The sequence below is a fragment of the Gossypium hirsutum genome, chromosome A08, assembly GCF_007990345.1.
Source record: "Gossypium hirsutum isolate 1008001.06 chromosome A08, Gossypium_hirsutum_v2.1, whole genome shotgun sequence".
Classification (NCBI taxonomy): domain Eukaryota; kingdom Viridiplantae; phylum Streptophyta; class Magnoliopsida; order Malvales; family Malvaceae; genus Gossypium; species Gossypium hirsutum.
Window position 1 is genome coordinate 115,641,199 of NC_053431.1, and position 72,089 is coordinate 115,713,287.

General features: G+C 36.3%; 2 protein-coding genes and 3 non-coding genes across 5 annotated transcripts; 2 read left to right on the forward strand and 3 right to left on the reverse strand.

The window, feature by feature from the left end:
• Positions 1–15,391: 15,391 nt before the first annotated feature.
• On the reverse strand, positions 15,392–15,497 carry LOC121205175 (small nucleolar RNA R71). Its single transcript, XR_005900260.1, has one exon. It is a non-coding gene; the product is annotated as a small nucleolar RNA R71 (small nucleolar RNA).
• A 13,963-nt stretch (positions 15,498–29,460) lies between these two features.
• Positions 29,461–29,567, reverse strand: LOC121205736 (small nucleolar RNA R71). Its single transcript, XR_005900811.1, has one exon. It is a non-coding gene; the product is annotated as a small nucleolar RNA R71 (small nucleolar RNA).
• A 20,148-nt stretch (positions 29,568–49,715) lies between these two features.
• Positions 49,716–52,459, forward strand: LOC107931739 (scarecrow-like protein 27). Its single transcript, NM_001327336.2, has one exon. It carries the CDS (start codon positions 50,279–50,281, stop codon positions 52,451–52,453), a length of 2,175 nt encoding a protein of 724 aa, NP_001314265.2. The 5' UTR covers positions 49,716–50,278; the 3' UTR covers positions 52,454–52,459.
• Positions 52,460–53,894: 1,435 nt separating this feature from the next.
• On the reverse strand, positions 53,895–56,251 carry LOC107931703 (F-box/LRR-repeat protein 13). Its single transcript, XM_016863639.2, has 4 exons — positions 55,045–56,251; positions 54,781–54,939; positions 54,279–54,694; positions 53,895–54,191 (listed from the first exon to the last, which is right to left on the reverse strand). The coding sequence occupies exons 1-4, from the start codon at positions 56,032–56,034 to the stop codon at positions 54,170–54,172; spliced, it is 1,587 nt and encodes a 528-aa protein (XP_016719128.1). The 5' UTR covers positions 56,035–56,251; the 3' UTR covers positions 53,895–54,169.
• Positions 56,252–64,465: 8,214 nt separating this feature from the next.
• LOC121205819 (small nucleolar RNA R71) lies at positions 64,466–64,572 on the forward strand. Its single transcript, XR_005900892.1, has one exon. It is a non-coding gene; the product is annotated as a small nucleolar RNA R71 (small nucleolar RNA).
• Positions 64,573–72,089: the final 7,517 nt, after the last annotated feature.

Sequence of the window (72,089 nt, forward strand, 5' to 3'; positions counted from 1 at the left end):
GGTATTGATCATGTTATGAGACATGAGAAAGGTTTGTATTTAATGTGTATATGGATATGTTATTTACAATTGGTTGCTTTGTATTTATTTGATGAATTAAGTTAATCGCATACAAGCGTACTAAGCTATGAAGCTTACTTTGTGTTATTTTTCTATGTTTTATAGTGTATCAAATCTAGCTCGAATCCGGGAGTCGTCGAGAACATCATCACACTATCAGACATCTAAGTGTGTACTTTTGAATTGTACATATGGTATATGGCATGTTTAGGTTACTTGTGATATTTTAGTTGTGAATATACGCATTAGAGTTGGCTTGTAAATGATGTTAATAATGTGAATGTGTTGAATGGTATTTGAATATAAATGCATAAATGTATGTATTATGTATGATAAATGATGTGTATTGATCAGTAATACCTCGTAACCCTATTTTGATAGTGAATACGGGCGAGGAGTGTTACATTTATTAGCATCAGAGCTACGGTTAAGTCGATTCTAGGACTAACATAGTGTGTGTGAGAGTCTAGCTATCATGGCATATATACTCTGCGATAGTGTGATGATTCCTGACAGCTTAAATTGTGTTTTCGTATAGTAATGGATCCTGAAAGAGCTATAGCTGATAATTTAAAGAGTAACGCGGCTCTTCCTAATCAAAGGGTAGCATTATTTGACTCTAGACCTGTAATAATTAGCCACGAGGGAGAGGCTAAACAAGCCTTCTTCTAAATTATGAATAAGTGGTTCATGGAGTTTATTCGAACGAATCCGGTTGCTTAACAACCTCCACCCCACCTGTTCCTCAACAAATCCCTATTATTCCTCAAGTTATAAATCCGATACGATTGAACAAGCCGCCAATAGATATGATTCAGAAACATGGGGCTGAAGAGTTTCGGGCTACTATTGTTGATGATACGGATAGAGCTGAGTTCTAGCTTGAAAACACGATTCGAGTATTTGATGAATTGTCTTGTACTCTTGAGGAATGTATCAAATGTGTTGTAACGTTGCTGAGAGATAATGCGTACCATTGGTGGAAAACGTTGATATCTGTGGTTCCTAGAGAACGGGTTACTTGGGAGTTTTTCCAATTTGAATTCCGAAAGAAGTACATAAGTCTGCATTTCTTTGATCAGAAGCATAAAGAGTTTCTAGAGTTGAAACAAGGCCAAATGGCTGTCACTGAGTATGAAAGAGAATTCGTACATTTAAACAAGTATGCTCGAGAGTATGTGTCTATTGAAGAGATTATGTGTGAACTGTTCATTGACAGGTTGAACGAAGATATAAAACTATTAATCGGGATTTTTGAATTGAAAGAATTTGTCGTTCTGGTTGAAAGGGCTTGTAAAGCTGAAGATCTTAGCAAAGAAAAGAGAAAAGTAGATTCAAAAGTTAGAGACTCGAGAAAAAGATCGATGAATAAGCTGTATCAATCTTCATTGAAAAAATCTAGGGATTCTTATATTCTTCCAAATGCTTCAAATGAATATTCTAATAGAGATCGTAGAAAACAGTACTCAGGTTCTAAAGCTCAAGCGACATCAGTAGTGAGTGTTGGCAGTGTGAGAGACAGCAAACTTGAATATTAGTATTGTGGGAGATGACATTTTGGGGAATGCTGGAATAAAAGTAATAAAGCTTGTTACAAATGTGGTTCATTAGATCATTTCATCCTTGATTGTCCTAAGCTAGATGAGAAAGATAAAGTTCAAAATGTGAGATTGAGTAATACGACTACTAGAGGGAGACCACCCAAAAACACTAGAAATACGAGTGGTAACTGAGGTGTTATAAGAGATTCTATTATAAGATCAGAGGCACGAGCACCTACCCGAGCTTATGCTATCCGTGCACGGGAGGAGTCATCTTCGCTAGACATTATTACTGGTACTTTCACTCTCTATGATACTAATGTGATTGCATTGATAGATCCAGGATCAACTCATTCTTATATATGTATGAATTTAGTATCTAGAATGACTTTTCCTGTAAAGTCTACTGAAATTGTTATTAGAGTATTGAACCCCTTAAGCAAATGTGTGTTGGTTGACAAAGTTTGCAAGAATTGTTCGTTAATGCATCAGGATTTTTATTTTTTGGCTAATTTGATGTTGTTGTCATTCAATGAATTTGATGTGATTTTGGGTATGGATTGGCTAATGATGCATAATGATATAGTGGATTGTAGATGAAAGATAATTGAACTGAAATGTCAGAATAACGAGATTATTAGAATTGAATCGGATGATCTAAACAGTCTGCCAACTGTGATATCATCTATGTTAGCTAAGAGATTTGTGAGAAAGGGATGTGAAGCTTATTTTGCTTATGTACTTGATACAAATGTCACAGAAACAAAGATTGAATCAGTACCAGTTGTGTGCGAGTATTCAGATGTATTCCCCGAAGAGTTACCGGGTTTACCACCTATCAGAGAGGTTGAGTTTGGTATTGAATTAGTACCAGGTACAACGTTGATATCGATAGCTCTGTATAGAATGGCTCCGACAGAGTTAAAAAATTTGAAGGGTCAGTTGCAAGAGTTGACAGATAGAGGTTTTTCTAGACCAAGTTTCTCTCCCTGGGGTTTACCGGTGTTATTTGTGAAAAAGAAAGATGGTACGATGAGAATGTGTATAGATTATCGACTGCTCAAAACAGTGACAATCAATAATAAATACTTTTTGCCAAGAATAGATGATTTGTTTGATTAGTTAAAAGGGGCAACGATGTTTTCAAAAATTGATTTGAGATCGGGTTATTACCAGTTGCGAGTTAAAGATTCTGATGTGCCAAAGACTGCCTTTAGAACAAGATACGGACACCATGAATTTCTTGTTATGCCTTTCAGATTAACAAATGCACCTGCTATTTTTATAGACATGATGAACCGGATATTCAAGCCGTATTTAGACATATTTGTTGTTGTGTTTATTGATGACATTTTGATTTACTCTCGAGATGAATCAGAGCATGCCAAACATTTGAGAATTGTGTTACAAACTTTGAGAGATAAATAGTTGTTTGGAAAGTTCTGCAAATGTGAGTTTTGCCTATGAGAGGTTGGTTTTCTCGGACATATAGTTTCAGCTGAGGGTATCAGAGTTGACCCGAGCAAAATTTCTGTGGTTATAGTTTGGAAGTCTCTGAGAAACATATTAGAAGTCTATAGTTTTTTGGGACTAGCTAGCTGTTATAGACGATTTGTGAAATGCTTCTCAATGATTGCAACTCTGATGACATGGTTACTTCAGAAAATGTTAAATTTGAGTGGACAGAAATGTGTCAGCAGAGCTTCGAACAGTTGAAAGCGTTATTGACAGAGGCACTAGTGTTTGTTCAACTTGAGTCGGGTAAAGAATTCGTAGTTTTCAGTGATGCATCTTAAAATGGCCTGGGTTGTGTTTTGATGCAGGAAGGCAAAGTTATAGCTTATGCTTCGAGACAGTTAAAGCTGCACGAAAAGAATTATCCGACAAACGATCTAGAGTTTGTTGCGATAGTGTTTGCATTGAAAATTTGGCGTCATTACTTGTTTGGTGAGAAATGCCATATGTATACTGACCACAAAATTTTGAAATATCTGATGACTCAGAAGGATTTGAAAGCAATAGCGGAGACGGTTAGAATTGTTAAAAGACTATGATTTAGTGATTGAATATCATCCGGGAAAAGCAAACGTAGTTTCTGATGCTTTGAGTCGAAAGTTCTTATTTGCTTTACATGCTTTGAATACACAGTTAGCTTTGTCTGACAATGATTCGATACTAGCTGAGTTGAAAGCGAGGCCGTTATTTCTACAGCAGATTTGTGAGGCTCAAAAATTTGATAATGAATTGTAAGCAAAACGAGTTCAGTGTGAGTTGACTTTTAATTTAGAGTTTCGGATAGGGTCTGATGACTATTTAATGTTTTGTGATAGAATATGTATACCAAGAAATTATGAGCTCATTCAGAAGATTTTAAACGAAGCACACAATAGTTGTTTATCAGTACATCCGAGAAGCACAAAAATGTATAATGACTTGAAACAACATTATTGGTGGCACGGCATAGAACGAGATATTTTAGAATTTGTTTCAAAATGCTTGATTTGTCAACAAGTCAAAGCTGAGCATCAAGTGCTGTCAGGTTTATTACAGCCTATTATGATTCTTGAGTGGAAGTGGGATAAAGTGATAATGGATTTTGTATTAGGTTTGCCTTTATCTCCAAGAAAGAAAGATGCGATCTGGGTTGTTGTTGACAGATTGACGAAAGAAGCTCATTTCATTCCAATTCGTCCAGATTTTACGCTTGATAAATTAGTTGAGTTATATATCTCAGAGATGGTTTGATTGCATGGAGTGTCGTTATCCATGATTTCGGATAGTGATTCGAGATTCACTTCGCGATATTGGAAGAAATTGCAAGAAGCTTTAGGTACAAAGCTGCATTTTAGCATTGCATTTCATCCTCAAACAGATCGTCAATCTGAGCGAGTTATTTAGATACATAAGGATATGTTTTGATGTTGCATTCTTGAGTTTGAAGGTAGCTCGGAGAAATATCTATCGTTGATTGAATTTGCTTACAATAATAGCTTCCAATAGAGTATTATGATGGCACCATACGAAGCTTTATACGGTCGTAATTACTGAACATCGTTGTACTGGACTGAGCTTAGCGAGAGTAAGATTCACGGAGTTGATTTGATCAGAGAGACAGAAGAGAAAGTAAAAGTAATTCTTGATAATTTTAAAGTGAGATTAGATCGACAGAAATCATACGAAAATTTGAAATAGAAAGATATTAAGTTTCAAATCGGGCATAAAATGTTTTTGAAAGTGTCGCCGTGGAAAAAGATATTGCGATTTGGTTGGAAAGAAAAATTGAGTTCGCGATTCATTGGGCCGTATGAGATTACCGAGTGAGTTGGGCAAGTGGCGTATTGACTATCTTTACTATCTGAGTTAGAGAAAATACATAATGTGTTTCATGTATCAATGCTTCGACGATATCGATCCCACCCTTCACATGTCATTTCCCCGACGGAGGTTGAAATTCAACCAGATATGTCATATGCTGAAGAACTGATTCAAATTTTAGCTCGTGACAACAAAGAGCTAAGGAATAAGAGAATTGCATTAGTGAAAGTATTATGGCATCCACACGGGGTTGAAGAAGCTACGTGGGAACCCGAGGATGCTATGAGAAAACAATATCCGAACCTATTCACTGGTAAGATTTTCGGGGACAAAAATGCCTAAGGGGGGAGAATTGTAACAGCCCAGTTTTAGCTAAATTGAAACAGTGGTTTCAGAACCACAAATCCGATGTCGAAAAATAATTTTAATATTATTTTATGTTTTTACAGCATGTTATTTGATATGTGTGAAAATTTCGTGAGCTAATTTTATTGTTTGGATGGTTAATTTGAGAAAAAAAAAGACTAAATCGCGTAAAATGCAAAAATTGAATTCTATTTGTTAAAAGTGTTTAATTGCTATGATTTAGTAACCCAAAGGTCCTTATGATAATATTAGACCATTGGTAGTGTAAGTGGACAATTATGGCCATCCATTATATGTTTATAAATGTTTATAATTAAGGTTAATTTTGGTAATTGATAAATAATGTTATTATTAATAAAACAAAAGAAAATTTCTTCATATTATCATCACTTTGAACTAAAAATAAGAGGAAGAAGAAAGACATTTAGGGCTTGAGATATTCGGCCAGCTCTAAGCTTGATTAAGGTACGATTTTAGCTCAGTTTTTGATTATTTTTATGTTTTTGTAATTGTTGCTTTGTGTTCTAGCTAGCCCGTACATTTAATTTTGAAATTGTTAAAATATTTTGAGAGTTCCCATTGATGAGTTTATGTGTTCTTTGGTGTTTAATGATGTAATTTGAATTTTTGATGATAGATTTTCATGTTTTGTAAAGTGATTTTTGACAAAAATGTCAAAAAGGGATTAATTTGTAAAATGTGATAATTGTGTGGTTGAAATGTGTAACAAATGAAAGTTTTGGGCTGATAGGGGTCCCTATGAAATTTGGTCAAGCATGGGTTAAATTAAATTGTGTGAATTTTGTGTAATTATGAAATAGGGACTAAATTGAATAAATGTGAAAGTATAGGGGCTAACATGGAAAAATGCCCAAATGTGTCTTTTTGGATTGAATTGAGCGAATGCATGATTAAATAAGTTAATTTTGAATACATATAGATCAAGAAAGAAAGAATTCACATTCAGATCGGGGGAAAACCAAGGTTATCGAATAGTCGATTCGATCCGTTAGTTCCGAATACAAGGTAGGTTCGTATGTGATAATTTCATTATAAACATATGTTAAATGCTTTGATATTGCATAAACTATGATTATGAGATTACGGATAATGGTTGAATTGTGAATACGACACTACAGATGTGTTCAATGATGATGTAACACCCCAAACCCGGCCTGGAAGTTTGGCTCGAACTTGGCGTGTCACATTGAAGTGTTTTTCGAAAACCATGTTTCCATTAAAAACCCTTCTTAATAATTAAAAACTTATACCCTTTTTAAACCTTGTTAGAAAACCTCAGCTGAATAACATTCTTAACAACTTTGTAAAAATCTTGGTAGTTGTGGAAACTTACTTTAAGAACAATTGCGGTTACGTGATGTTTTGAATAACAGTAGTTGATTTGGAAAATCGTGTTCTAATACTAGCAATTATAAGAACAATAAATAAAATTCCAAATTTGAAATCCAGAAAATTACAACGGCTTTACTACAACCCACATAAAATAATTTAAAGGTAATAATCAAAACTGTAACATAAACAATGTGTGTGGCTTCCTCCGAGCCCCTAGCAACCCTGATCCATCTAAGGCTGGAAATTACCTGAAAGGGTAATAAACGGGGTGAGTTTACGAAAACTCAGTGTGAAATCCCCTACTATCTCGGTAATTCTACCCTACAGGGGTATTTCGGTATTTCTACCCTACAAGGGTATTTCGATAATTCTACCCTAGAGGGGTATTTTGGTAATTCTATCCTATAAGGGTATTTCAGTAATTCTACCCTATAGGGGTATTTCAGAAATTCTACCCTACAGGGGTATTTCAGTAATTTCACAATCAAGGGTAAAACGGTAATTCTATAAATCGAGGGTAAAACGATAATTTTGTAAACTGAGGGTAAACCAGTAATTCTGTAAATCAAGGGTAAAACAGTAATTTTACAAATCGAGCGTAAAACGGTAATTCTGTAAATCAAGGGTAAAACAGTAATTCTATAAACTGAGGGTAAAACGGTAATTCTATAAATCGAGGGTAAAATAGTAATTTTGTAAACTGAGGGTAAAACGGTAATTCTATAAATCGAGGGTAAAATGGTAATTTTACAAATCGAGGGTAAAACGGTAATTCTATAAATCGAGGGCAAAACAGTAATTTTGTAAACTGGGGGTAAAACGGTAATTCTGTAAATCGAGAGTACTTTGGTAATTTTACAAGTCGAGGACATTTCAGTAATTGGTAAACTAAAGTATTCTAAACATGGATAACAATACGAATGGGCCTAAAGCCTATTCTCGGCCCAAATGGGCCCACACGCTCGTGTGGCCCTTTTAGCCCAAACCTAGCCACAGATATGCGATTCACCTAGCCTAGTCCAATATTTACTACACAATCAAACAACTTATCCAATTGGGCCCGTAGGCCCATTGGGCCTACATGGCCCCTTTCGGCCCATCGCGGCCCGAAGTAGCCATCCAACAACAAGAGTAGTGATAAATACACACCTGATTGGAGACTGGAGTTAATCCACGCTCCGAGCACTCTTAGCCGACGCCCAACCGAAACGAGCACGCCATAAAGCGAAAGGGATCAGCCCAGAAAGGTACATTTACTCTCCTCATGGTTCTCTCTATTTAAAGCCAGCTTCCCATCCACTCTTATGTTAGCTTCCCGATGTGGGATCCCTCCAACATCAGAGTTTAAATTCAACACCAACTCTTGCCGCCCCCTGTTAGCAAAATAAATGCTCTTTGCTTGCTATGGGATTCGAACCCATGCCTCCCCTCAAATGCTCCACACGCCACTTGCCACTAAGCCATAAGGTTTTTTGTGTCACAATTTCTCCAACAATATTCTTAAGGCCTACCTACTACACCCAGGGTTTGATTCACCTTAAACCAAATTTTTTGCTAGAGTCCAGGTTTAAACCCAGGACTTCTCCAACACTTCTCAACACACTTAACCACTAAAACAAGCCTTCATTAACGAAATTTGCATGCACAACAGAATATTATAAGCTGCCTTCAACCGCTCCTATGCTCAAGGCCCAAAACTTCTAGGCCCAAATTCAGGGTGTTACAGATGAAATCGAAAAGTGTAACTTCCCGGTTGAAACTTAGGAATAGTTTAGGATGCCAATGACATGTCATTAGGTTATTGTGTTGGCTTCGAGCCATGATATCGGCTCTTTGAGTGCGAGCGATGCCTTGATTTGGCTATGGGCCATGGTATAGGTATTTTGGAGAAGAGTTATCTTGATTTAGCTAGGGGTCATGGTATAGGTACTCCAGGATAAGTTACCTTGATTTGGCTACGGGCCATGGTATAGGTACTTATCGATTGAGATTCTTAAATATTCAATTTCTATTCCAAATGGTTCAATAGATCAATGAATGATGTGGTTGAGAAAGAGGTTCATACGAGACGATACAGGTACGTACATGACCTATTTGAGTATTTAATAGAGAAAGTTCGATGAAATGGTATTGATCATGTTATGAGACATGAGAAAGTTCGATGAAGCTTACTTTGTGTTATTTTTCTATGTTTTATAGTGAATGAAAGCTAGCTCGGATCCGGGAGTTGTCGGGAACATCATCGCACTATCGGACATCTAAGTGTGTACTTTTGTATTGTACATATGGTATATGACATGTATCGCCTACTTGTGATATTTTGGCTGTGAATATAGCCATGAGAGTTAGCTTATAAATGATGTTAATAATGTGAATGTGTTGCATGGTATTTGAATATTAATGCATAAATCTATGTATTTTGTATGATAAATGATGTGTATTGATCGATAATACCTCGTAACCCTATTTTGATAGTGAAAACAGGTGAAGGGTGTTACAGACTCCTTCCCCCTTCACACACCCCAACACATGCCAATGCAGAACATAAATACCCATAACACATGCTCAGTCATTCTAAGTCATTATACAATTAACTAAGATAGTTCCATAATAGAGTAGATATCATAGCGCACATACAATTAGGTTACTCACGGATTAGACCTAGTGTACCAAAAAATTTTCATAACATCAAATTCGATTATTCATACATTGAGGAAACCATTATCAGGGGTAAGTAACATTCTTGGCCTCAAAAGACAGTTTTCAGGCCCGATGACCTGCCATACGGTCTAGCCACATGCTCGTGTACCTTGGGTGCGTAGTTTTTAAGCATAAACAGTGAGATATATGGCCTAGACACACGCCCATGCCCATACATGTGTGACTCACACGGCCTGGGTACACACTCGTGTCCCTGCTCGTATGGCTTTTATACCAAAAATAGTGATTTACACAGACCAAACACATGCCCGTGTCCATACATGTGTAACTCACACGGCCTAGATACACACCCGTGTCCCTGCCCATGTGGCTTTTATACCAAAAATAGTGATTTACATGGACCAGACACACGCCTGTGTCTGTTGCTCGTGTGGCATCGATAGCCATCATTTTCGACGATCTGAAACATGCGAAATTAAAGTTTCCGACATGCACCTAATTTTATTTTGACGGGGAAACAATACGGAGACTACCTGGAACCTAATTAATCATTCAACAACCAATTACACTATCAATTTCATTATTTAGCAAAATCAACCCACAGCTAAGATTATGTCGAGAGATTCGATGCAATTCCAGCTCAATTCGCACACTCGCCTCACACGAAACAGGAGAAATCAGACTAACACAGTGGATTAATGTATCTTGCAATATCCTTGCCTAAAACAAGTAACCAATTGAGTATTTAACATAACGTTAAGAAAACGAGCAAAATCCCATTTTGACAGAAAAGTGCTAACACAATGGAAATCACAAAAAAAGAAAATCACAGTGGAGCTTACTCAAAATCGACCTTACAAGCAACAAGACTTCCTAATTCACATAAAATTATTTGCAGAAAAGAAGAAAAATAAAAGGAGGAACAAAAAAAACAAAGAAGAAAAATATTAGCAAAATAAAAAGAACGATAACATTTTCGTAAAATGTTTTAAAATAACAACCACCCCTTCTGGCATATACAAAAAAATATATGTTTTCTAACAAATACGATGAGATTCAAACTCGGAACTAGATAGAATACAGACAGATGCTTAACCAATGAACCAACAGGCTCATTCTTGACACCGATGTACCCAGAATTGCACTTAACCACCTAATACATGGATAAGGGTTGTTTTAAAATAATAAAACTTTTAATAACACAACTCAAACTCCAGATCTTAGACCCAGAAGTAGAGCACAAAACCAAAGATATAGAAATTAATTACTCAGATTCTCATAATTAAACTCTTAAAATTTGGAGCGTTACAAATCTCTCCCTCTAATAAAAATTTCGGCCTTGAAATTACCTGAGTCAAATAGATATGCATACAACCGTCGAATTGATTCTTCGGATTCCCACGTGGCTTACTCCGTACCGTGGATCCACCATATAACTTTCACTAGAGCAATCGTTTTCTTCCTCAACATCTTAACGTTATTCTCGTCGACAGTAACAATATGTGATAGATTCAACCAATATCGTCTCAGCATCGAGACATGAAACACATCATGAATCCAATCCAGCTCTGGCGGTAACTCCAACGGTAAGCAACAGGTTTGACACATTTCAGGATATAGTAAGGTCTAATGAATCTCGGGCTTAACTTGCCCTTGCATCTAAACCAAAGGACCTTTTTCCATGGTGACACTCTCAAGAAAACTTGGCCGCTAACAGAAAACTCAATATCTTTTCTTTTTAAATCAGCATACTAATTTTGCCGACCAGATCCAAATTTTAGTCGGTCTCTAATTACTTTCATAGTGTTCTCAGTTTTAGAAACCAGCTTCGGATCCAGTACCCGACGTTCTCCTAATTCTGTCCAAAATAGCAAAGTACAACACTCACGACCATATAAGGCCTCGTAGGGTGCCATTTGAATACTTGACTGGAAGCTGTTATTGTATGCAAACTCCACTAACGGTAAGTACTCCTCCCAACTACCTCTGAAGTCTATCACACAACCCCAAAGCATATCCTTTAGAATCTGAATGACCCACTCCGACTGTCTATCGGTCTGAGGATGGTATGCAGTGCTGAAATTAAGTCGAATGCCTAAAGCCTCATGGAGTTTCTTCCAGATTTGAGATGGAAATTGTGGATCTCTGTCTGAGATGATCGAGATTGGAATCCTGTGTAGTCTCACAATTTCGGGGATATACTATTTTGCTAACTTCTATAAGGAGTAATCTGTTAGGATAAAAATGAAGTGAGCTGACTTGGTCAATCAGTCAACGATGACCCAAATCGAATATTTCTTAGTGGAGTTTAAAGGCAACCCTGTAAAAAAATCCATTGCTATTCGCTCCACTTCCACTGAGGAATTTTAATTGGTTGAAGTAATATGGACGACAACTGATGTTCCACCTTAACCTTTTGACACGTCAGACAATGGAACACAAAATTGGCTACCTCCCATTTTAGTCCAGGCCACCAGTAAAGTTCTTGGAGATCTCGGTACATTTTATTCCCACTAGGATGCATAGCATAGGGACTATTTTGCGCCTCCTGTAGGATTGAATGCCTTAATTCCTTATTGTTCGGTACACAAATTCGACCCTTGAAGCATAACACATTATCGTTATTCAAGCTAAAATCAGAATTCTTGTATAAACCAACATGTTACAATCATTGCACTAAGGACTCATCGTTCAGTTGTTTAGCTCGACTCTGTTTTACCCAAATCAGTTTAACTTGTAATCCTGCCAACAGTCCTCCGTCCTCAACCAAACTCAGACGAGCGAGCATTGCTCTTAGATCTGTCATTGCTCTACGGCTAAGGGCGTCAGCTACCACATTAGCCTTGCCCGAGTGGTACTCTATCACACAATCTTTAAGTAGCTCAACCCATCGATGCTGCCCAAGATTAAACTCTTTTTGGGTTAACAAATTATGAGACTCTTGTGATCAGTATAAATAATGTACATTTTACCATATAGATAATGTCTCCAGATCTTCAAAGCAAACACGACCGCAGCTAGTTCAAGATCATGCGTAGGGTAGTTACCCTTGTGTGTCTTAAACTGTTTTTGCGCGTAAGCGACCACTTTACCGTCTTGCATAAGCACACATTCTAACTCGACATGTGAAGCATCACTGTATACCACAAACTCACGACCCGATTTCGGTTGAACTAAAACAGGAGCCTGTGTCAGAACAAACTTGAGTTCATTGAAACTAGAGTGTTGTGCCTCGGCCCACACAAATGGGGCATTCTTATACAATAGGTTTTTCAGAGGTGACGCAATTAGAGAAAACCCTTCGACGAACCTTTGGTAGTAACCGACTAAACCGAAGAAGCTATGAAGCTCAGATACATTTTTCATCTATTTCCACTTGAAAATAGCTTCTACTTTCTTAAAATCAACTCGGGTCCCCTTCGCTGTCACCACATAACCCAGAAAGGCGACTTCCTGCAACCAAAACTCACACTTACTGAACTTGGCATACAATTATTTTTCTCGGAGTATCTTAAGTACAATACGAAGATGATCAACATGCTCAATTTCAGTTTTAGAGTAGTTTTAGTTTTACAGTTGAAACACCCGATTCATTAAATCCATAAATGTTGTTGGGGAATTCGTTAAACCGAAAGGCATTACTAGAAACTCGTAATGTCTGTAACGAGTCCTAAAGGCAGTTTTGTACACATCAGTCTCTTTGACTTTAAGTTGATGGTAACCAGAGCGTAGATTGATTTGGAAAAGATGGACACTCCTCAAAACTGGTCGATAAAGTTGTCAACTTGTTCAACTCTCTATAATCAATGCACATTCTTATTGACCCGTTCTTTTTCTTAGTAAACAATACCAGTGCCCTCTACGGAGACACACTCAATCGAATAAATCCTTTATCTAGAAGTTCCTGAAGTTGTGCCTTTAATTTGTTCAGTTCTTTCGATGCCATGCGTGAGGGCACAATGGATACTGGAGCCGTACCTGGTAACAAATCAATTCCAAACTCCACCTCTGTATCCAAAGGTACTGTGATAAACCATAATATATACATATTTTTACCCCATGCTTGGCATATTTATGGATGATATTTCCTTAGTTTCATTGAATTGGATGCTCCTAATCCTTTGATTTCATGATTTATACCTAGGAAAGCTTAAGATAGCAAAAAGAGCGAGAAACGGGCCAAAAACGGAAAAATTGGCCTAAATCTGTGTTTCACACGACCTAGGAACTTACACACGGGTGATCCATACGCCCGTGTGTCATGGCCATGTTAACATTAAACCAAGTCAGAGTTGCACATGGCCTGAGCCCCTTCATATGTGCGTGGCACACGGTCGTGTCCCTGTCGAGCCCAAGTCTAATTCTACTCGAAAAAGGCCACTTTTGAGGGTTTAGAAGCATTCTAAAGCCTATATAAACACCCTAGAAGAGGATTAGAGGAACACGTAGGGTAGAAGGCAGGAAATACTGAAGGATAGCCATCGGAATCACCTCGGAAGCAGGATTTACATCAAGACTGAAGATTTCCATCCAATTTTTTAGAAGTTCTTTGGGTTTCTTTATGTTTTATTGTTTTCCAACTTTTGAGATGTTTTCCATTATTATGAACTAAACTCCCCAAATACCTAAGGGAGATAAAACCTAAGACGGATCTTATTATTATTTGAGTTGTATGAGAAATACTTGTTCTTATTCTTGATTGTGAAATTAACCCTTGCTGTTCTTATTCTTGATTGTGAAATTAACCCTTGCTTTAATATTGCAGGATATTAATTCAGGTTTTTGATGTGCTTATTCAGTGGAGCAAAAGTCCTTATTTAATAGTAGATCATTCATAATTAAGCGGAGTTGCATGCAATCCTAGAGATAGGATGACATAAATCTGCTAGATTAGTGTCAAATCTAATAAATGAATCCATAGATCGAGTTAATACGACAATAGGGGTTTTAATTAGAAAGAGATTTCAATAAATCAACCTAGAATCAACTGTTTTTAGTCTTGAGAGAGATATTAACAGAAAACAGGGATTTCTACGGATTAAGTCAAGTGAATAAATCATCTAATTCAAAGGTAATAAGTGAAGTCTAGGTGGGTTCTTCCTTGGGTATTGTCTTCTCCATCGATTTTTCCTAAAGTATTTTCCCACTTTAATCTCTGTCCTAATCTTAGTTAATTAGATAATTAGTTTTAGTTTAAAAATACCCTTTAATTCTTAGGCTAGATAATAAAAAGATAGTAATTACTAGTACTTTTAGTCCTTGTGGATACGATATTTCCGGTCTCACCATAACTATACTACTGTTAGATAGGTGCGCTTGCCTTAGTCGAATTTTTAGTTAGTTTCATGACCATCAAGTTTTTGGCGCCGTTGTTGGGGACTAAGATATTAGGAACACTTAATTTTTATTACTTTAGCCTTTTTTACTCTTATTGCAATTTACTCTTTATTTTTTGTTTAAATTTTCTTTACTAATTTTTCTTTTCTTTACTTCTGGCAGGTTTTTATAGTTTATGACTAGAAAAAACCCGTCTGGACCTTTACTTTTTGATAGCGAGATCGAGAGCACAGCTCGTAGGAACCAAAGAGAAATAGGGCAAAGCTTACAATATATAGAGGACGGGCAAGAAGATGTCACCCATACTCCAATCGAGGAGATGACTGAAAATCAGAATAATCCGCTACCTCTTGTGGTTGCCGCTAATCCAGTAGATCAGAATCATGCTCCTTCTTACTAGGTATGATTACGCTAAACCTACTTTAACAGGAGCTGAGTCAAGTGTAGTTAGACCTGCTGCTGTTGCAAATAATTTTGAACTCAAACCTAACATGATTCAAATGATACAACAGTTTGTTCAGTTTGATGGTTTGCAGGACGAGGATCCAAACACTCATTTAACAAATTTTCTGGAATTCTACGACACTTTTAATATCAATGGCGTTTCTGACGATGTCATTCGCCTTCGATTATTTCCCTTCTGATTGAGGAATAAGGCTAAACAGTGGTTGAACTTGTTACCACGAGGGTCAATCATTACTTGGGAACAAATGACAGAAAAAAATTTACTAAAATATTTCCCGCTAGCTAAAATGGCTAAATTGAGGAATGATATCTTTTTTTTGTACAGATGGATCTAGAAACTCTTTATGATGCATGAGAAAGATAAAAAGACTTATTGAGAAGGTGCCCTTACCATGGGTTACCTCTATGGTTGCAGGTTCAAACTTTTTACAACAGTGTGAATCCCTCAACAAGGCAACTGATCGACGTAGCCACCGACGGAAATTTAAACAATAAAACACCTAAAGAGGCTTATAAATTTATTGAAGAGATGTCACTGAATAACTATCAATGGCAAGTCATGAGAACAAAGTCGACAAAAGCAGCCGGTGTTTTTAACCTCAACACGGTCACCATGTTTTCTAACCAGGTAGAACTTTTAAAGAAAAATATTGATGGTTTGTATGGTTCTACTCAGGTACATACAGTGATGAGGAGTGATTCAATTGGAGGAGGAGTACACAACACAGATTATCCATCCTTCCACCCTAGCACTGAGAAGGAACAAGTCAACTACATGGGTAATAACTCTAGACCTCAAAATAACCCATATAGTAACACTTATAATACAGGTTGGAGGAACCATCTCAATTTCTCATGGGGTGGTCAAGGAAATCAAAGGCCACAACATCCCCCAGGCTTTTAACAACCACCTTACCAACAAGAGAAGAAATCGAACCTTGAAGAGATGCTTACAAAATTTATCTCGATGTCAGAAACTCGTTTCCAGAATACCAAAACAGCCCTTAAGAATCAACAAGCATTGATACAAGGGCTCGAAACTCAAATAGGACAGCTTGCTAAGTTGATCTCTGAACGACCACAAGATGGCCTACCAAGCAACACTGAAACTAACCCAAGGAAGCAACTTCATGCTATTACTATGCAAAATGATGAAGGATTAGTTGAAGCTGAACCGAAACCGAGGCAAGACAATGTGGAAGATAAAGGTAAGGTTTATGCAAGCAATGGTACACAAAAACCGGTAAGCAAGAAATATAAACCTCGTGTACCATTCCCTAAGGTGACAAGGAGAGACCACATGGACGAACAATTCGGTAAATTCCTTAAATTACTAAAAAAGTTGCATATTAACTTACCGTTTATTGAAGCTCTTTCGCAGATGCCAAACGCAGTGAAATTTTTAAAGGAGCTCTTGGCTATTAAATGAAAGTTAGATGATATGTCGCATGTGGAACTAAACGCAATTTCCTCAGCCATTCTACAGCATAAGCTACCCAACAAGTTAAAAGATCCAGAGAGTTTTACGATTCCTTTCTTAATTGGTAGTTCGAATGTTAACAATGTGTTAGTTGATTTAGGGGCGAGTATTAATGTCAGGCCTTATAAAAATGTTTGAACAACTAGGTCTTGGGAAACCCAAACAAACTAGGATGAGCATTCAATTAGCAGATGAAACAATTAGATTTCCTAGGGGTATTATTGAAGACGTGCTCGTCAAAACTGATAAATTTATATTCCCAGTTGACTTCATTATTCTAGACATGGATGAGGATAGTGACGTACCTTTAATTTTAGGAAAGCCCCTTTTAGCAACTGCTAGAACTATTATAGATGTTGGCACAGGTGAATTGATACTTCGTATAGGAGATGTTACGATTACACTTCAAGCTCGTGATTCTTCTAATATTCTAGTAATCGAGACGATTGTTTAAGTTCTGTTAACTCGAGTAATATTATGGCTCAAACTTCTTTTCAAGAAACCCCTATGAAGAACGTGATGGAGCCACATTCTAGCCCATGTGACAACAACAGAACTAGTCATGAGGAACGAAGAATACAAATTGATGAACTAGATGAATGGTGGACACATGTCAAGGAGAAACCAAATGCACGCGAGGAATCAAAGCAACGCCATGATGAGCGTAGGGATGAAAAAAAGTAATTTAAGGTTGGGGATAAGGTATTGTTAGATGAAAAGGACCCCCGAATTGCTATTTTAGAGCACAATACAAACGGAGCAATTCCCTTCATGGTACTGAAAACCTTCCCACATGGTACAGCCGAGGTAACACACACTGAATTCGAAACTTTCAAGGTAAATAATACTCGACTTAGACCTTATTTTAATAAAATTGATAGAAAAGGTGAGGAATTTCAACTCTTCAATCCACCGTAATCACACGGAATTGAGGTAAGTCGAGCTTAGACTTTAAATAAGCACTTCTCGGGAGGCAACCCGAGCACTAACACCACTAACTAGTTTATTTTAGCTATTTTTCATTTATGTAGGAGTAGTGACCCACATGGCCTGGACACACGGGCATGTCCACAACCATGTGGAAATAGGGCTGAAATTTCCCAAAAATTGACATGCACACGGCCGGCGATAAATCCACATGGGTGTGCGACACGACCGTGTGGACCACACGATTTGGACACATGGGCATGTCTTAGGCTGTGTAAAAACTGGAGTTATATTTTTAAATTTTAAATAAGTCAGAGAGTTACACGGGTAAGGCACACGGCCGTGTGTTTGGACACACGGGCGTGTGGGAAGCCACACGGGCTTGGGTAAAGCGAACAACATGGGACACGGCCTTGTGACCCACATGGCCTGGCATTCGGGCTTGTCCTCAGGGCGTGTGATGATTGGGCATTCAATTTTCGCAATAAACACGGGCTAAACTTGAGCCACACGGGAGTGTGACACGGCCGTGTGGCCCAGCACGAGTTTCACAAGTCTGTGTCCCCCTTTCAACCCTTAAACCCTAAAATTTCCCTCACTTTTGTCTTCTTTCTCAAAGCCCCCATTAGCCGCTGCAGCCCTCAAAGCCCCCTCGACTGTGTCTCCCCCAACGTCGACCGCACCAGCAGTCGCCTTCCCCGCCGGCAGACCCTGTTCCCCTTTCCCTTTCTCTTCGTTTCTTCCTCTTTCCCCTTTCTCCTTTCACCCGTCCGAACCTAAGATCCACTCTCATGCCTTGCGTACACTGCCCCTTTACTCCACCGCCGTTCCTACTCCGGCCATCATCGCCCACCGTCGGTCCCCTATTACTCCTTCTCGTTGATTTTGTTATTATTATAAGTATTAATATTATTATTATTATGTTATGCATTTGATTTATTTATCCTTATCTCTATTTTTTTCTGCACTTTAGTTTTGTCTTATTATGTCTTTGAGTTGATGTCTATGTTGTTGCAGATTAGCTTAGGCTAACTCTATTACAGTTTAATTGTTGCTATTTTTTGAGAAACTCCATAATTAGTTCATTATTTCAATCATATCTGTCTCCTGCTAATGCGTATAGTATAGTGACTTATTACTTATTTTTTTATATTCATTGCATCTTACTTTTAGATTATTAGTCATTTGATATTTCACTTTTGAATTTTGCATGATTTTAATATTCGAATTCAGTTTTAGGAATAGATTACTATTAAGGATTATTTGGATTCTATTTAAATGTTGAATTTTTGTTAATCCCTTATTCTAATTTTGCAGGCCTATAATGACAAACACACGAGGTAAGAAGGTTTCCGTCCTCGCTTCGAAAAAGCGGAAGGGTCCTGGCGCAACCTCCCTGAGCGCCTCTACTAAAGCTTGTCACTCGCTACTTCGATTCTCTTCCAGCCCATAGGACGACCTATTCTAGCTCCCTCGAGTACGACCATTAGGGGTGGGCCGCTTTGGAGCAGGTCCAACTTTCTCACCTTGTTCGATTCCATCTTCATACTACCCCGTGGGATCGATTCTTTACAATCATCGAGCCCACCTATTCGGAGCTCACCTTGGAATTTTGCACTACTTTCCATCTACAGCATGTGATGAATACACATGATGAGGTGGGTACTATCATTTTTAGACTTGGTGGACTCGTCAGGCATATGAGTGTACCAGAGTTTGGAGCTATTTTGGGCCTTTACACGGAGGATTTCATGGCTTCCGAGAATTTTTTACAACTTCATCGTCACATACACTACTCGCCCTCTTGCTGTTGGACCGACCTTACAGCAAGTATTGTTCCCTATGACGCAAGTCACTCAAAGGTGACTTCTCTTCCTCCAGCACTACGTTACATCCACGCCATCTTGGCCCATACCTTGACTGGGAGGAGAGAGAGCACTGGTGTTGTTAGCAGCACCAACGCATACTTCTTATGGAGCATGGCGACTGGCCATGATTTGATTTAACATATTTTATTGCCCTTGCTTTTCGCCACTAGACAGATCGCCATAGAACGGGTCCCATCTGCTTTGGCCCCTATGTGACTCACCTCGCTCGACACTTCAGCCTCTTCGACACTCTAGAGATGTCATCGACACTCTAGAGATGTCATCGACACTCTAGAGATGTCATCGACACTCACACTAGTCGGCCAGATGTCTCCTCAAGGAATTTCTAGCATGATCCACATGAGGATGATAGAGCGATGCAATGGAGTTGACCCCCCTCAGTACAGACTTGTCCACTCTAATGACCAGGATGAGCCAGAGGACATTACTAATAATGTTCCTCCCCCTCATGAGGACCCACACCCACCACCGCCACCGAGTCACCGCTCTCCTACCGCCACTTTGACAGATATATCCGAGCGACTCACTTACTTTGAACAGTAATGTTTCGAGCGATTTGACAGAATCGATGCCACTCTCCGACATATTTGCCACCACCTCTATATTGGTTCTCCAATGCCACCGACTCAAGACTTTGATGATGAGGACTTTTGAGTCTATTTATTTTATTATTATTATTTTTCTTTTTATTATTTTATTATTCAGGGAAATTTTGCTTCTCTCCTTCTCTTCTGACATTATGCTTATATTGCTATTATCTTTGTACATTGAGGACAATGTACATCTTAAGTATGGGGAGATTATTTATATGATTATCAAAAAATCCCTGAATTTTTATCTTGTTCTCAAATAATTTTCTCATATCATTATTAAAGTGAATTGTGATTGATTTATGATTTTCATTGATATGTTTTGAACTAAATCATAGGTAATTGTGCGTTGATTGTTTAAACTTTAAGACACTAGAGGATCAAGCATGATAAGTTGACTTTTGAGAATTAAAATTGCTAGGTTGTTTCCCTGAAATGAGGTATTATCTTGAAGTTTTGTATTTACAGGATTAACATCAAATACCCATAATTTTTGTGAGATTTTGAGCTTTTTAGTGCATATATCCTTCTTGCTCACTTATTTTATTGGTTATGAGTGTGTCAACATTGATTTGCTATTCTAGAACTTGCATCGATTATACATGTCGAGACCACACATTTGATTTAATATACTAAAATGATAAAGGCACTTAGGTTTTAACCTATTTACCCCATAAAAAGCCTACCCACATAATTGACCCCTAGTGAACCCCTTTGAGCCTTAACTATTAGTTCTTGATTTTCGCCTTAATACTAATCCACAACTTAATCTTTTTTGATTCATTAAGAATTTCTCCCTTTCCATTGACTACTTTTTATCGAGATTTGATTTGATTAGTTACCTAGCTATTTTCGTTCATTCTAGTCATTGAGTTATTTTTTATTAGGTTTTTTTCATACTTGTTCTTATTCTTAAAAAAAATCATACATTCATTCAGTTACATATTGTTCTAAAGATCTTGGATAAGTTATCATATTGAGAGAAAAGCTCACTTCATTAGTTTTGGTTAGTGTTAATTCTAGCACTTGTTTGTAATTCAGTGATTAGCTATATTTTTCTAAGTTTGGTAATCTATTAAGGTAATCTCGATTCTAACCCTCTTTTTCATCCTTTATCCACACCTTTAACCCAAGCCCCATTACAACCCAGTAAAAGACCTTTTGATTTGTGTATCATCTCATTTATAGTGGTGGAGATTTGATTTTCATGCAAGCCTATGGTAATAACTTTTCATATTTGACTATTGAGTGTTTAATTATTGAACCTTAAACACTTTGAGTGATTTGAGTGAATCATTAGTGAGGATGTCAAACTTGTCAATTTGGAATTAAAGGTGATTACTTAGATAAAGGGGGATACCTATGATTTTATTATTGAAATACTCAATTTGGATTGTTTGAAACTTTAATGTTCTTTTAGTTAAGCTCTTAACATATGATTACTTGTGGATTATTTCGAACATTATTAATGAAAATTATAAGTTGAGAAGGATTTATTTTATTTGTGAGTTTAGGATTTTGCTTGAGGACAAGCAAAAGCTTAAGTGTGGGGATATTTGATAAACCATAATATATACATATTTTTGTGGATTATTCAAAAATATGTATATATAAACACCCTAGGAGAGGATTAGAGGAATGCGCAGGGTAGAAGGCAGGAAATACTGAAGGATAGCCATCGGAATCACCTCAGAAGCAGGATCTACATCAAGACTAAAGATTTCCATCCAATTTCCTAGAAGTTCTTTGGGTTTCTTTATGTTTTGTTATTTGCCAACTTTTGAGATATTTTCCATTATTATGAACTAAACTCCCCAAATACCTAAGGGAGATAAAACCTAAGACGGATCTTATTATTATTTAAGTTATATGATAAATACTTGTTCTTATTTTTTATTGTGAAATTAACCCTTGCTTTAATATTCCAGGGTATTAATTTAGGTTTTTGATGTGCTTACTCTGTGGAGCAAAAGTCCCTGTTTAAGAGTAGATCATTCATAATTAAGCAGAGTTGCATGCAATCCTAGAGATAGGATGACATCAATCTGCCGGATTAGAGTCAAATCTAATAAAGGAATCCGTAGATCGAGTTAATGTGACAATAGGGGTTTTAATTAGAAAGATATTTCAATTAATCAACTTAGAGTCAGTTGTTTTTAGTGTCGAGAGAGATATTAACATAAATCAGGGATTTCTACGGATTAAGTCAAGTGAATAAATCTTCTATTCAAAGGTAATAAGTGAAGTCTAGGTGGATTCTTCCTTGGGTATTGTCTTCTCCATCAGTTTTTCCTAAAGTATTTTCCCACTTTAATCTCTGTCCTAATCTTAGTTAATTAGATAATTAGTTTTAGTTTAAAAACACCATTTAATTCTTAGGCTAGATAATAAAAAGATAGTAATTACTAGTACTTTTAGTCCTTGTGGATACGGTATTTCCGGTCTCACCATAACTATACTACTGTTCGATAGGTGCGCTTGCCTTAGTCGAATTTTTAGTTAGTTTCACGACCATCATACTCCAGGCAATTCCTCGAGAAAGACGTCTAGGAATTCCCTCACGATACGAATATCTCCCACTGAAAGCTTTTTGGGAGCAGAGTCAGATATATAAGCAAGGTATGCCTCACTGATACGTGATATTCGTGACAGGTTTTAAATATTTATAATTAATCATTCTTGAAACTAATTATTATCACGATGAAGGCAAGTGTACCTATCGAACAGTAGTATAACTTTAGCAAGACCGAATTGTCGAACCCAAAAGAACCAAGAGTACTAGTAATTACTTTCTTTTTATTATCTAGCCTAAAAATTAAGGGATTTGTTTATCTAAATTAATTAACTAAACTAAGAGTGCACAGAGAGAAATTGGGGAAAAGCTTTTGGGAAAATTCGATTGATTAAGACAATACCCAAGGAAAAATCCACCTAAACTTTACTTGTTATTTGACTCTGAATCAGACGATTTATTCATTTGACTTGACCCGTAGAAATCCCTAAGTTATATTATTATTTCTCTCGAGACTAATAACATCTAACCCTAGGTTGATTAATTGAAAACTCTTTCTAATTAACACCTAGTATTGCATTAACTCAATCTATGGATCCCATTATTAGGTTTCACCCTAATCCGACAAAATCTTATCACCCTATCTCTAGGCGTGCAATCAACTCTGGTTAATTATGAAAAATTTACTCTTAGATAGGGTCTATTCCTCCTCTGAATAAGAGAATTAACTCGAATCAGTATCCTAGAATATTAAAAGAAGAATTAAGAACACATAATTAAGAACAAGTCAAATATTTATCATACAATTCAGATAATAATAACAAGATCCGTCTTAGGTTTCATTCCCCTTAGGTATTTAGGGGGTTTAGTTCATGATTATAGAAGAAAACATCTTAGAAGAATAATGAATACAAAACATAAAGAAAACCCAACACCCCTGAATGAAAATTGAAGGGAGATCATCAGTCTTGATGATGAATCCGGCTTCTGAGATAGACCAATCGGCTTCCTTTGAGTAAGTCCTTGCCTCCTACTTTGCGTCCCCTTCCTAAGTGCCTGCTTTGGTGTTTAAATAGGCTTTAGAATGCCTAAGAGCCCTAAAAATTGGCCTTTTCTGAATAGGGTTATACTTGGGCTCGGCAGGGACACGCCTGTGTGCGATTACTCCAGCCTGTGGTCAAGGCTGTTGAATAGGCACGTGCGTGTAGTCTACCTATGTAAGTCGTGCTTCAATCCTGCCAAAGAGACACGCCCGTGTGAGGATGTCCATGCCGTTTTGATTTCTCATGTGGGTCTATTTTCTCTGTTTTTGGCCCGTTTCTCGCTCTTTGTCCTCTCCTATGCTCACCTAAGTATAAAACATGAAATTAAAGAATTAGGAGCATCGAATTCACCAAATCTAAGGAGAAATTATCCATAAATGTGTTAAGAATGGAATAAAAATATGTATAAATTATGGTTTATCAAATAGCCCCACACTTAAGTGTTTGCTTATCCTCAAGCAAAATCCTCAACTCACAATCAAAATAAATTCTCCTCAATTTATAATTCCTATCAATAATATCTCAAAATAATCCATAAGTATTCATACATTGAGAATTTGACTAAAAGTACATCAAAGTTTCAAACATTCCAAGTTGAGCATTTTATCACGAAAACATAGATGTCTCCCCTCATCTAAGTGATTACCTTTGAATAAAATATCACAGAGTTTAACATCCTCAATAAAGATTCACTCAAATCACTCGGGGTGTTTAAGGACATCAATTAAAGCACTCATTAGTCAATATGAAAAGTTATTACCATAGGCTTGCTTGAAAATCAAATCTCCACCACTATAAATTGAGGTGATACATCAATCAACAAGGTCTTTAGAGGGTTGTAACATGGCTTTGGTTAGAGGGTGTGGTCACAAGCTAAAAGAAAGGCTAGAATCGAGATTGAATTAAAAAATTACCTAGCTAGAAAAATAACCAGTCATCAGTTGAATACAAGTAAGCTTCTTCTCAAAATATGGAATTGACACTTAAGCTCAAAAATGACGAATTACTACTAATATGTGTTGAAGTACTTTTTTTTAAGAACAAGTCAAATACATAGAAGAGCAAAACCTCGCTAAGTACTTAGTTCAAATCAAATCTCGATAAAAATAGGGATCAAATTAGGGGATTTCAATAATAATGGGTTATGGGTTAATATTGAGGGTAAATCAATTAATGGCTTATTAGGCTCAAAGGGGTTCACTAAGGGTCAATTATGAAGGTAGGCTTTTGTGGAGTGAGTGGGTTAAACGTAAGTGCCTTTATCATCTTGACATATCAAATCAAATGGTGTGGTCTTGACATGCATAATCAAGCAAGCTCTAGAATAACAAATCAATACTGGCACACTCATAATAAAAGTAAGCATGAAAGAAATAAAATATGCTCTAAAGACTCAAGATCTCACATAAATTATGACTTTTTGATGTTTAAACTTGTGAATTTCAACTCACGATAATACCTAAACTTAGGGAAACAACCTAAAAGTTTATAATTCTTCAAAAATGAACTTATCATGCTTGATTCCCTAATGTCTTAAAGTTTAAACAATCAATGCAGAAATGTCTATGTTTTAATTCAAGACATATCAATAAAAATCATAAATTAATTAAATTCATTCTAATAGTGATATGAGTGATTCACGTAAGAATAAGACAAAATTTAGGGATTTCTAATGATGATATAAAAGACCCCCACACTTAAGATGTACATTTCCCTCAATGTACAAAGATAGGTATATTGAAAAATATAGATAAATAATTATAAGATAGGAAGAGAAGTGAAACTTCCTGAATGATGAATGAACTCCTTGAGTTGGAGTTATGGAGAATAATCAACCAGGGCAATTATGAGAGTGGAGGAGGATACTCCGGTGGTGGTAGAGGTTCATTAGTCCATAAGTCCTTTGCCATTGGAGTTTTTAGTTCCTATTTAATGATGAACTTTGGAGCTCTTTATGACTGTGATAAAATCAGGAACGCTTTAGGAAATATAATGGAGCATAATTACTCGTAATGAAATAGCCAAAAATAAAAATTGTAAAAACTCTAGATAAAATAGTATTAAAAGGAAATAAAAAGTAATTTCGAAATATAAAGATAAAAATAAAATAAATAATAGGTGTTTATAGAGAAATTGGGGTACACGGCCGTGGGGCACGCCCGTGTGCCTTCATTTTAGCCCGTGCGTTTCGTGGTTTTCAAAATTGGGCGTATTGGTGTACACGGCCATGCTGCACAGCCGTGTCAAACTTCGTTCGCTTCTTCTACGCCCGTGTATGCAAGCACATGCCCTTGTTATTTTTACAGGCTCGACCACGTTCGGTGGGCAAGGTCGTGTAGCTCACCCGTGTTAATTTGGTAGGATTTCCCACGGCCATGTCATTTGGTCGTGGAAACTTTATCGGATCCTGTGTTGGGGAAACATTTTTGCTCTGTTTTCACAAGGCCGTATCGTACGGTAGTGTCTGCTCCTATGGTGTGTGCACAGCCTATGGCACGCCCGTGTGCCTGGCTGTGTGGATAGGAAAACCTTGTGTTTCAAGACTCAATTAGTGGGTTAGATGTGAAAAATTAGAATTTAAATAAATCATTACTGTTAGTGCTCGGGTTTCCTCCCGAGAAGCGCTTATTTATAGTCTAAGCTTGACTTACCTCTCTGGTGCGTGATCATGGTGGCTCGAGGAGTTTACACTGCTCATCCCTGCTATCAACTTTACCAATATAAGGTTTAAGACGAGTATTGTTGACCTTAAAAGTTTCGAATTTGGGGTGAGTTACCTCGACTGTACCATATGGGAAAATATTGAGTACTGTGAGAGGAATTTCTTCATTAGGTTCAGAAGTGATAATGCGAGGATCTGTTGCATCTAGTAGTACTTTGTCTCCAACCTTAAGTTGATTTGGTGATGTATTGAGCTCGTCCTGGCTCGATTTTGGTTTATCGTGTGTTCTCGATTTTCGTGTCCACCATTCATCTAGTTCCTCGATTTGTAGCCTTCGTTCTTCATAGATAGGTCATTTGTTATTGCTTGAACATGGCTCGTGTAGGTTCTTTAAACTTATATCTTGCAAAGTAGGTTGCACCACATGGTCAATTTTAGTAGAATGATTTATACAACCACCTTCAATTTTCGATGTGTTACTCGAATTACAACCTTGAAGGGTGATTGTTTCGTCTCCCACACGAAGTGTGAGTTCACCTGTGCCAACATCAATTATTGTTCTAGCGGTTGCTAAAAAGGGCCTCCCTAAAATTAAAGGAATGTTACTATCCTTTTCTACGTCTAGAACAAAGAAATCAATTGGGAATATAAATTTTTCAATTTTAACGAGTACACCTTCAATAATCCCCCTAGGAAATCTGATTATTTTATCAGCTAATTGAATACTCATCCTAGTTTGTTTGGGTTTCCCAAGACCTAGTTGCTTAAACATTTTGTAAGGCATGACATTGATACTAGCCCCTAAATCAGCCAAAGCATTATTTACATCTAGGCTACCAATTAAACAGGGAATCGTTAAACTCCCTGGATCTTTTAATTTGTTGGCCAACTTATTCTGTAGTATGGCTGAGCAAGCCGCATTTAGTTCCACATACGACGCCTCATTCAACTTCCACTTATTTGTTAAAAGCTCCTTTAAGAATTTGACTGCGTTTGGCATCTGCGAAAGAGCTTCAATAAACTATAAGTTAATAAGTAACTTCTTCAATAATTTAAGGAATTTGCCAAATTGTTCTTCTGTATAGTCTTTCCTTGTCGCGTTTGGGTATGGCACACGAGGTTTGATGATAAACGTCAAATTATACATATCTATTACCCAAATACTTAGCATATTTATGGATGTTTATTACTAGATTTGTGGATTTTGGTGCTCTTAATCCGGTTATTTCATGTTCTGTACTCAAGAGAGAACCAAGAGTCGAAAGGAGCCAAAAACAATCTAAAAAGGGACAAAACGGACCAAATCGAGAAGATGATACGGCCTAAGCCTTGCCACACAGGCACCTTACAAGCCCGTGGCCTTTGGGGGTGTCGACTAAGGTTTTCATGATTGACACGGCTTGGCCATTGAGCCCACACGGCCGTGTGCAATTCAACGGATCGAACACGACTTGGTAATCACGTCACACGGCTATGGCACACGGGCGTGTCCTTTTTTCAAAGAGTTGTATTTTACACGAAAAAGGGTACTTAGGGAGAAAGAAAGCCAATCCAAAGCCTCTATAAACACCCTAAGTGTGACCTAGAAGGGGCCGCTCTTTCCATAACTTTTCTGGAAGACAGTACCACACTCCGAGAATTACTTGAAGAAAGCCAGACGATCCATCTCAAAAGCCGGAGCTACTCCAAGACTGAAGGTCTCTCTCAGAATTCCTTCAGAGGTTTTAGAGTTTTCTTTATGTTTTGTTATTTTCATACTTTTGAAATGTACTTTTATTTTATTATGACCTAAACCCCTTAGATACCTAAGGGGGATAAAACCTATGATGGATCTTGTTATTATTATCTGAACTGTATTATAAATACTTGATTTGTTCTTAATTATGTGTTCTTAATGCTTGAGTTAATGTTCCTGGTATTAATTCATGATTTGATGTGCTTATGCAGAGGAGGAATAGACCCTGCCTAAGAGTAGATTTGGTATAATTAAGCGGAGTTGATCGAACTACTAGAAATAGGGTTACGAGATTTTGCCAGATTAAGGTGAAACCTAATAAGGGGATCCATAGATCGAGTTAATGCAACCCTAGAGTGTTAATTAGAGAAAAGTCTCGGTTATTCAATGTAGGGATTAGACGTTATTAGTCTTGAATAGGGATAATAACTTAACTAAGGGATCTCTACGAATCAAGTCAAGTGAATAAATCATCCGGTTCAGAGTCAAATAACAAGTGAAATCTAGGTGGATTCCTCCTTGGGTGTCGTCTTTATCAATTGCTTTTCTTAAAGTCTTTTTCCTAATTTTCTCTGTGCGTTCTTAGTTTAAATAATTAGTTAATTAAAACAAAACCCTTTTATTCGTAGGCTAGATAATAAAAAGATAGTTATTACTAGTACTTTTGGTTCCCTTAGGTAGGATATCCCGGTCTTGCCATTACTATACTATTGTTCGATAGGTGCGCTTTCCTTTTCGTCGTGATAATAGTTAGTCTAGGTTCGATCTTAATTATAAATATTTATTACTTGTTACAAATCACACGATCAAGTTTTTGGCGTCGTTGTCGTGGAACTGGAATATTAGGAACACTAAATTTTTATTACTTTAGCCATTTATTTTTCTTGCGATTTTATTTTATTTTATTATTTATTAATTTACTTTTTCCCTCTTGGCAGGTTTTTATAGTTTATGACTAGAAGAAACCCGTCAGGACCTTTATTCTTTGACAAATAAATCGATAGCACAATTCGCAAAAATCAAAGAGAAATAATGCGTAGTTTACGATACACGAAGAATAAGCGAGAAGATGATACTCGAACCCCAACTGACAAGATGGCTGAAAACCCAAGCGATCAGCTGCCTCTGGCAATTGCAGCTAATCAAAATCCTGCTCCACGTACTATGTATGACTATGCTAAACCTTCTTTAATAGGAACTGAATCTAGTATAGTTAGACCTACTACTGCTACGAATAATTTCAAACTAAAACCTAACACAATTCAGATGATACAACAGTTTGTTCAGTTTGATGGTTTGCAGGATGAGGATCCCAACACGCACTTGGTGAATTTTCTTGAATTTTGTGATACATTCAAAATCAATGGCGTTTCTGATGATGCCATTCATCTTCAGTTATTTCCCTTTTCATTGAGAAATAAAGATAAACAGTGGTTGAACTCATTACCACGAGGTTCTATCACTACTTGGGAACAAATGACCGAGAAATTTTTACTAAAATATTTTCCGCAGGATAAAATGGCTAAATTGCGTAATGATATCTCTTCTTTTGTGCAAATGGATTTAGAAACACTTTACGATGCATGGGAGAGATACAAGGACTTATTGAGAAGGTGCCCTCACCATGGGTTACCGCTTTGGCTGCTAGTTCAAACGTTCTATAATGGTGTGAATCCTTCGACAAGAAAAATGATTGACGCAGTCCTCACCATGGTGCCCTTGCCTTTTCATCATATAATAGTTAGTCTAGGTTCGATCTTAATTATAAATATTTATTACTTGTTACGAATCACGCGATCATTTTATTCTTTACTTACCTATTTCTGGTCACTGTGGTTTACCTTACCCTTACCTTTACTTACCACAGTTTCTTGCCTCAGTTCTGGTTCAGGTGTAACTAACCCTTCCTCATCTTGAATGGTAATTGCATTGATTTGCTCCATTGGGTTAGATTGAGTGTTACTCGGGAGGCTACCTTGTGGTCGTTCATATGTCAATTTAACGAGCTGACCTATCTGAGTTTCGAGCCTTTGGATCGATGCTTGTTGATTTTTAAGTGCTGTCTAGGTATTTTAAAAACGAGTTTCTAACACTGAGATGAATTTTGTTAGCATCTCCTCAAGCTTCGGCTTTTTCTCTTGTTAGTAGGGTGATTGTTGGAAGCCTGGAGGTGGTGGTGGTCGCTGATTTATTTGGCCTCCCCATGAGAAATTTGGGTGGTTCCAACCTGCACTGTAAGTATTACTATAAGGATTATTTTGAGATCGAGGATTATTACCCATGTAATTTAACTACTCGTTCTCCATGTTGTGGCCATAGGGTGGGTAATCTGAATTGCTTGATCCACCTCCGCTTGCTTCGCACTGCATTACTGGGTGAACCTGTGAAGAACCAAGAAAATCGTCAATCTTTCTGTTCAAAGTTTCTACCTGATTAGAGAGCATGGTGACCGAATCGACGTTAAAAACGCCGGCTATTTTAATTGGTTTTGTCCTCATGACTTGCCACTGATAGTTATTCAGTGACATCTCTTCATAAATTCATAAGCATCTTAAGGTGTCTTATTATTGATAGTTTCGCCAGCGGCTGTGTCGATCGTTTGTCGAGTTGAAGGATTCAGGCCATTATGAAATGTTTGAACCTGTAGCCAAAGTGGTAACCCATAGTGAGAGGACCTTCTCAAAAGGTCCTTGTATCTCTCCCATGCATCGTAGAGTGTTTCTAAATCCATCTGTACAAGAAGAGATATCATTACGTAATTTGGTTGTTTTAGCCGGCGAAAAATATTTTAATAAAATCTTTTCAGTCATTTGTCCCCAATTAGTGATTTACCTTCGTGGTAACAAGTTCAACCATTGTTTAGCCTTATTCCTCAATGAAAAGGGAAACAACTGAAGGCGAATGGCGTCATAAAAAAGGCCATTGATTTTCAAAGTGTCTGAAAATTCTAAGAAATTTGCCAAGTGAGCGTTGGGATCCTCATCTTGCAAACCATCAAACTGAACAATCTGTTGGATTATTTGAATGGTGTTAGGTTTTAGTTCAAAATTATTGGCAGCAATAGCAGGTCTAACTATGCTCGATTCAGTTCCTGTTAAAGAAGATATCTTAAGATTTGCCTTATTTCTCTTCGGTTTCTGTAAACTGTGCGATCGATCTCACTATCAAACAGTAATGGTCTTGACGGGTTTCTTCTGGTCATAAACTAGAAAAACCTGTCAGAAGAAAATAAATGAAAAATTAGAAGGAAAATAAAAATTTTAATTGCAATAAAAGTAAAATGGCTAAAGTAATAAAAATCGAGTGTTCCTAATATCCTAGTTCCCCGGCAACGGCGCCAAAAACTTGATACGTGATATTTGCGATAAGTTTTAAATATTCATAATTAATTGTTCTTGAAACTAACTATTATCACGATGAAGGCAAGTGTACCTATCGAATAGTAGTATAGCTTTAGCAAGATCGGATTGTCGAACCCAAAACAACCAAGAGTACTAGTAATTACTTTCTTTTTATCTAGCCTAAAAATTAAAGGATTTCTTTATCTAAATTAATTAACTAAACTAAGATTGCACAGAGAGAAATTGGGGAAAAGCTTTTGGGAAAATTCGGTTGATTAGGACAATACCCAAGGAAAAAACCACCTAGACTTCACTTGTTATTTGACTCTGAATCAGACGATTTATTCATTTGACTTGATCCGTAGGAATCTCTAAGTTATTTTATCTCTCTCGAGACTAATAACGTCTAACCCTAGGTTGATTAATTGAAATCTCTTTCTAATTAACGCCTAGTATTGCATTAACTCGATCTATGGATCCCTTTATTAGGTTTAACCCTAATCCGGCAAAATCTTATCACCCTATCTCTAGGCGTGCAATCAACTCTGCATAGTTATGACAAATTTACTCTTAGACAGGGTTTATTCCTCCCCTAAATAAGAGCATTAACTCGAATCAATATCCTGGAATATGAAAACAAGAATTAAGAACACATAATTAAGAACAAGTCAAATATTTATCATACGATTCAGATAATAATAACAAGATCCGTCCTAGGTTTCATTCCCCTTAGGTATTTAGGGGGTTTAGTTCATGATTATAAAATAAAACATCTCAGAAGAATAATGAATACAAAACATAAAGAAAACCCAAAATCCCTGAATGAAAATTGAAGGGAGATCTTCAGTCTTGATGATGAATCCGGCTTTTGAGATGGACCAATCGGCTTCCCCTGAGTAATTCCTTGCCTCCTACTCTGCGTCCCCCTTCCTAAGTGCCTCCTTAGGTGTTTAAATAGGCTTTAGAATGCCTAAGAGCCCACAAAATTGACCTTTTCCGAATAGGGTTATACTTTGGTTCGGCAGGGACACGCCCGTGTGACACGTCAGTTTGCTATTACTCCACCCCGTTGTCAAACCTATTGAATAGGCATGGGCGTGTAGTCTACCCATGTAAGTCGTGCTTCGATCTCACCAAAGAGATACGGCCGTGTGACCTGCCTGTGTGAAGAAGTCCAGGCTGTGTTGATTTCCCATGTGGGTCTATTTTCTCCATTTTCGGCCCGTTTCTCGCTCTTTTTACTCTCCTATGCTCACCTAAGTATAAAACATGAAATTAAAGAATTAAGAGCATCGAATTCACCAAATCTAAGGAGAAATTATCCATAAATGTGTTAAGCATGGGATAAAAATATGTATAAATTATGGTTTACCACTCACACCCCTTTTGGACTAACTTATCTGCTACAAGAGCAGAGATTACATTAGAGAGGTAATCTCGGCGTTCACCAATTATAGCCAGTTCGTCATTCTCAGTCGATCTCAAAGTAACTCTGTTGGTTGTACAGTCTAGACTGAACTGATACTCAGCGAGCCAATCTATTCCCAAAATTAAATCAAACTTATTAAAGGGTAATTCCATTAGATTAGCTAGAAATACCAAACCCTGGACCTCTAAGGGTACCCACATATATACCCTCTCAACTCGAACTAACTGACCCAAAGTACTAATCACATAAAACTCTCTAGTAGTATTCTCAGCAATTAAGCCCAGATTTGTAGAAACAACACTAGCTATGTACGAGTGAGTATATCCAATATCAATGAGAGCATAATACGGAACAAAATGAATAAAGAAGGTACCTGCAATGGCATCAGGATTATTGCTCTCCTTGTTGCATCTCGCCATATAAACCAGTACCGGCTGACGAGCTTCAGCCTGACCTGCACCTCTACCCAGTGCTCTCTCTCCTCTCTCAGATCCATTACCACCCTACCAGTACCACAACCTTTGAATGGTTGCTGAACCTCTCTCGAAGGTTGAATAGAATTTAGAGCTTGTGTTTGTGCCACAGCTGGCACTGAATCAGGATGACGAGGGCAATCCCTAACTTGATTCTCAATTGAACCAAAATGGAGGCTCTCTCCCAACTTTCTCTAACACTCGCCCGGGTGAAGTTTCCCACAATTACTACACAGTTGAATTTCAGTCACTACAGCTGATGCCTCGGCCCTTGGGGACTATCAAACCTCGCTCATTTCTTAGGGCGTTGAGTAGAACCAGAACGACTCGAATCCCACTTAACCTTATTTTGATCCTTCTTATGGTCACGTCGCTCGCGCTCAGTGCACTTCACTACCTCTACTATCTTTACTTTATCAACTAGAACTACAAAAACCTGCTTCTTATGAGGTATCAGAACCCGCAGGTCATACCTCAGTCCTTCCTCTAACCTCACACACTTGTCATAGTGAGACGCTACTTGAGTCTGTATATACCTCCTCAGTCACAAAAACTTGGCCTCATATTCAGCCACAGATCGATTGCCCTGAACTAGGCTCATAAACTCGTGTCAGCGAGTTTCAACATAACTCACCCCCACATACTTACCCTAGAAGGTATTCTTGAAATAGTCCCAGTTCACTTGTTCAGGCTGAGCACCTTGCTCAACAGTCAACCACCACTGATAAGCTTCGTCCCGGAGTAGGGACATAGAACCCCTCAATTTCTGAGTAAGAGTATAGTCCAGATCCAATATTTAGCAATAGTAGGAGTGACTCCTGTAACGCCCTTGAACAGTTCAGCACCATTCAATTAGAGTCATTCAGTAATTGACCCTCGGTTCTCCAACTCTGATTGGGTCCCAACGACCCTCTTTAATGCTCTAATCATGACCTGAGACAATGCGTCGTCCCTAGTCACTGGAGTCTGAGACTCTATGTCAGCAATGGGAGTACTAACAGTCTCGCTGGTCTCTGGATTGGGCATACTACCCATGGAGGATGACTCTGCTCGAGCTCCTTCCTGACATCCTTGACGCCCCCACATGCCACATCCACGACTACTATGCAAACTCATAAGTGTAATCTAGCTACAATATCAGAGTACACAGATCAGTTTAGACATCCAGCAAGATAGTTTCACCAGTTCACATCTAAACATTTTACCCACAACAGTTTAAGGGTCATAATATTTATAACGGAATAGGAATACTTACAAGGTCAATGTCGGAGGCTCGGTCGTTCCCTAGAGTTCAATGTTTCTATATTAGTTTAGATACTAATTATCACTAATTAACTTTTCTCACACATTATGAGCCCAAACACATCCGAGTGTTGAGAAACCTGGCTCTGATACCACTAAATATAACACCCTAAACCCAGTCTAGATGTCCATAACATATAATCTTAAAAGCAAAGATAATTCCATAACATAACACCATAGAACATAAATCTCTAATAGTAATGCTTAAAGGAAAAGATAAAAGTTTGACCGAGCTCCCGCAACACTAACCCAATCAAGATTGGGGACTACTTGAAAGCCAATCAATAAAAGATTTAGTTGTGAATTCAGTGCGTAAAAAGAATGTATTTCAACAATAGTTGTTTATAAAGAAACTCCAATTTAGGGATTTGGTTTGATATAGAAGCATATTCAGTCCAGATTCAAGGTAAAGGTGTTACTTAAATGTACATATATTCAATTCCAGTTCAAATAAGGTTCAGATCAGATTTAGATGCAATATTCCTATTTTCGTTCGCTACACACATTCTTCGGCCATCCTTACACACCACTATGGACATTTAGTGCCCATCCATCCCTACACACCTTTAGAGTGTTCATTGACACTTTCATAGAAAAACAGCTTAGCTGCTAGCTTAATATGCGACAAGGGCCAGAATAAGAGTAACTCATTGTGGCATAGCCGCCTTTTCAGTACAGACTCCTTCCCCTTTCACACACCGCAACACATGCTAATGCAGAACACAAATACCTATAACACATGCTTAGTCATTGTAACTCATTATGCAATTAAATAAGATAGTTCCATAATAGAATAGATATCACAGTACACATATACTTAGGTTACTAACGGATCAGACCCAGTGTACCAAGTAGTTTTCATAACATCAAATTCGATTATTTGTACGTTGAGGAAACCATTATCAGGGGGTATTTAACATTCTTGGCCTCAAAAGAAAATTTTTAGGCCCGATGACCTGTCACACAGTTGGTCAGACACCTATGTGCCTTGGTCGTGTGGTTTTTAAGCATAAATAGTAAGTTACATGACCTGTACACAAGCCCGTTTCCTTACGCGTGTGACTCACACGGCCTAGGTACATGCCTGTGTCCCTGCTCATGTGGCTTTTATACCACAAACAGTGAGTTACACGACCCAGAAACATGCTTGTGTCTATTTGCCGTGTGAACCATGCATTAGTATGGTCATTCACGGCCTAGACACACGCCCTTGTGGCTACCTGTATGGCCCCAATTTAGTAAATAGTGAGTTACACGGCCGTTCACATGGCCTATCACACGCTTGTGTGCCTGGCGTGGCGTTGACAACCACCATTTTCGGCAATCCAAAAAATGTGAAATTAAGGTTTCTGGCTCGTACTAATTTCCTTTTGATGGGGAAGCAACACGGAGACTACTTGGAACCTAATTAATATTCAACAACCAATTACACCATCAATTTCAATATTTAACAAAATCAAGCCACTGCTCAGATTATGTCGAAAGATTCAATGCAATTCCAACTCAATTCGCACACTCACCTCGCACGAAACAGCAGAAATTAGACTAACACAGTGGATTAACGTCTTTTGCAAAATCCTTGCCTAAACTAAGTAACCAATGGAGTATTTTACAGAACATCAAGTAAATGAGCAAAATCCTATTTCGACAGAAAAGTGCTAACAAAATGGAAATCGTAGGCGAAAGAAAATCACAGTAGAACTTACTCAATATCAACCTTACAGGGAACAAGACTTCCCAATTTACATAAAATCAATTTCAAAAAAGGAAAAATAAAAATAAAGGGAGGAACCAAAAAAAAGAACAAAAATTTTGGCAAAATAAAGAGAAGAATAACATTTTCTTAGAATGTTTTAAAATAACCCCCACTCCTTTTGGCATTTGAAAAAATATATATTTCCTAACGTATACGATGGGATTCGAACTCGAAACTAGACAGATTACAGACAGTTGCTTAACCAATGAACCAATAGGCTCATTCTTGACACCGATTTGCCCAGAATTGCACTTAACCACCTAACACATGGATAAGGGTTGTTTTAAAACAACAAAACTATTAATTATGCAACTTGAAATCCAAACCATAGACCCAGAAGCAGAGCACAAAACTAGAGATACAGAAGTTAATTACTGTAGATTCTCATAATTAAACTCTTAAATTTTGGGGCGTTACAAATTTGGGGTGTAATTGAAAAATAGGAAGTCTATAGGGACTCTAAAAAATTTGGCATTAGGTTTGGGGGACTAAATGTAAAAATTGTGCTAGTATCGGTTTTTAGGAACTAAATTGAATAGTATGCAAAAGTTGTACAATTAAACAAATGGTTGTGAATTTAGTTGTTGATCGCGTGATTTCGTGATAGATTTTAAATATTTATAATTAATCATTCTTGAAACTAACTATTATCGCGATGTAGGCAAGTGTACCTACAAAACAGTAGTATAGTTTTAGCAAGACTAGATTGTCGAACCCAAGGGAACTAAAAGTACTAGTAATGACTGTCTTTTTATTATCTAGCCTAAGAATAAAGAGGTTTTTATTTTAACTAACTAATTATCTAAACTAAGAATTCACAGAGAATGGAATTGGGGAATTGCTTTTGGGAAAATTGATTGAATTAAGACAATACCTAAGGAAAAATCCACCCAGACTGTACTTGTTATCCTGGCTCCTAATCGGACGATTTATTCATTTCACTTGTTCCGTAGAGATCCCTAAGTTATGTTATTATCCCTATTCAAGACTAATAACGTCTAATCCCTAGATTAAATAATTGAGACCTTTCTCTAATTAACACCCTAGGGTTGCATTAACTCGATCTATGGATCTCCTTATTAGGTTTCACTTTAATCCGGCAAAATCTTGTCACCCTATGTCTAGACGCACAATCAACTCCGGTTAATTATGACAAATGCACTCTTAGACAGGGTATATTCCTCCTCTGAATAAGAGCTTATCTTGAATCAGTATCCTGGGATATCAAAACAAGAATTAAGAACACATAATTAAGAACAAGTTAAATATTTATCATAGAATTCAGAAAATAATAACAAGATTCGTCTTAGGCTTCATTACCCTTAGGTATTTAGGGGTTTTAGTTCATAACAAAATAAGAAAACATCTCAGAATAATAAAGAATACAAAACATAAAGAAAACCCAAAACTCCTGAAGGGGACATTGAGGAGAGATCTTCAGTCTTGATAGTGAATTTGGCTTCTAAGATGGATCAATCGGCTTCTTTGGAGTAATTCCTTACTTCCTATTCTATGCCTCCTTTTCTTTCCTCCTCTATGGTGTATTTATAGGCTTTAGGATGCCTAAGAGCCCTCAAAAGTGGCATTTTCCAAATTGGACTCAACTTGGGCTCGACAGGGACATGCCCGTGTGACACGCCTATGTGCGATCATTTCAGGCCGTGTTCGAGCCTATTAGAATGGCACAGGCATGTGTTCTACCCATGTGAGTCATGCTTCAATTCTGCCAAATTGACACGGCCGTGTGGTCTGCCCGTGTGAGGAAGTCCAGGCCGTGTTGATTTTGTACTTTGGCCCATTTTATCCGTTTTTGGCCCATTTCTCATTCCTTTCACTCTCCTATGCTCTCCTAAGTATAAAAAATGAAATTAAAGCATTAGGAGCATCGAATTCACAAATTCTAACGGGAAATCATCCATAAAATGTGTTTAACATGGGGTAAAAATATGTACAAATTACGGTTTATCAAATACCCCCACACTTAAGCATTTGCTTGTCCTCAAGCAAAATTCTCAACTCATAATCAGAATAAATTCTTCTTAATTTATAATTTCTATCGATAATATCTCAAAATAATCCATAGGTAATCATACATTGAGAATTCAACTAAAAGAACATAAAAGTTTCAAACATTCCAAGTTGGGTATTTAATCAAGCAAATATAAGTGTCTCTCCTCATTTAAGGAATTACCTTTGATTCGGAATATCATAGAGTTTCACATCCTCACTAAAGATTCACTCAAATCACTCGAGGTGTTTTAAGGACAATAAATGAAGCACTCAATAGTCAATAATGAAAAGTCATTACCATAGGCTTGCATGAAAATCAAATCTCCACCACTATAATTTAAGATGATACATCAATCAAAAGGTCTTTAGAGGGTTGTAATGAAGCTTGGTTAGGGAGTGTGGTCACAAGCTGAAAGAAAGGGTTAGAATCGAGATTGAGTTGAAAATTTATTTAACTAGAAAAATAACTAGTCATCAATTGCGTACAACAGAGCTTTTCTCAAAATATGGAATTTGACTTCTTTAGCTCAAAAGATTACTACTATCAAGATGTATACATTTTTTTAAGAACAAGTTAAATACAAATTAGAATAAAACTTAGCTAAGCAAGTATTTCAATTCCAATCTCAACAAAAAATGCGGATCAAATTAATTTAGAGGATTTCAACAATAATGGGTTAAGGGTTAATATTAAGGGTAATACAAGAAATGGCTTGTTAGGCTCAAGGGGGTTTTTTAGGGGTTAATCGTGGAGTTAGGCTTTTCATGGCATGAGTGGGTTAATCCTAAGTGCCTTAATCATTTTGACATATCAAATCAAATAGTATGGTCTTGTCATGCATAATCAGGCAAGTTCTAGAATAACAATTCGATATTGACGCACTCAAAGCAATAATAAAAGTGAGCATGAAAGAATTAATAGATGCTCAGAACGCTAAAAAATCTCACAGAAATTATGGCTTTTTGATGTTTAAACTCATGAATTCCAATTCAAAGTAATACCTAGACTTGGGGAAACAACCTATAATTTTAAATTCTTAAAAATCAAACACCGTTGAATGACATTTCAAGTAATCCTTTCTTCTAGTTACTAAACAATTCATCATGCAGCCTTTACTATTCATTTCTTACGCTAATCAAAACCATCTCAATTGCATTAGCTCAAGTAACCAAAATATCTCAATTAAAGTAATTAATTATAATTGACTTACTTGAGAGAAGTAATCCACCATACCGATTGAAACTCGCATTTTTATCACTTATGCCTTTACTATTGTCAAATCCTTCCACAGAAATTTGAGAAATTCTACTATTAAAATCACCATATTACCAAGATCAAATCCAAAGTATAGTCATGCTTGTCATGATTATCAAAAGTTGAAGAGCGCACTTCGAACATAAGTCATAATTGACAAATTATGGAATAAAGATAACAAGAAAACCGAATAAAGAAATCCAAGATACGATACTATGCTGGAAAATTAAAAACCTAACTCATAGGAAAATATAGAAGATCTCAAAAATTCCTCAGAGAAAAGAAGTCCAGAGAAAACATCATTTAATCCCACTGGAATCAAATATAACAAGAACAATGTATCCTCCCATACATATATATCAAATGGAGCATTAAGTAGAAGAAATAGTATCATAATATCATACATATCCTCTCATCAATTCTTATCAGACGAAATGTAATAAAATGCCCGAGGAAATACAGTAATACAAATTATAAACCAGTCGGACTACCAATGCATCCATCTAACACCAGGATTAGAAAATATTCCCATATAACAAGAATTTATTCAAAAGATCAACAGCCATAGAAATTTTTTTTGAGAACGGATAAATACATAGAACATCTCAGAAGAAACTGTTAAATCTGTCCAGCCGTAACTATCACACTCAGATATTACACATTTCAAATATCATTTCCCACAACTAGTTTTTCCATCACAAATTTCATGTTAGACCTTTCACTAAAGAAGACCAGTTCTAAATAAATTTTGATTTACACTTTTCTCAACCTTGTATCTGAGTAATTCAATTTACCAAAGTAAATTCATTCTTTAACTGGGACAGTGCATAGCTCCAATAATCTTTATATCAACCTAATACTTTTCTAGCTCTAACTTTATTTACCAACTCATTCTCAGTCTCTAATCATGTTTATGATTATTCTATCACTGAACTCTTTGATTTCTCAACCGGAAACTTATTCAGTACAAATCTCATGAAATTCCATTATAAGCTCCACTTCGGTAAGGGGGAGGGGTTGTAGGGCCTCTGACTCGACTTTCTCATACATATACATATGACACAATTTCCATCATCATAACAATATCATCAAAATCATATCATTCATTCAGGCAATGCATCATTCATGTTGGTTTACACAAATTTTTTTAGTTATCCCATTTAGACAAGTATACTTATGCATGCATCCTATGTTTTCTAGATAGCTTGACTTATCCATTCATTTACTCAAACAAATCATACTCATGGCATCATATAAGGGCTAAACAAACATAGATATTTGCATCACAATCGCAACTTTCATTTCGTGCATTATCATATACATATCATTACAATCATATAATTCAATCCAAACAATTTAACATAGATAAATTCATTTCATTATAATCATTTATCTCATAAAAATATCATTGACATTCATCAACATTCAACATTGAATCAAGGCAATGACATTTTCATTCATATCATGATTTTAGGAACCTTTACTCATACCTCTACGAATTTCTCGTTATCCCGTTCATCTTATCAAGTTAGCCAAGTGCACTACATCATATGAGCATTAAGCAAGTATGGATATTTATCACAACATGAATTTTCATCTCACGTGTTATCACATATATATATCATAAACTTTTATTCATAATTTTCTGAATCGAGACTCATCATAATCGTAATTTTATTCAAACACCTTCACATCACATTGAACATTGTTAGTGCAGCTCGGTTGGAGAGTACCTCTACCTAAACAAGACAGTGCTCATACGCGTCGAGAGGCATCACACTATCACGGATCCGTGGCATGTATAGCTAGACTCTTACACATGCTAAGTTAGTCCGAGAACCGACTAAACCATAGCTCTGGTACCACCAAATGTAAAGCCCTAGTACGCGAGACCATTTTCGGAGTCGAGCATGAGGTGTTAACTGACTTAATTCATTAATTAAACAGCTCAAACAATTTATTTTTAAAATTTCCAGACAAGCTGGTTAACTGCATCATAGTCGCTTAAAAATTCATATATTGAGTTTCGAAACTCAAAATTAAGATCCGCAAATTTTTCCTGAAACTATACTAATATATTTATCTACTAATTTTTTCTAGAATTTTTGGTTGGGCCAATTAGTGCAGTTTATTAGTTAAAGTCTCCCCTATTTTAGGGTTCGGCTACTCTGACCCCTGTGTATTACGGATCAGATATATCCCTGTCCAGAGTTTCAATGACTGTGAAATTTGTTTCTAATAAAACTATACTCAATAAGGATTTCATACATGTAAGGTACAACTCCTAATTGTTTTTGTACAATTTATGGTGAATTTTTAAATTTAGAACAGGGGATTCAGAAATTGCTCTGCCCTGTTTCAGAAAAACGTAAATATTTCATAAAATACAACTCTTTTATATATTTTGTTTCTTCCACATGAAAATAGGTTCATTTAGCTTTAATTTTATATTTTATTCATCATCGAATTCTATCTCTACTATTTTTAGTGATTTTTCAAACTCACGTCGCTGCTGCCGTGTGATTCTGTTTTATAGCCAATTTCACCATTTTATGGATTTCATAGATTAGTTAGCACATAAAGCATACATGTTATCAAATATAATCTCGATTAGCCACTCCAATAGCTCATTCTCAAACATTTCCATGCCATCCATGAGCTATATCATAAGATTATATACACAAAAGGATTATAACACTATACATGCCATATTCCCAAAATATGCAAGCCACCATATCGAGATGGTCCGTTGATAGTGTGAGCGTACCTCCGACCATCCTGATCTCCAAACCGGCTTGTCAAAACTACAAGGAATGGAAGGGAAGGAGTAAGCATAAATGCTTAGTAAGTTCACATGCAAATAACAAATAACTTAACAAAGCAATTATACCAACCAACATTAGCATAATATCACCAAAACATATATCACATTTCTATTCATCATTCATCGTCTTACTACATTATTGTTGTCGTATCAAGTCTCAACCCGAGGGTTAAGTACATACCTATCCAAAGTGCCCATTCCACAACACTTACCAATAAGTCACTTGCATCTTGAATATTCTTCCATTTCACTAGAATTTTACCCGTTGAACACATCGGAATATAACTCGGATACATGGAAAGTTTGCACATAAGTGCCACATATGTAGCCAAGCTACCATGTAACCCGCCCATAAGCGAACTCGGGCTCAACTCAACGAACTCGGGCGTTCGCATCCATAAGTGAACTCGGAATCAACTCAACGAGTTCGGACGTTCGTATCCATAAGTGAACTCAGACTCAACTCAACGATTTCAGATGCCCAAATATCCGAATCTATTCCTAAGATTCAACGGGACTTTCCTCGTTCGTACTCCTTTACCATTCTCGTTGGAATACCAATGACGATACTTTGGTAGTCTTTCACATTTTTCACATAATTCATAAAATTTTTGCATGTTGTCCAACAATGACCACAAAGCATAGAATTGCATGATAACAATCATAATATCGTATAAATAGCATTAAATGATCTAAAATAATGGTCATTTTTACCATTTTGTCCACAACTTGGTATTTTACCGATTTTAGCCTGAATTTCGATTTTCCTTGCTCTATCATTTCAAATATAGCCTAATTAGGACTCATATTATTCAAATCAACCCAAAATCATATTTTGGAAAATTACAATTTTTCCCCTAAACTTTCACATGTTTACACTTTTGCCCCAAATCTCATAAATTAAACTTCATCCTATTTTCTTATGTTTTATGATATGCTGATCATTTTTCCCTTCTACAGCAACATCCAATTCTCACTCTAACATGTACTTATGAATATTAGGTATTTTTACCGATTATGTCATTTTACTCATTTTTACGAAAAATCACTTAGCAAAAGTTGTTTAACACAATCTCAAACTTTATATTCTACCATAAAACATCAAAATTCATACATATCATCCATGGGTAAAATTTTAAATATAAACCCTAGCTCAAAATATTGGTAGAAATAGTTAAACCGAGCTACGAGGATTTCAAAAATGTAAAGAACATTAAAAACGGGCATAGAAATCACTTACAATCAAGGCTTAAAAGTGTTGAAACCCTAGCTATGGTGGAGAGAAAAATTTGGCAGCAACTTATGGAGAAGATGATCATTTTTATGTTATTTTTCCCATTTTATTTCATTTAATATCAAAATGACCAAAATGCCCTACATTATTAAACTTTCAAAAATTCCATTCATGTCCAATTTTTGTCCATAAACTTATAAATTGGTCAAATTTCTATTTAAGACCTCCTAATTAATATTTCAAAGCAATTTCATACTAGAAACTTCTAGAATGCAAATTTTGTAACTTATTCAATTTAGTCCCTAACTTCAAATTAAGCACTTTATGCATAGAATTTCTTCACGAAATTTTCACACAATCATGCAATCATATCATAGACCTCAAAATAATCATAAAATAATTATTTCTATCTCAAATTTGTGGTCCCGAAACTACTATTCCGATTAGGCCCTAATTCGGGATATCACAATAACATAAACGAAATAGACTTCAAGAGATATAAAAGGAGAAAAAATCCAATCTTGATTATGGGTGATTAGCTTGCTTCGGTAATCTCCATCAACTATCGTTTCGAGTTCCTCGTCAATCAACTAGTGATTACCCTAGCAGGGTATTTTGATCTTCCACTAACATAACAAGTTAGCAAGAACTACTTATCTTCCGACCTTACAGTCCAAACTGGTTTGGGGTGAAGGTGTTCACAGATGGGCCATGCCAATTTTAGGTTAATTCCTACCTTGATGATTTCCTATGGTTGTCAGGCCTAGGGTTTGTTCCACGTTCTTCCTTTCTCAAATAGTTGATTTATTGAGTAACCCTACAAAACAGTTAACAGATCATACCTCCACTCGCTAATCCCCCATAGAGGGATTAGTTCCTCATGGCTTTCATAGACAATATAGAATCGATGTAAAGAGAAGGTATGCTAATTAAATCAACAAGATAGAATAAATGAAAGAGCTTGATTGTATTGAGATTAATCACGAATCTAAAAAGTTTGAATGCTTCCACAATTTAGATATCTTGAAATCAACAATAAAAACTGAAATAAATCTAAAACTTAAGAATGAAAGAAAATATTAAACTAAATTTTACATGGGAGAATTTAGGCTAAAGGAATAGTGTCCATAAAAAGTGACAAATAAGGCTATTTATAGCCTTTAGGTGGTCGTCATCCTTAACCCTAGGTTAGCTGTTGCTCCCAAGCTTTAAGTTTGATTGTGCAAACCAAAATGCCTCTACTTCATTTTTAATTTCCGTCACAGATTCGATGTCGTGACACACCAGGACTTGTGTCGCGACATAGTAATCAATTTACTCCTCTTTAGCTATCTTCAAGGGTATGTTGTGATATCCTCTATTTAATTTTGTTACTACGTAACTTTTATACATACATATTTGATTAAGACAACGCAGATTAATTCAGTTTAATGATTTTATTAAAGTGCTATTCAAATCTCGAAATCCATACACCAGTTGTGTTAGAGTGCGATTAAGTGATTGATTACATAAGTACTTTACCGAATTGTATAATTGAAGGATTATTTATTTAGTAACCTGTTCTAATACGTGTGAATGGTTTTAACCATATAGGCTCGAGAATCAAAAAAATTTTGTTAGAAGTTGGAATCGGGATCCTTGTAGTCAGATTTACAAAGGTATGAGGACTTATTTGATTTAAATAAATAGTATTATAATGAATCAATATAAAATGTTTATATTTGAGAAATGTTTAATTGATGTTTAAATAAGTTTTTGAAATGTGATATTGGGCAAATAATTTAAGTATTCATAAGGATTGATAAAAGAGGATCCCAAGTAAGTGTTCCCAAAACTTCAGATCTATGTTGTTCATATATGATTTAGTGATTTTTCTGTTAAATGTGATAATGTGTGATTCCTAATACTCATGATATGTGATATATGGTGATTTAAATATGTATGAACGATAAATGTGATATTGAGTTATTGATGTTTTGATTTACATGTTAAACATGTTAATATTCTAATGTTTTGATTCGCATGTTAAGTATGTCATATTTCTGATTATGATTCATATGTTAAGCATGTCATATTTTTTATTCTGATTCACATGTTAAGCATACCTACTGTAAAATCTATTCTGTATGCCATATCACATGCATAGGGTTGGAAAAATGTGTTTGGAGGAAGCATCTAGTAATTTATATGCAAATTTCTTGTGGCTTGTCCATAATATTCTATATCTAGCAGTAAATCTGCATTATCTGGTGGCTAGACCACAGCATTCTATTTCTGGCAACATGACTGCACTATCTAGTGGCTTGTCCACAATATTGGTGTGTTATTGGATGGACGAGTTTTGGAGAACTCATTATGGTGTATAGCGGAGATGGGTAAGATCTATTTTCTAAAATTTGCATTGATTTCTAAAAACGTGTTGCATTGACATCATCACTTGCATTCTGATAAATGTGATTCTGTGACTGAAAATTTAGTATGTCTATTATCTAGTTAAACTAATGATATTATTTGTTAAATTTTGTTATTGTGATTTGTAACCCATATTGCGCTTTTTAAGCTTGCCCTTTAAATTCTAATTTTCCAGATAATAATTGAGGTTAGGATGGGCTCAGCTTACGGATTTGCTCTCGATCATTTTCAAAAAAACTTATTTATTTGGTATTTGATATACTTTGATTGTGTTATTATTTCTGTGGACTTTAGTTTGGGACTTTCTTTTGGACTTTGGATTTATCTTGGTTTTTGGATGGTTTTGCATGATGTACATTTTAAACTAGTAATTAAGAGGTTTTATCAAATAATAATTAAATTATGGATTTTTTTCACAATAAGGTTAATCCAACTCAACGATAGGGTTTTCAAACTTGATACTTTGTTTTCAAAACTCAACATTACTTGCTCATGAAACTTATAGTTTACAAGTTATATTAAATCTACATTTTCAAAATGACGAACAAGTTTTAAATATATAAATTGTCCATTGTGAACGACATATTCTGAAAACTATCAATACTTGAATTTTTCTAAAAAAAAAGACAATTTTGACCAATTTGTTCAAAAGGAAATTTAAAGACAATATTTGGCATTTTTTAAAACAACTCAAGATGAAGTTTTTAAATTAAGGAATATTCTTGAGAGAAAATAGTAAATGGTTTTCTACGCCATCAACATGGCTAATGTGATCTTCTAGATTCAGCCATTACATTTAAGTCAGGTTTAGGGGGTTACAAACATAACATCATCACTATCACTTAGCATGTTTAGCATGCTCACAACTAATATATTTCACAAGAATTAACACAACATATGTCACATATCACATTACACATCATATTACTCAATCCACATCACATAGTCATAATTTTTGCAAAATAAGCGAAAGGAATACGAAAGTTTACACTCAGAACTTAGAGTAGGGGTTTAGGCTACTCTTAAGCTCTCATTTAACACTATGAATCGTGACTACGAGCAGTGATTCTAAACACTTATCGTTCACGCTTTCGCCTATTTGTCGAAAGCCTAAACTAGCTTTTCTTTACCTTTCGCCTTACTCGAGGAAGATCCTAATGATTCGAAGCTTCACCAAAGTAAATCACACAATAAACACAATTAATTTACTACTACAACCATATCTCAACAAGAAAAAACGCATGTCTAAGGTTAGTTCTTCTTGAAACTGAAATTTTCGACTAGCAAACTCGAGACCCAAATATTTTAATCTTTACTCATTATCATTGCCTAAAATCATTTCCAAACATATAATTACTCATCTAAGAATAATTCTCAACCTTCAAACCACACAAAACAACTTAGATTCATGTTCCGAAAACCCAACATATATGGCTCATTTTAATGAAAACTCAACAAAACCTTCAAATTCTTTAACAAAACTTTAAAGGGAGTTCAAAAATTTTCTAATCACATCAAAACAAGTTGAAAAACACTTTGAAATAGTAATTTCATTCAAAATCTCAGATTTCACCGTTAACGACCCAAATTTTGACTTCTACTCAAACCCTTTGATTCAATGGCTTAAAACTCAATTTAAATGGCTAGATTACATAAAAAAACTATTAGGAAATCGAAATGTTACCTTGATTAAGGGAAAAACAAAATGATTAGTGTTAATCCAAGAAAACCGACAAGTTAAACAATATCAAAATTAGTGGTTTCTTGATGCTCTTTTTGAAATTTTAAGGAGGTTTAATGTTTGAAAGATGATGGAAACCAAAAGGATGGCAATAATGGAGATCAAAATTGAAGAATGAAGTTTTGGGGTTGTTCTCTCTAATGGATGACACAAAGAAAAGGGTGATGGGGTGTTTCTCTTTTTTATATATATATATTTCACCTGAGAGAGGAAAATATGGGTTGAATTTAAAACTTGGCATAACTACTTTAAAGCTACTCCTAAATTAACCTATTTTACAAAATAGTTCTCTTTTTAAAATTTAAAGCATATTTCACACTATTTTTATAAATTACTTTAAATTTTCCAAAGCCATAGACGAAGATATTTTCAGGTTACCACACTCCGAATTTCTGAACTCATTTCATGCTTTAATTTTAAAATTACCCTTGAAACTTCTATACCCAATTTCGAGATGTGATAACTGCCTCATCCAGAATTTTCCTTAACTTTTTGTTCTTTAGAGTAACTAGGGAGGATGACATAAAAGAGAACAAAATAAAACAGAGATGAAAAGAATTCAGCCTGCAGAATAATCCTTCTCATATACATATATATATATACCCTTCCTACACAATCACCAAAACCCCTAATAACCATCCATCGATAATCATTCTATCTCTCACTAAGAAATTAGTTGATTCCAATTTAACTAAACCGGAATTAAGGCCCAACTAATTATCATTTAGTCACTAAAATTCCCAGATTTTCCTGCAGAGTCCGCCAAACTTACTATCTCTTTCAGTTAACTCTCAAATCTTCCTTAATTTTCGGACATTAATGAAAATTGGGTGTGACATCAGAATAATTATAATATCAATAGTATTAATATACTTCCTTTATAACCTAACTTGGACAACTTCCTTGATGGACTTTAAAACCTCAAATTTTTGTAATTCGAGCTCCTTTTAAATTGCCTTCACTCCCTCTTTCTCCATATGAGATAAATGAATGCATTTTATACTAATTTTAAAATAAAAGCAAGCAAAAATTTCCCTTTGAGACGAAAAACTACCTACTGAACCTCTTGACTCCAAATCATAATTTCTCTATGAATATGACCTAGATTAATAGTGGGTTCAGATAGACGATGTATTTATTTGCAGTTAGTGTAAAAATAACGATGACAATGAGATTAGATACTATAACGATACTATAGTGTAAGATAAAAAATAAACTAAACGCATTACACCGTACCCCATTACACATCCAAATCTACCCTAAAAACATTTTTTTCATGCATTCTTTGTATATATCAACATCAAAAGAACAAATAATCTCTACTTTCAACTTCCATTCTAAAAAACTACAAAAACTATCAATGTGAAGTCCTCTAAAACCAATTCTCTGCTTACTTGGTAATTTTATCGAAAAGAGTGATCCAAGCCATCAATGAAAGCTTAATAGTGAAAATACTTTCTATATAAAGAGAAAAAGGTGCGGGTGAAGTCTGGTACAGTAAGGACTTGTTTTCTCTTAATTCACCCATATGTTTTCTCCTTATTACAGCAAAGGGGTCACAGACTGTCTAGGCGAAAAAAGTAATTATCAACCTTTTTCGTTGATTTGGGCGCCCCTGAATTTACCTCTCCACGTTGCAGCATGAGTAAAAAGTCCATCATTGAGTTGTGCCACACTGCCACTGCCAGGCACTAGTAGCAGGCGATTTCATTTCATCAGTATTTACTATTGGTAAAAAAATGGTTAACCGAGTAAACTTCTACAATGGGAGAGTGTTCCGAAAGGTCGAGAAAATGGTGGAGATTGTAAATCATCACTTACCCTTGTTTTTGAGCATGGAAGTAGGTAATGTTTTTATTTTTCACTTAAGGGTAATATAGGCCTTCTAATATAAGGCAAAGACAATACTGTAGGGTCGGGGTCGCATTAAACCAGGAATATATAAAGAAGAGAGGGGAAGGTTTGTTCATGGATGCATAGAGTAGAAAGGCTACAAATTTTAGAGAATATGGAAAAATATATTCAGAGAGATGCATAGAGTAAAAAGGAAACAACTTTTAGAGAATTTGAAAAAAAAATATATTGATAGAGAGAGAGTAATGGTGGAAAGCGAGACACAAGGGTAGAACTTAGAAGAGAATAATACAAAAGGAAAAAGAAATTTGAGACTACATAGCTGCAAACAGTAAACAAGCCCAGAGAGAGGAGCTTGTTAGAACTAAAAACTGAACAAATGTATTTGGAGAGGAGAGAGATTGAACCAAAAACTAAAAACTAAAAAAAATGGAACGGTTGCAAGGTTGAGTATGGGGGATAAGGAGGAGGATGTAGCTAAAACAAAAGAGAAAGAACAGGGTGAAACCCATATGTTTTGGTGAAATGGGCGTTGGGAGATAAATTTCATGGCATGCCAAGAAAGATGGGGAGGGGAGGGTTGATAAATCTTGAAGGAAGCCGTACATTTAATTTATTTCTCTTGCTTTTGTAGGAAAAGGAAATCGTTTTTCCTCAATCTCTGATCCTCCAAACTAGCTTCTTTTGTCTTTTCGTTTCTATAAAGTACATATGCAGTTTCAATTACAGGTTAATGGGGCGGTAGAACTCCCGGGTTTTGGTTCGATTTGTCAACAAGACAAGTGGATAAAGCAACAAGAAGGTGTTGCAAACGGCTTCTACTACAACAACGAACAAGAACCAACTTCTGTTCTTCATATGAGAAGAAGCCAAAGCCCACCCACATCAGCATCCACTCCCACGTCGTCTTTCAACGGTGGAGCCGGCGGAGGTAATTCCACCGAAAACACCACCAACACGGCGGCCACCATAGCACCGCCTAACAACAAAGAAGAATGGGCCACGGAGCTTCGGCAGATCCCGAGTGAAATAGACCTTGTTCCAGAGCATGAAAGTACTCAAAGATGCAACATCGGGTTGGGAGATTGGGAGACTCTGCTGTCTGAATCAGCCGTTTCACCGAGTCAAGACCACTCGCTTCTGCGTTGGATTGCTGGTGACGCAGGTGACCATTCCTTTGGCATCAAACAGCTGCTCCAGAGTGGGAGTACTGGTCCTAATCAGGGTCATGATTTTGATGGCAATGCAGGGTCGTGGGTTGTTGACCCAAGTCCAGGGTTTGAACCAATTGGTAGCCTTGCTACTTCCGGTAATGTGTTATCAAGCGCTGCTCCTATTTTGGGTGGTTTTCCTGATTCTGGGTTTGTGCCAAATCCCAACAATAATGATAATGGGAAGGTTGGTGTAGCGACGCCAAGTTGTTCTTCAGTTGAGGGGGTTAATAATCACAAGGTTCTTGGTGCTACTGTTGGGTTGGATATTAGTATTCAAGATATAATATCTGCTTCTCCAGATAACAGTATTGGTCTTCCTGTTACTTTGCCTACGCTTTATCAACAGCAGCAGCAGGACCTTGAGAAGCCTCAGATTTTGATGGGCCGGCAACGGCATCAACAGCGTCCTCAAAATCCAAACTTTTCCTTTCCATTACCTCAAGAACAGGACCTCCTTGAGCCCTTGCCAAAGCGTCTCAATGCGGGTAACTTGGAATTTTCTTCTCAGATCCCAAAACTCGCCGGGCATGAGTTGTTTATCAGAAAGCAGCTGCAACAGCATATGGTGGCAGAAGAGGAAGTGTTGGAACTGCTTCACAAGGCTGCAGAGTTGGTAGGGACTGGGAATTTTGCACACGCGCGCGGGATATTGGCGCGGCTCAATCACCAACTATCTCCGGTTGGTAAGCCCTTTCAAAGGGCTGCTTTCTACATCAGGAAGGCTTTACAATTACTTATCACGAATAACTCAGTCTCTCCCCCACCTCCGAAAAGCCCCACCCGTTTTGACGTTATCTTCAAACTGTTAGCTTACAAGGTCTTCTCTGAAGTCTCTCCGTTTATCCAATTTGTAAATTTTACCTCCAACCAGGCTCTGCTTGAAGCTCTTGATGATGCTGAACGAATTCACATTATGGACTTCGATATTGGATGTGGTGCTCAGTGGGCATCCTTTATGCAGGAGCTTCCCATGAGGATTAGAGGAGTTCGTGCATTGAGAATTACTGCCTTTGCCTCGCCCTTGACGCACCATCCTATTGAGCTTGGTCTTATGCGTGAAAGTCTTATGCTATTTGCTAATGAGATTGGTTTGAGTTTTGAGCTTGTGGTGCTTAACTTTGATTCTTTAGATCAAGCCCCTTACTCTTTGCCCTTGTTCCGAACAAACCAAAATGAGGCAGTGGCTGTGAATTTCCCAGTTCGGTCTTCTTCGAATCAGCCCTCTGCTTTGCCCAATCTTCTGCGCTTTGTGAAGCAGCTTTCCCCAAAGATTGTGGTGTCTTTAGACGGAGGGTGGGATAGAAATGATCTGCCATTCCCAGAGCTTGTAACCTGTGCTTTTCAGTCATATAAAAACATATTTGAATCACTTGATGCTGGTAATGTGACTTCGGATGTTGTAAACAAGATTGAAAGGTTCCTTATTGTGCCAAGAATTGAAAGCACTGTGTTGGGGCGACTGCGAGCACCTGAGAATATGCCTCTTTGGAAGACACTTCTATGCTCGTCTGGGTTCACCCCTGTAACATTCAGCAACTTCACCATAACTCAGGCAGATTGTGTAGTAAAGAGAGCTCAAGTAAGAGGGTTTCATGTGGAGAAGCGTCAGCCTTCACTTGTGCTTTGCTGGCAGCAGAGGGAACTTATCTCAGCTTCAGCTTGGAGGTGCTGAAGAGCAGAGCATTGAACAGGCAGCGGAGGTTTGTTCTTGTAGCAACTCACTATCTATCAACTCTATCCTCAAGTACCAAGCTTTTATGACTGATTGCTTGTGAATATCCTCTGCTTGTTGACAGTCTAGTATGTTTTAGACACACCGATCTTGTTGCTATGCATTCTGGTGTTCTTTTAGTGAGAAGCTGTATTTTGTTCTGGTTAAGGTGGTGATGTTATGTTGTATTTTTTACAACAAATGAGAGCTAAAATTGCAAATTCTGACTTTCCAGAATTTTTATGTTTCTGGGGTATAAAATTGTATCTTAATTTGAATTTGAAACCTAGTACTACCTATCTAGTATGTTGCATAAAATCCATACTTTAACAGTAGAATTGCATGACTTTTGCTTTGGTTGGATATATTGCCTAGTTTTCAACTGGTTCGTCTGATAACAAATGATTGAAAATAATGTTTTCTTGTGCGTAATTAGACAAGTGATTAGTCTTAATGATGTTGAGATTTAGTGGAAAAGATGCCAAAGGAATCAGGAAAATATGTCCATGGTGGTGTTCCTGGCCACACTGGTATAAGAATATAGCAAAGGTCTTCCACGCTGCTACTTGGTGGTTATGTAAATCACGAATTTTTGCATTTGTTATTGTCGACAATTATGAGGTGTTTTGTCATTAAGAACATAACCACCATGGACGTTAAGAAATACCAAGGTAGATATCATTTAGCTGGAACCTTCACTCAGTGCCTTCCTTGGGAGACCCTGAGAGCATTTGGAAGACAACACAAAAACACCTAAGATTAGCTATATCTGCTCAAAATCTCTTAAACAGTCATTGCTGGCTGCCTTGGTTTATCAACTACTTGATTGCTGAATGATTTTGATTTATATATTTGCTTGTATGTATTACACCAAACACGTAACGCGTAATTCTCCGTTTTTTAATTCCTTTAATAAAATCTCAGTACCCTGCTATATATGTTTAGAGTCTTTTGGATACAAATTCTTGTCTTTTAGCACTTTGAACTTGCTGTACCATTTCTTTTTTCTCCTGATTGGTTATTGGGACATCTAATCAAAGTCACATGGGTCATGATTAATGGACCCACCTTTCCTTTATTTTGATAACTCATTTTCCTGTGCTGCTTTTTGTTTTTCATTTTGGAGGCGTCAATTTTAATCAGTATAAATACTAAACATTTAATTTAAAGCAATGAATTGATAATAATTCAATATTTAACTGTCAAGTAATATATCATTTTTAATTATCTACAGGATTACAATTATACCGAATTCGAGTTTGGGTTGGATAGTATTTAGTTGAAGAAAACATAGGTGCAGTCTCATCTCATGAGACATGAGCTAGCTTGTGCCTCTCCTTTTGCTTCTTTATATATATTAACCAAACTAGAACTAACTCAGAGTGGAAAGCACAAGGGAAAGTGAAGAAATTCTGAAATGATAATTCATGTGGGTCGCAGGAACAAATACCCCTCGAGGGGAAATATGCAAAAAAGTAAATGGTAACTGAGAACATTAAAATTGAAACATTTAAAACTAATACTTGATATGTGTAAAGTAGATGACACTAGAAATAGGTGAAGGAAAGGAAGAAGAGAAAAAAACAAAAGAAGCAGTCGTCAAGATGGGCATATCACTCCATATGCATTGGTGTTGAAATTCGATCATTGATTCTTCAATACAGAGAACATGAAATTCTAGTCGCCAAAATGACGTCTCCTGAAATGATAAACAGAATAAATATTGGTTAGAATTAAGCATTGATTGATTTGGCAACAAGTAATTAAGGAGTTGAATAGTAGCCACCAGGATTCAATTCGCCATTCTTGTCCAAATTTGATTCGAACACGAGGAGAAGCTTTACGAAAATTAAGGATGGTTGCTATAATAGAATTAGCTTCTTCCTGGATTGTATCAGAAAGTTGTTGAGGGTAGCCAGATTTAGTAATATCTTGTAACACATTGTCATGCATCACACTCAGATCACCCAGCCGCCAAAACAGCCATAGTTTTCGAAGATTCACAGCCTTCTCCAACAGCAACCTCACCAACAGCATTTCACCATCAAATCCTGAAAAGCATCTCACCTCAGCTATTTCCAGCTTTTCCAGATTTCCAACTTCGTACGGATTACGTTGTGAACTCTCGCCCTCCTCATATTCATCTGCCACGTGACCTTCGCTTATACATTGGCAGAACACAGCCCCACTTTCCTCCCGAAACTGTTCATTCATTTCACTAACCCGTAATTATAAGAAAAGCATCATTAATTTCAATTAAGTTTTAAAAGTATTGGTCCAGAACTTACATCTACTGCAATTTCTATGAGAGAGGGGCAATCCCCTAAGAAGGCAACCAGGTTGTAAACCGCATTTGGAGATTTTAGTGGACCATACCAAAAAACATGCGTGAGATTTTGGAATGTTTGGAATGGGATGCCTCTTGTGTAGTACTCTTTTGCGACGAACTTATTTATACCAAAGCAATATATATATATATCAGAAACAACTATATATCCAAGAATATGCAAGATTAAAACAATGTATGAAAAATAAGACGAAACAAAAGGTACCTCCACAACCGCAAAATTTAGAATCATAGTGTTCACATGCCTGATTTGATCGATCAATTCTCTAACGTGGACAGTATATGCCTCATTCATTGGTTCCTCCCTCCCTTGCAAGAGTAAAATTTGTAATACCGGACAGTTGTTCAAATAAAATTTGGTCAAGTCACCTGAGTAAACCAGGTTTCCGACAAGTGGAGCATCAACACGTAATGACCTGAACTCCCCATCATCACTATCTTCAAGACACCTAAAACTAATCAGCCTAAGATTTGGACCACTGATGTTAACATTCTTAAGCCCCTCACACATATTAATGACCAATTCCTCAAGAGGGACGCATTTACGAAGGAACAAATCCACAGTCGCATCTGCAAGTTTGCAGTGGGTGAGAACAAGAAGCTTAAGAGAAGAAAAGACTGACGCAGCAATAGGTTGACCAGGACGAGGTGGTTTAAAGTCAACAAAGCTTAAAACAAGGTGCTCCAGTATTTTACTTCGATTGGAGAAAAGAGAATCTGGCAACTGAAAGAATCTCCTTGCTAAAGAAACTGACATGAGGCCTATCGTCAGTTGACGGACGTTCTTGGAGAGTGCAAAATTGACCCATCTTTGTACATCAGGGTTAGAACGCTCGCTAACGTGGCCAACAGTGGTGAATTTTATGATCTGAGGAGATAGGAGGAGGTCTAAGCAGCGAGTAATTGGAGAATAGTCGGCTTGGTTATCGGAGAAGGGTAAACTGTGGAAATCTACGCCTTGGGTGTGCTTCCAGAGATTACTCCACCTTTTACTTAAGATGCTGGTTCGGACAACCGAGTCCATGGGCATCTTGGATAGAATGCGGGAAAGCACTGTATTAGGTAATGCACTGAGTCGGTCTCGTCTACGACTTGTTCCGGCGTTCCAATCTGAAACCTGATCCTTGGTCATTTCCAACCATTCCAGCCTTCTGTTCACAAGACGACGAAGACTAGAATCCATGACAACTTCCATCTTTGATCAACAAAATCCAACGACTACAAACTGGAAACAAAGAAAGCAAGAAGATTGTTTAATCAAGTATAAAATGGGAATCCACTCTTTCTAAAAGAAAACAAGAACAAGAATGAAAGAAAAAATAAACATGGAAAGACACTTCGGTTTTTTCTGTTTTTGGTCGATCATTTTTTCCCCTTTAATTAACTGATTAATAGCAGTTTCAGTTGACACCAGTAAATTTTATTTCCAGTTGTATAAAATCGACTTAATATACCCATAACTTAAGGTAGGAAATTGTCATTCATTAAAGAGCGAGCACGGAGCAAAGCAATCCAATGTACTGGGCTGGATTCAGTTTCCACCCAAATGGATTTAATATAAGTGAGAAACAGGGCCCAACACAATAGGCATACTGATTGTGCGGTCAATGATTTTATCAGGGAGATAGACATGGACCACTCTAATGTAACCAAAATACATTGATATGGAACTGTTGGGGAAAATAATTAGAAAGGAATATGTGAGACAAAGCAAAACACCTGATATGTAGTAGCAAACCAGAGTTCTTAAACTGGGTTGAGATCAACAGGGACGATAAAGAGATTATTGATGAGCTAGTTACCATGGAACTAAATAGAATTAGAAGCGATTGTCAAAGGCGGAGTGGGGGTTGATGAGACTCCTTTCATGAAATGTTTTTGGTGTTGGATCAAGACCAAAACAAATGGCTATTAGAAAATCGTTATAGGATACTAAATCGGATATGAAGTTGATAAAGAAGTCAAAGGTTGATGAGGTTAAATCTGGTGTTTGATTTTTTTTATTTTTTATTTTGTAGGAACTTAGAAAACAGATCAAGAAATCACAGCAAAGTCTTGAGCTAGAAGCTACTGTAACTTGCTGAACAAACAAGGAAATCGACTTAAATTGTAACAAGAACAGATTACTCAATAAGAACCAAAACAAGAAGAGAATTCTGGTGAATGATTCATCATCTCATTTCTGAAACAAAGCATTACATATATCAAGTAATCAACTTGTCAAAAAGATGAAAATATTGCCTAAACACACCTAACTCCACTAACAAAGTCTTGAAACGTACAAAACTTTGCTTACACACTTGGTTAAGATGATTTATCAAATCTATCAGCACCAAATTGCATCAAATCCCTTACATACTTAGTTCTAGTGTAACTAAGTAGCAAAAACATCAACTAAAAAGTAACAAAACAGCAACATATTCTTCAGCTGCAACTTGCATGGCTCGAACTGCTATGGTCTGCATGAAAGCCATCTTTTAACATTCCTTCTTGGCTTCCATGCTGCAAACTCCTAATCTAGCTCTCAAATTCTCGAACCTTGGTACACCAAGAGGTTTTATGAATATATCAGCTAACTGATCTTCAAAACTGCAATGAACCAATTTGATTTCTTGAGATTATTCCACTTCTTTAACAAAATGAAACTTGATCTTAAAATATTTTGTTTTGCGATGAAATACTGGATTCTTTGCAATTGCAACAGCAGATTGATTATCACTTCTGATCTCTATTGCTTCTCTTTGATGTAAGTTCATATCTGCCATTAGCTTTCTTAACCAAATTTCTTGATTAACAGCTGATGCAGCTGCAACATATTTAGCTTCAGCTGTTAATTGAGCAACAATGGATTGTTTCTTTGAACTCCAACAAAAAACAGCTAATCCAAGGGTAAACAGATACCCTGAAGTGCTTTTCATATCATCAGTTGATCCTGCCCAATCACTATTAGTAAAACCAACAAGCTTTATTGTGTCAACCTTGGTGAACATAATTCCAAAGCTCAGAGTTCCTTTGATGTACCTGAGAACTCTCTTTGCAGCTTGAAAATGGTTCACATTGCAATAGTGCATGAACCTGGATAGGAGACTGACTACAAACATTATGTCTGGTCTTGTGGCTGTTAAGTAGAACAAACATCCCACTAAGCTCCTATAGGTAGATTTATTAACCTTATCAAAACCACCTTAGCTAGATAGCTTTCCTTCAACAACAACTGGAGTAATGGTTGCTTTGCAATTTTGCATGAAAAATCTGTTTAAAATTTTTAAGGCAAATGCCTTTTGGCTTATGAAAATCCCTTGCTGAGTCTAAAATAACTCCATCCCAAGGAAATAGGACATTTCACCCAAATTAGACATTTCAAGCATACTCATCATTTTGTCTTTGAAATCTATCAGCATAGCATCATTTGATCCCAAGTACTTCAGCAAAAACTTCTCGGTTATTTGATCCCAAGTAGTGATAGAACCTCGTGGTAGGGAGTTCAACCATTGCTTAGTCTTATTTCTCAACAAAAAGAGGAATAACCGTAGGCGAATGGCATCATCAGAAACGCCATTTATCTTGAAAGTGTCGAGAATTCTAAGAAATTAGTCAAATGAGTAGTTGGGTCTTCGTCCCGCAAACCATCAAACTTAACAAACTGTTGAATCATTTAAATAGCATTAGGTTTCAGTTCAAAATTATTTGCAGCAACAGCAGGTCTAACAATACTCGATTCAACCCCAGTTAAATTGGGCTTGGCATAATCGTACATAGTACGAGGAGTAGGATTCGGATTTACAGGATTTACAACAACCACAAGAGGTAACTGATTATTATGATTTTCTGCCATCTCCTTAGTATTAATAATAATATCCTATTGCTCTTCTATTGTACTTTGTTGACTTTGCCTTGCTTCTCTACGGTTTCTGTGAGCTGTACTTTCGATCTCACAGTCGAATGCTAGAGGTCCTGACCGGTTTCTTCTACTCATAAACTAAAGGAACATGCCAGAAGCAAATAAAAGAAAAGTTAGTAAATTAACAGTAAAACAAAAAATAAAATAAAAATAAAAATGGCTAAAGTAATAAAAATTAAGTGTTCCTAATATTTTAGTCCCCGGCAACAGTGCCAAAAATTTGATGATCGTTTTATGGTTCACTAAGCTAGACTACGATCACGACAGAGGCAAGTACACCTATCGAATGGTAGTATAGCTATGGTGAGTCCAGAATATTGTATCCACAAGGACTAAAAGTACTAGTATTAACTATCTTTCTATTGTTTAGCCTAAAATAAGAGGGATTTGTTTTAATCTAAAATTAACTAAACTAATTAACTAATGAACGTGACAGAGAATGAAGGAAATAATCAAATAAACTAATAATAAGGACAATACCCAATGAAGAATCCTCCTAGACTTCACTTATTATTCTGACTTTGAATTAAACGAGTTAGTCACTTGTCTTGATCCGTAGAAATCCATAAATTATGTTAATATCTCTTTCGAGACTAAGAACAACTGACTCTAGGTTGATTAATTGAAATCTCTTTCTAATTAAAACTCCTATTGTCACATTAACTCGATTTATGGATTCCCCTATTGGATTTGACTCTAATCCGACAGATTTATGTCATCCTATCTCTAGGATTGCATGCAACTCCGCTTAATTATGCTAGATCTACTCTTAAACAGGGAGTTTTGCTCCACTGAATAAGCACATCAAACTTGGATTAATATCCTGAAAATATTAAGGCAAGAATTAAGAACAAAAACAAGTATTTATCGTGTAATTCAGATAATTAAATAATAAAATACATCGTAGGTTTCATCCTCCCTAGGTATTTAGGGAGTTTAGTTCATAATGTAATAAGAAAACATCTCAAAAATAGTAAAACAACAAAACATAAAAAAACCCAAAAACTTCGAGAGAAATTGGAGGGAGATCTTCAGTCTTGAAAGAGATCCTGCTTCCGAGCTGAATCTGTTCTTCAAGTAATTCCTGTGTTCTACTCTGCGTCTCCCTTTAGGGCTTCTTCTAGTATGTATTTATAGACTTTTGAATGCTCAAAAACCCTAAAAATTGGCTTTTTTCTGCGTGTTTGGGAAACGGGGAGTGATATCGACACGGGCTGGCACATGGGCATGTGGCCTACCCGTGTGGATCACATGGACGTGTGGCCTACCCGTGTGGGTCCTGAAAACTCTGATTTTGGCCAATTTTTCGCTCTTTTTGCTCCCAAATGCTCTCCTAAGTATAGAAATATGAATTTAAGGGATTAGGAGCATCAAATTCACTAATTTACATCATTAGCCATCCATAAATGCATTAAGAATGGGATTAAAATATGTTACATTTATGGTTTATCAAATATCCCCACACTTTAGCATTTGCTTGTCCTCAAGCAAAATCCTCAACTCACAATTAAAATTAATTCTTCTCAACTTATAATTCTTATCAATAATGTTTCGAAATAATTCACAAATAATCATGCATTGAAAATTCAACTAAAAGAGCCCTAAAGATTCAAACAATTCAAGTCACACATTTTTTTAAGACATGAAAACATATGTATCTCCCATTATCTAAATAGTTACCTTTAATTCAAAATCAACAAGATTTTACATCGTCACTAAAGATTCACTCAAATCACTCAAAGTGTTTAAGGCTCAAAAATTAAGCACTCAAAAGTCAATTATGAAAAGTCATTACCATAGGCTTGCATGAAAATCAAATCTCCACCACTATAAATGAGATGATACACAAATCAAAAGGTCTTTAAAGGGCTGTAACAGAGCTTGGGTTAAAGATGTGGATAAAGGCTAAAAAAGAAGGTTAGAATCGAGATCGAATTGATAAATTACTTAACTAGAAAAATAACCTAGCACTAAATAATTACATCAATCGAATTTATTAAAGACAATCATGAGCTTCTTCCCAGAACATGAAATTAACTACTTAAGCTCAAAACAAAAAAACTAATAATAATCAACATATATGTATTATTTTTTCCCCTTTTTTTCACTTTTTTTTGAATGAATGAATAATAAGAGAAATTATACACCAAAATAAAAGAACATAGTTAGGCAATTAACCAAATCAAATCTCGACAAAAAGGGAGTCAATAGAATAGGAAAAATTCTCAGTGAATCAAAAAGTATTGTGTATGGGTTAATTTTAAGGGTAAATTTAAAATTGGTTTGTTAGGCTCAAAGGGGTTCACTAAGGGTTAATTGTAAAGGTAGGCTTTTTGTGGGGTAAGTGGGCTAAAACCTAGGTGCCTTTATCATCTCAATATATCAAATCAAATGTGTGGTCTCGACATATATAATTAAAGCAAGTTCTAGAATAACAATTCAATATTGACACACTCATAACCAATAATAAAGTGAGCAAGAAAAATGTATGCTCTAAAGACTCAAAATCTCACAAAAATTATGGCTTTTGATGTTAATCTTGTAAATCTTAAACTTCAGAGTAATACTTTAATTTAGGGAAACAACCTAAAAATTTTTATTTTGAAAATAGACTTATCATGATTGATTCTCTAGTGTCGAGAAAATTACTTAAACATAAAATATAATTCAGGGATTTTCTAATAATTCTATAGATAACCTCCCCACACTTAAGATGTACATTATCCTCAATGCACAAACATATATAATCACAGTATAAATAGAATATCATAAGAGAGGGAGAAAACTGAAACTGCCCTGAATATTGGATGAAATCTTTAAAATAGTGAAAAGCAGAATTGCAGTCAAATTTAAATGTAACTCATGATTCCGAGCAAACTAACAAGAAAATAAACACAAATAATAAAGAAAATTAAGGGATTATTACTCGATTAGAAATAACCATAAATTTTTCAAAAAATAATAATGAAAATAATTTGAAGAGAAATAATAATAATAATAAAACAACTAAAACAAAATTAAAAAGAAAGATAAATAATAATAATAATAATAAACTCAATAATATCAATAAACTTAAAAGGTAATTGTAATAATAATAGTAAAAATAAAAAAAATACGAAAGAAAAAAGAAAAAAATAGAAATAGGAAAATAAAAATAAAAATAATAAAAGTATATAAAAAATTAAAAATATAAGTACAAGAATACTAAATTAATTAATTAATTATTAAAATAAAAATAAATAATATAACAATTAAAAATAAAATAAAATAAAATTAAGGTGATTAACCCAATTTTCACATAGCCATGGACATGCCCGTGTGTCCAGGCAGTGGCCATGTCGCCAGGCCGTGTGTGTTTTCTTTCGCTTCTCCCATGTCCATGTGAAATCCCACATGCCTGTGTGGCCAGGCCGTGTAACTCTCTGACTTTGAAAACAAATTAGCTCCAGGTTTCACATGGCCTAGGCACTCGTGTGTCTAGGCTGTGTAGGTCACATGGCTATGTCGCCAGGCCGTGTGTATTTTCCTTCGCTTCTTCCACGCCCATGTGAGATCCTACATGCCCATGTGGTCAGGCCGTGTACTCCACACACCCGTGTGGCCAGGCCATGTGGGTCAAAAACACACTTTTTTTTTAGATTTTGAAAATTAATTTAAAAAATCATGAAATAATGTTAAAAAAATTAGCAGTGTTAACACTCGGGTTGCCTCCCGAGAAGCGCTTATTTAAAGTCTAAGCTCGACTTACCTCGTATTCGCACGGTTACAGTGGTTCACGGAGTAGAAACTCCTCTTTCTCACTATCAATTCTATTATCAATATAAGGTTTTAGCCGAGTAATATTTACCTTAAAAGTGTCAAATTTAGAATTATTTACCTCTACTATACCGTATGGGAAAATATTCAATACCGTAAAAGGAGTTGCTCCGTTTTCATTATGCTCTGAAGTGGCAATTCGAGGGTCTATTTTATCCAACAATACCTGATCGCCAATCTTAAATTGGTTTGTCTCATTCTTAAGCTCGTGATGGAGTCGCTTTGGCTCATCGTGTATTCTAGGTTTCTCCTTGACGTGTGTCCGCCATTCATCTAGTTCATTAATTTGTAATCCTCTTTCTTCATGATTTGTTCTGTTTTTGTTGTGTAAACTGGACTGCAGCTCTATCACATTTTTTCGAGGTGTTTCCTGCAAAGAATGTTGAGCCACAAGGTTATTAACATTAACAGAGCTCGTAATATCATCTCGATCACTAGATATCCTAACAGAATGCTTGGAGTTTAATCGTGTCATCACCTACACGAAGTATTAACTCACCTGTACCAATATCTATGATAGTTCTAGCAGTTGCTAAAAAGGGCCGTCCTAAAATCAATGGAACGTCACTATCCTTATCCATGTCTAGAACAATAAAATCAATTGGGAAAATGAATTTATCAATTTTGACGAGTACGTCTTCAACAATACCCCTAGGAAATCTAATTGTTCTATCTGCTAATTGAATGCTCATCCTAGTTTGTTTGGGTTTCCCAAGACCTAGTTGCATAAACATTTTGTAGGGCATGACATTAATATTAGCCCCTAAATCAGCCAAACCATTATTAACACTTAAACTACCAATTAAATAAGGAATATTAAAACTCCCTGGATCTTTCAATTTATTAGGTAGTTTATTCTACAAAATGGCTGAGCACACTGCATTTGGCTCCACGTAAGATGAATCATCTAACTTCCACTTATTTTCTAAAAGCTCCTTTAAAAATTTAACGGAATTTGGCATCTGCGAAAGAGCTTCAATAAACGGTAAGTTAATATGTAATTTTTTCAATAGTTTAAGGAACTTACCGAATTGTTTGTTTGTGTGGTCTTTCCTTGTCGCATTTGGATATGGTATGTGAGGTTTGTATTCCTTACTGACCAAATCGTGCTTATTTTGGCTTACCTCAACCTTACAATTGCTTACCACAGTTTCTTGCCTCGGTTCAGATTCAAATTCAGTTAACCCTTCTTCATCTCGAACAGTGATCGCATGAAGCTGCCCTTTTGGGTTAGTTTCAGTGTTCATTGGCAAGCTACCTTGTGGTCATTCTAAAATCATTTTGCCAATTGACTAATTTGGTTCTCAAGCTCTTGAATCAACACTTGTTGATTTTTGAGTTCTGTTTCGGTGTTTTGGAAACGAGTTTCTAACACTGAAATAAACTTCGTCAACATCTCATCAAGGTTCGGCTTCTTCTCCTGCTGGTAAGGTGGTTGAAAGCCTAGACCACCCCAAGAGAAGTTGGAATGGTTCCTCTAACCTGCATTATAAGTGTTACTATACGGATTATTCTGAGGTATAGAATTATTACCCATATCGTTGACTTGTTTGTCTTCTGTGCTTAGGTTGTAGGATCAATTTTCTGGATGGTTCCCTCCTCTATTTGCGTCGTATTGCATCACCGGATGTACCTGCGTAGAACCATATAAACCATCAATCTTTTTATTCAAAATTTCTACCTGATTTGACAACATGGTGACCATATCAACGTTAAAAACACTGACTGCTTTCATCGGCTTTGTCCTCATAACTTGCCACTAATAATTATTTAGTGACATCTCTTCTATAAACTCGTAATCCTCTTCAGGTGTTTTGTTATTCAAAGTCCCACCGGCGGATGCATCGATCAATTGCCTAGTTGAAGGGTTCTAACCATTGTAAAAAGTTCAAAGCTGTAGCCATGAGGTAACTCATGGTGAGGGCACCTTCTCAATAAATCATTATACCTCTCCCATGCATCATATAAAGTCTCTAAATTCATTTGTACAAAGGAAGAGATATCATTCCTCAATTTGGCTGTCTTAGCTGGTGGAAAGTACTTCAACAAAAACTTCTCAGTCATTTGATCCCAAGTAGTGTTAGAACCTCGTGGTAGGAAGTTCAACTACTACTTAGCCTTATTTCTCAATGAGAAGGGGAATAATCGTAGGCTAATAGCATCATCAGAAACGCCATTTATCTTGAAAGTGTTGCAGAATTTTAGGAAATTAGTCAAATGAGTATTTGGGTCTTCGTCCTGCAAACCATCAAACTGAACAAACTGTTAAATCATTTGAATAGTATTAGGTTTCAGTTCAAAATTATTTACAGCAACAACAGGTCTGACAATACTCGATTCAACCCCAGTTAAATTGGGCTTGGCATAATCATATATAGTATGAGGAGCAGGATTCAGATTTATAGGATTTACAACAACCACAGGAGGTAATTGATTATTATGATTTTCTGCTATCTCTTCAGTATTAATAATAATATCCTCTTGCTCTTCTATTGTACTTTTTTGACTTTGCCTCGCTTCTCTACAGTTTCTGTGAGCTGTACTTTCGATCTCACTGTCAAATACTAGATGTCCTGACGAATTTTTTCTAGTCATAAATTGAAAAAACCTGCCAGAAGCAAATAAAAGAAAAGTTAGTAAATTAAAAGTAAAAAAATAAAATAAAAATAAAAATGGCTGAAGTAATAAAAATCAAGTGTTCCTAATATTTTAGTCCCCAGCAACGGCGCCAAAAACTTGATGATCATTTTATGGTTCACTAAACTAGACTACATCACGACAGAGGCAAGTACACCTATCGAATGATAGTATAGCTATGGTGAGTCCAGAATATCATATCCACAAGGACTAAAAGTACTAGTATTAACTATCTTTCTATTGTTTAGCCTAAAATAAAAGGGATTTGTTTTAATCTAAAATTAACTAAACTAATTAACTAATGAACACGACAGAGAATGAAAGAAATAATCAAATAAACTAATAATAAGGACAATACCCAATGAACAATCCACTTAGACTTCACTTATTATTCTGACTCTGAATTAAACGAGTTAGTTACTTGTCTTGATCCGTAGAAATCCCTAAATTATATTAATATCTCTTTCGAGACTAAGAACAACTGAGAACAACTGACTCTAGGTTGATTAATTGAAATCTCTTTCTAATTAAAACTCCTATTGTCACATTAACTCGATTTATGGATTCCCCTATTAGATTTGACTCTAATCCGACAGATTTATGTCGTCCTATCTCTAGGGTTACATGCAACTCCGCTTAATTATGCTAGATCTACTCTTAAACAGGGAGTTTTTCTCCACTGAATAAGCACATCAAACTTGGATTAATATCCTGAAAATATTAAGGCAAGAATTAAGAACAAAAACAAGTATTTATCATGTTATTCAGATAATTAAATAATAAGATGCATCGTAGGTTTCATCCTCCCTAGATATTTAGGGAGTTTAGTTCATAATGTAATAGGAAAACATCTCAAAAATAGTAAAACAACAAAACATAAAAAAACCCAAAAACTTCGAGAGGAATTGGAGGGAGATCTTCAGTCTTGAAGGAGATCCTGCTTCCAAGCTGAATCTGTTTTTCGAGTAATTCCTGTGTTTTACTCTGCGTCTCCCTTTAGGTCTTCTCCTAGTATGTATTTATAGACTTTTGAATGCTCAAAAACCCTAAAAATTGGTTTTTTCTGCATGTTTGGGAAATAGGGAGCGATATCAACACGAGCTGGCACATGGGCGTGTGGCCTGCCCGTGTGGATCTTGAAAACTTCAATTTTGGCCCCTTTTTTTGCTCCTTTTTCTTCCAAATGCTCTCCTAAGTATAGAAACATGAATTAAAGGGATTAGGGGCATCAAATTCACTAATTGACATCATTAATCATCCATAAATGCATTAATAATGGGATTAAAATATGTTACATTTATGGTTTATCAATCCAGAACTCTATAGCCCTTTTTGACACTGTTATAGCCCATAAGGATGCTAAGCTGAGCCTTCTTTACCAATTTATCCCTCTTAACTACAAGAACATGTGCATAACATATGCAACCAAAAACTTTTAGGTGAGCAACTAATGGTTTGAACCTAAATCAGGCTTCAAATAAAGTTTTTTCAAGCAAGGCTTTAGTTGATAGCCTGTTCTGAAGATATACTGCAGTATTCACTACCTCAGCCCAAAAACTTCTAGGTAAATTCTTTTCAAACATTAAGCATCTGGCCATATCTATCAGGATTCGATTCTTTCTCTCACTAACACCATTTTACTGATGTGTGTAGGTGTTGGTGAGATGGTGTTCAATCCTTGATTTTTCATAGAAATTTTGAAACACATCTAAGGTGCACTTTGTCCCATTATCTGACCTTAGTGGCCTAAGTTTGCAACTTGATTGAGTTTCTGTTGCAACCTTGAACTTCCAAAACACTGAGGCTACTTCTGACTTGAGCTTTAGAAAGTAAACCCAACAGAATCTTGAGTAGTCATCAATGAAGAGAATGAAGTGCCTATTTCCATTCAAATATTCAATCTTCATAGTTAACATGGCCCAACCATATATGCCACAATTTATACTCATCTAAGATAGTTGTGTAGGTACTAACAAACCCTTTATTCCAATCAACAACAAATCTTTTGTCAGTCATGGCTACTAACATGAGCTTGGATCCACTTGGATCACTGATCAGACACTCTTTGCCTTTGAACACAATAGAATATCCTTTTTCAAGTAGCTAAGCAATACTTAGCAGATTTCTATCAATTTCAGGTACTAACAAAACATTGGAAACAAGTTTGGTACCTAAAGGAATGTCAATCAGCACATCTTCCTTCCCTTCTACTTTGATGTATTGACCTTTTCCCACTTTTACTCTTGAATTGAAGCTTTTGTTTATGCTCTTGAATATAGCAGCATCAGGTGTCATGTAGTTAGTGAAGCTAGTGTCAATCAACCACCCTTTTGTGATTTTTCTTCTATTTACAAAACAAGAGACAGCAAATACTTGCTCTTCCTGAGCACAACTCTCCTCTGCCACTTGAGCTTCTATTTTAAGCTGCTGAGGTTATTGTTGCTTTTGTAAGCCTTTATTTTTACAGACCTTCTCAACATAGCCCATCTGCTTACAAACATTACATTGGACATCAGGTCTGTACCAGTAATTTGCTTCTTGATGGCTAATCCTTTTACAATATGAGTAGGGTGGATACCTTCTTCTTGTTCCATCTCTTTTAGGCTTGTCTGACTAAGTTTTCTTCCCTTTGTAGCCAAGGGAGCTTGATGTTGGTTTGCTCTTGGCTTGAAATGCACCTTCGTGATGCCCCTCCTATCTGCTAGCTCTTCTTTGTTCCTAAGCATAAAGAGCATTAATTAGCTCAGTCAAAAAGATGTTTGATAGGTCTCTCTAGTCTTTTAGGGAAGAGATTTTGGTTTCATATATTTTAGGTAAGGTTGAAATAACCTTCTCCACTATTCTGGCTTCACTAAATGGGTCCCCAAGCAGTCTAATAATGTTTACAATAACCATGATCCTGTTTGAATATTGATTGACTGTCTCTGACTCCTTCATCTTTAGATTTTCAAAGTCCTTTCTTAAGTTTAAGATTTGTTGTTGTCTTGTTTTTTTAGTACCTTGAAACTTTTCTTTAAGCTTCTCCCAAGCTTGCTTTGGAGTCTTACTGGCCATGGTCCTTGTGAAAATCAAGTTTGATACACTGTTTTGGATAAATGACATTGCCTTGTACCTCTTGGCTCTATCATCAGAGTGTTGCCTGATCTGAGCTACCGTGGGGTTAACTCTCAAGGGTGCTGGTTCAAGATCAACATTGGCAACCTCCCATAAGCCAAATACTTGCAGGTAGGTCTTCATTTTCACTACCCTAATGTGGTAGCCTTCACCATTGAATATTGATGGTGGTGTTGTGCTTTGAGAGTAGAAAAGAGGAAGGTCCTCTAAGAAGTTGGCTCTCAAAACAGATCAAGAAATAATAGTAAAGTCTTAAGATAAAAGCTATTGTAACTTACTGAACAAACAAGGATATCAGCTTGAATTGTAACAAGAACAGATTGCTCAATAAGAACCAAAACAAGAAGAGAATTTTGGTGAATGATTCATCATCTCATTTCTAAAACAAAGCATTACATATATCAAGTAATCAACTTGTCAAAAAGATGAAAATATTACCTAAACACATCTAACTCCACTAACAAAGTCTTGAAACTTATAAAACTTTTCTTGCACACTTGGTTAAGTTGATTTTGTAACACTCCTAACCCGAATCTGTCATCGAAACAGGGTTATAGAGCATACCGAAGATTTCAAAATAATTGGATAGAAATTTCAAACAATTCATAACCTATCATTATTTGTAACGCCCCAATTTTCGAGAATTCTGTGAATGTTGGCATAAGTTTAATTATGTTAGTGGGCCTCTAGAAAGCCAAGCTTAAGATAGAACCCGACAATTTTAGTTAATTTTTGTTCCATAATAAAAAGGGGGTGAAATTATGAAATAGAACCTATGTGAAAATATTTGAAAATGCTATAGGCTAAATTGAAGTGGCCAAATAAATAGGAGTGCAAAATAGGAGGATTTGCATGACAAACCTCCCATTTTACATGAAGTGGCCAGCCATCATGTTGTTGTAGACAATATGAGCACTTGATATCCATAATTCATGGTACAAATTGATAATGGGTTAGGTAAATGTTCCATGATAATGGATTAGGTAAATATTCCATGATAATGGGTTAGGTAAATGTTCCATGATAATGGTTTAGGTAAATGTTCCATGATGGGCATTTCATGTCTTTTGTATTAAAGAATTAAATGGATGAAATATGAAATTTTATTAAAAGAAAAAGGGGTGAAAAGAACAAAGTTTTTTCCATCTTTGTTCATCATAGCCTAAAGTTATGGAAGAGAAAGGAGAGGAGAAAGCTCTTGAATGTTCGGTCACTTGGGGAAGAAAATTGAAGGTAAGTTCATGGTAGTTTGCTTCTATCTTGATGTTCATGAGTTCTTCTTGATTCTACCTTAACTCTTGAAGCATATTTTGGTTTTTGGGTGTGTTCTGAGCATTTGGTCATGAATTAAAATGAAGTAAATGGTTGTTGTTTCATGTTCTTTTGATGAAAAATGGAAGATAGGTGAAGTTGAGCCAAACAAATGATCATGCATGTGCCTTAGATGCTAAAGGGAAAAATCGGCTAACATGTTGTGCTTTAAAATGATGAAATGGAGATTATGCTTAAGTAAAAATCATAGATATGTGATGATTGATTGGTGATATACATGTTTAAATAACATGCATGCAAGATAGGTGTATGAAAGAGTGATTTGGTAATAAATCTGCTTGGGACAGCAGCAGTAATGTGATTTAGAAAATCACCATAAATTGTGGGAGATGAATTAGAAGCTGAATAAATTATGTAATTAAAGCTTAATGAGTCTAGTTTCAAATGAAATACACGAGAACATATTTTGAATTCTGTATAATGAGAAATTTGATTTGTAATGAAGAGTGGTCAGATTAGTCAAACAGTGAAACATGGGAAACTTTAAGAAAAATATGGTATTGATTGGCCATACCAAAAATTCTAAAAATTTTATGGATAGAAGATATATGAGTCTATTTTCAGGGAAAATTAACAGCACTTGATTTGGAGTTTCATATCTCCAGTTATAAATGATTTAGTGACTGTTGCTCAGGAAGACAGCTTGCAGTGAAATTATGATTATGTGGTAAACATTGACAAAAATTTGTTAATGAGTTGCTTATTGATTTCTTATAAGCTTACTATGATCTGTAGGTGTGGTTGGCCGAATATTGTAAGGGGTTAATACGCAGTTTGTATTTGAATAGTTAGATTAACGTGTTAGTAATCCAATTGTAGGCGGTTCATGTGTGGATCTCGTCAACATATCGTCGCAAACAGGTGTGTAACTAACACCCTCTTTCTTAGTCTAGATCGGTAAAAGTCGAAAAGTCGAAATGTCGAAAACCGGTATTTTGTAGATTTACGAGTGTACGAATGCTCGTGAGGTAAATCGATTAATGTTTTTGGTAAGCTGCAATGTTTGGACTGCAAAGTGCATGATTTCTGTGCCCTCGATATTTTTGGGCTTAATGGGCCAAAATTGGAATGATGGGCCAACGGGCCCAATTCAGTAAGAACCCTCGGTAGTGATTCTGTTAGTACGTGAAAGGTAGGAATATGCATGAAAAACCCTAAAATAGATAAATTACTGAAATACCTTTAAAAGTGGAAAATTTACAGTTTTACCCATAGGAGATAAATTACCGAAATACCCCTAGGGTTAAATTGACCTAAATGCATGTTTGACTGTTGTTATTTACTTCATGCCATGTTGTTATTATCTGATGCATAGGACTGGGATATTGACGGAGGAAGTACTGAAAGTGGCTTGTCCACGTACTGGAGGCTTTGCCTCAATTTACTGTTAACTAAGCAGCAAGGCTGCAACTGTGGAGTATTGGGCTGGGTGGGTTGAGCTATTCCCCACATGGAGTGCATGGCTGGTACGGGGGGAGTGTAGTGGTTGGTGGGTTGAGTAGTCTCCCCAAATGGGCTTGCATATGTTTACTGATGTTGCATGTATTTTGAAATGGGCCTATGGGCCATACTGTTATCTGAATAAGGGGCTAAGGCCCAGTTTATTGTAATCTGAAAAGGGCTCTGGCCCAGTACCACTGTTACCTGAATGGGCTTAGGCCCAATGGGCTTGAGCTGACTTGGGCTTTGAATGGGTTTTCCTTACACACTGAGTTTCCCCAAACTTACCCCTTCTTTAACCTTGCAGGTGAGCCTTGATGTGGGTGACTTGGAGCCGGAGGGGATTCAGAGTGGCCATGGTGAATACTTTTGGGTTTGAAAAAGAGACTGGTTTTCTTAAGTTATTTTTAATTACTATTTAATTTTGGGGTTGTAATAAGGCCATTTTAACGTTATTTTCTTCTTTGATTTTTCTGGGATTATATTATTAAAAACAACTTTAAATTGATGGATACTAATTCAAATGGGCTAGACTTAGGGCGTGATTTCAAAACGATACTTGTTTTTTTAAAAATAACACGACGTCACGAATATTCGATTTATCAAAGATAATCACTCAAAGAAATTTCAACTTGTTATAACCAAGTGTGGCAATGGATGTGGGCATGTCTAGGATTGGATCCAATCAGAGAGCTTGGTACTTAAGCAGCCTTCATGGCTCACCTCCTCTGTTATGGATACCTACCTGGTGCCCAGCTTCCATTCACTTGGTTAGTTTGACAAAAGTCGGCTTTTTAAAACACTAAAAAGGGAACACGGGTTTTTGACTTCAAAGTGACACGTCAGATTCGTCCTTAACGTCTGGGCCGGGTTTGGGGTGCTACATTATTTATATCAAAATCAATTCAAAACATACATATTGTCCCTTATACGAGCCCTTGAAGCTTTAAATATGAGTTAGAAACAAATTAGGACTAAATAGGAAACTTAGAGAATTTTTTGGAAACATT

What these genes read in the sequence shown, in the direction of transcription:
- LOC107931703 (XM_016863639.2), bottom strand. Translation starts at nt 56,034, where the DNA reads ATGGAAGTTGTCATGGATTCTAGTCTTCGTCGTCTTGTGAACAGAAGG. An exon ending in TCATAGAAATTGCAGTAGAT is followed by an intron (nt 54,695 to 54,780) that starts GTAAGTTCTGGA and finishes ATGAATGAACAG; the next exon opens with TTTCGGGAGGAAAGTGGGGC. An exon ending in GAATGGCGAATTGAATCCTG is followed by an intron (nt 54,192 to 54,278) that starts GTGGCTACTATT and finishes TTATCATTTCAG; the next exon opens with GAGACGTCATTTTGGCGACT.
- LOC107931739 (NM_001327336.2), top strand. Translation starts at nt 50,279, where the DNA reads ATGCAGTTTCAATTACAGGTTAATGGGGCGGTAGAACTCCCGGGTTTT.